The 71,333-nt window shown below is 35.6% G+C and overlaps 5 protein-coding genes across 9 annotated transcripts; 3 read left to right on the top strand and 2 right to left on the bottom strand.

Moving 5' to 3' along the window:
* The first annotated feature begins 13,060 nt into the window (after window positions 1-13,060).
* On the top strand, window positions 13,061-35,661 carry LOC140892535 (dnaJ homolog subfamily C GRV2). 5 transcript variants are annotated; one of them, XM_073301455.1, is made up of 22 exons: window positions 13,061-13,909; window positions 16,911-17,144; window positions 17,347-17,434; window positions 17,557-17,765; window positions 18,595-18,696; window positions 18,807-18,869; window positions 19,102-21,348; window positions 21,992-22,354; window positions 24,676-24,816; window positions 25,787-26,179; window positions 26,302-26,793; window positions 27,864-28,087; window positions 28,193-28,537; window positions 28,914-29,208; window positions 29,988-30,404; window positions 30,478-30,823; window positions 30,899-31,242; window positions 31,325-31,762; window positions 31,853-31,977; window positions 32,118-32,241; window positions 34,109-34,177; window positions 34,917-35,661. In XM_073301455.1, exons 1-22 carry the CDS (start codon window positions 13,454-13,456, stop codon window positions 35,112-35,114), a joined length of 7,713 nt encoding a protein of 2,570 aa, XP_073157556.1. In that variant the 5' UTR covers window positions 13,061-13,453; the 3' UTR covers window positions 35,115-35,661. The 5 variants fall into 5 exon arrangements, with proteins under 5 accessions (XP_073157556.1, XP_073157555.1, XP_073157559.1 ...); XM_073301454.1 differs by having other exon boundaries at window positions 18,807-18,873; window positions 19,088-21,348; XM_073301456.1 differs by lacking the exons at window positions 13,061-13,909; window positions 16,911-17,144; window positions 17,347-17,434; window positions 17,557-17,765 and having other exon boundaries at window positions 18,633-18,696; window positions 19,088-21,348.
* A 2,271-nt stretch (window positions 35,662-37,932) lies between these two features.
* On the top strand, window positions 37,933-44,582 carry LOC140892632 (probable sulfate transporter 3.5). The gene is made up of 13 exons (XM_073301575.1): window positions 37,933-38,142; window positions 39,979-40,305; window positions 40,985-41,192; window positions 41,402-41,573; window positions 41,804-41,869; window positions 41,972-42,085; window positions 42,515-42,631; window positions 42,789-42,915; window positions 43,035-43,321; window positions 43,417-43,607; window positions 43,715-43,797; window positions 44,064-44,140; window positions 44,238-44,582. The coding sequence occupies exons 2-13, from the start codon at window positions 39,981-39,983 to the stop codon at window positions 44,400-44,402; spliced, it is 1,932 nt and encodes a 643-aa protein (XP_073157676.1). The 5' UTR covers window positions 37,933-38,142; window positions 39,979-39,980; the 3' UTR covers window positions 44,403-44,582.
* A 3,778-nt stretch (window positions 44,583-48,360) lies between these two features.
* LOC140890468 (uncharacterized) lies at window positions 48,361-57,396 on the top strand. Its single transcript, XM_073298264.1, has 10 exons — window positions 48,361-48,480; window positions 48,815-48,875; window positions 50,005-50,125; window positions 51,919-51,955; window positions 52,103-52,172; window positions 53,159-53,263; window positions 54,540-54,690; window positions 54,769-54,851; window positions 56,891-56,984; window positions 57,059-57,396. Exons 2-10 carry the CDS (start codon window positions 48,845-48,847, stop codon window positions 57,138-57,140), a joined length of 774 nt encoding a protein of 257 aa, XP_073154365.1. The 5' UTR covers window positions 48,361-48,480; window positions 48,815-48,844; the 3' UTR covers window positions 57,141-57,396.
* Window positions 57,397-58,057: 661 nt separating this feature from the next.
* On the bottom strand, window positions 58,058-63,435 carry LOC140891018 (uncharacterized). The gene is made up of 6 exons (XM_073299226.1): window positions 63,211-63,435; window positions 62,973-63,105; window positions 61,686-61,789; window positions 60,759-60,903; window positions 60,521-60,661; window positions 58,058-59,828 (listed from the first exon to the last, which is right to left on the bottom strand). The coding sequence occupies exons 1-6, from the start codon at window positions 63,249-63,251 to the stop codon at window positions 58,356-58,358; spliced, it is 2,037 nt and encodes a 678-aa protein (XP_073155327.1). The 5' UTR covers window positions 63,252-63,435; the 3' UTR covers window positions 58,058-58,355.
* Window positions 63,436-65,368: 1,933 nt separating this feature from the next.
* LOC140890886 (protein phosphatase 1 regulatory inhibitor subunit PPP1R7 homolog) lies at window positions 65,369-69,519 on the bottom strand. The gene is made up of 6 exons (XM_073299034.1): window positions 69,115-69,519; window positions 67,788-68,018; window positions 66,805-66,951; window positions 66,544-66,686; window positions 66,338-66,452; window positions 65,369-65,729 (listed from the first exon to the last, which is right to left on the bottom strand). The coding sequence occupies exons 1-6, from the start codon at window positions 69,376-69,378 to the stop codon at window positions 65,649-65,651; spliced, it is 981 nt and encodes a 326-aa protein (XP_073155135.1). The 5' UTR covers window positions 69,379-69,519; the 3' UTR covers window positions 65,369-65,648.
* Window positions 69,520-71,333: the final 1,814 nt, after the last annotated feature.

The following is a 71,333-nucleotide window of genomic DNA, read 5'->3' as shown; positions in this document are numbered from 1 at the left end:
GAGTCATTTCACGAGCTGTGTGGACGTCTTACTACTGCACCTGTGCTAACTCTACCTTCTGGATCAGGAGGTTTTGTTGTCTATACTGATGCCTCTGGTCAGGGGTTAGGATGTGTTCTGACACAGCATAGACATGTTATTGTCTATGCTTCTCGACAGTTGAAGACGCATGAGAGTAATTATCCAGTACATGATCTCGAGTTTGCCGCCATTGTATTTGCACTCAAGATCTGGAGGCATTATCTTTATGGCGAGAAATTTGAGATATTCATGGATCACAAGAGTTTGAAGTATTTATTCACTCAGGCGGAGTTGAATATGCGACAGAGACGCTGGATGGATCTTCTGAAGGATTATGATTGTGAAATCAAATATCATCCAGGTTCTGTTAATCTTACTGCTGATGCCTTGACTTTCTGCACTTCAGACTAGTGAAGTATCTTATATGATTCAAGAGTGCTGTTCATTGAGTTTTACGCTCAAGCACAAGAAAGGGAGAAATGGGATTCGGTTGTATACTATTTTGTCTGAGCCAGCATTGTATTCTCGGATTAGAGATGCTCAGATATCTGATGTTAAGACTCAGCGTTTGGCACATTTAGCCAATGGAGTTAATACATCTGGATTTCATTTTCAGACAGATGGGTTATTGTGCTTATCTAATCGAGTGGTTGTACCTAATGTTGCAGAGCTCAGGAACGATATTCTATCTCAAGCTCACAGGAGTCGATTATCAGTTCATCCTGGAAGCATGAAAATGTATAAGGACTTGCGAACTAGATTCTGGTGGAAAGGGATGAAGAGGAATTTGTATCAATTTGTTTTTAGATGTTTGGTTTGTCAACAGGTCAAGGCTGAACATCGACGACCAGGTGGATTACTGCAGAATCTTGAGATTCCCGAATGGAAGTGGGAGCACGTGACTATGAATTTTGTTACCCACTTACCTATGACTTCACGTCAGTGTGATGCTATCTGGGTCGTTGTTGACCGTTTGACGAAATCAGTACACTTTATTCCTTATAACCGGGAGTATTCTTATGATCGCATGACACGTTTATACATCCAGGAGATAGTGCGATTGCATGGAATTCCAGTGAGCATAGTCAGTGATAGAGACCCGCGATTTACCTCACGTTTCTGGGGTAGTTTTCAGCAGGTATTGGGAACCACTCTGAGTTTAAGTACTGCATATCATCCGGAGACTGACGGGCAGTCAGAACGAACGATTCGTACATTGGCGTATATGCTACGTTCTTCTGTCATGGATTTTAGTTTATCTTGGCAGGATCAGTTACCTTTGATCGAATTTTCTTACAATAATAGTTATCATCGTAGTATTGATATGGCACCTTTCGAGGCATTGTACGGTCGACGGTGTCGTACTCCATTATTCTGGGATGAAGTCGGGGAACGACAAGTCGAGGGTCCTGAATTGGTGCAGCAGATTGTAGACAAGGTAGATTTGATCAAGCATAGGATCAAAATTGCTCAAGATAGACAAGCCAGTTATGCTAATATTCGCCGCAGGCCACTTCAGTTTGAGCCTGGTGAATATGTGTTCCTTCGAGTATCACCTTTCAGGAAGGTGATGAGATTCGGTGTGAAAGGAAAGTTATCTCCTCGTTTCATTGGGCCTTTCCAGATACTGGAGAAGATCGGAGATGTTGCATATCGTCTGGCGTTACCGCCAAATCTTTCCAGTATACATAATGTTTTTCATGTGTCGTTACTTCGACAGTATATAGCTGATGAATCTCATGTGATTAAGTCTACTGATATTCAGCTAGAGCCAGATCTGTCTTTTGTTGAACGACCAATCCGTATCTTAGACAGAAAGGAGAAAGTTCTTCGGAACAATACTATACCACTTGTGATGGTACAGTGGCAGCGCCAAGGCGTTGAAGAAGCAACTTGAGAAACTGAGAGTCGTATGCAAGCAGAATATCCTAAGTTGTTTGCTTTGTATTTTTTATTACCATGTAGTTGTAATTACAGTTGTTGTAATAAAACGTGGTTTGATATTTCATATTGTTATCTTGATTTGTCTTTAGATGTTATTTCGCGGACGAAATATCTAAAGGTGGGGAGAATGTAGTAACCCAGAACTTATTTTAAGATAATAATATGTTAAACATGATTAAGGGTTGGTAATTAATCGATTTCGGAGTGTTATTGGACTTCGAAAGAGAATTTGGGCTTTTGAATTTGGGCCGGATCGGAAGCTCCGAACCCAGCTCGGAAGTTCCGATCCCAGCCACTTCGGAACCTCATCGGAAGCACAGAGATCGGAAGCTCCGATCCTGGAACGGAAGTTCCGATCTTCGGCTGCCAGCTTTACCCGATGACTCAGCCACGAGATTTGACAAGTGTTGATCGGAGACGAGATCGGAAGCTCCGATCGTCCGATCGAACGTTCCGATCCCGGCGTGTCATACATGCAAGGCGTGAGCTGGATCGAAAGCTCCGATCCCGAGATCGGTGGTTCCGATCCTGGCCGGGAATTTTGCCTATAAATAGGGCTTCCCAGATTCATTTCTAAATACGAATTCCCAGGTTTCTTTTTTCAGTTATATAGTGTGAGATATACATTTGAGAACCCTATCGATTATAATAGAGGTTCTGGAATAACCAAGTATTGTTATAGTCATCCGGGACTAGCGAATCCAAAGGGCTATCGACGGACGAAGGTATGGTCCGGGAATCTATTCAAGTTTTGGGAGTACTTATTAGCTTAGTTAAGGCTTATAGAACTTGAGTAGTGATACAGTGAACTTTTGAATATAGGCTTGGAACCTAGGATCCTACTATACTTGAACTAGCCTAGAGGTACGTACACATTGACTGAGATTGCCAGCGAGTATACATGTTTATATGTTGCATTTATTTGGTATTATTATATGGCATGATATATGATTTACCGCTTTCTATATTCATATGTCATGTGCATATACACGTTGAGCCTATACCTTGTTATACCTGACTATAGAGCCGCTCAGATCTATACTCGATAGTCTGTCACTGAGAGTACTGCGACGACGGGGGCATTCATGTCTGTCTACTCTGGTGTACTAGACGAGTGTGGTTGCACCCAGAGGTTGATCCGTGCGGTGGCAGCACTCATGTGGTGCCGATTTTGAGCATGACTTTTCAGATGACCCTGTACCAGTCATCATGTTGCATGCATTATATACATATGTTTACTCATGTCTATGTACTGGGCGTTAGCGCTCACGTCCTAGTTGTTATCTTGGACACCCTATTCCATGGGGCAGGTCACAGGATGGACGGAGCTGGTGGTTCAAGGCAGGATTAGGGAGCAGGCCTTGAGGAGTTAGTTATAGAGCAGGATTCGATATAGCTGTATAATGTTTACTTTTAAGTATTTTGATATGGTTGTATCACTACTGATGAATAAGCTTGACACTTTTATACTAAGCTGGTATGTAATTTATGGTTATGTTTTCGCACGTTACTCTGTTAAGTTATTTTGCAGTATTAAGTTTAATGCATGCTATTAGTTGCCAGTTAGTAGGTGATACCATGCAGGGTCACTACAGATAGTATCAATGTTAGGTTATAAACTCGTGAGGTTTCCATCCCAAAATGCTTGCCTATTGGGTTGTGTGACCTCATGAGTTTATAAGCAACTCTTTATTAGTTTAATATTTCAATGTGTGATATGTATCAAAGACCAAAAGCCAACTGCAATCATTAATTATTTTTTTGGACGTGATAACTTGCAACCACGATTTTTTTTGTGCGTACTGAATAAATGTTCGGACTAACGCAATATACCACACTAGTCAGATGAACCGCACTGGACAAGTCATGTGCGACATGCTAATCCAAAAAAATATTGGTAGAAGGAATTAAACACCATATCATTGACCAACTGTTTACCTACTTCATCGACTTAAATACATCTTAGGACCATTATATATCTTTTTTGCACGACAATAAAATATGTAATGTCATCATTTTAACAAAAAAATTAGTTATATTTTATCGTCAACAAAATAAATACATCTCAAGGAAAATCGGTAAGTTAGATCCTACCTATACAGGCACTGCCTTGAGGTAGATCTAATGGTAGATATTTACCAATAAATGTGATCTCCATTAGTTTTTAGTGGACCCCGCATGTATTGATAAATGAGAACCCTTAGATCTATCATGGGGGTAATGCCTGTAAAGGTAGGTTGAAATAAACCAAAAAAATCAATGAACAGTTGCGCTAATGACGTGACCACATAATTGTTAGATCCTCGATTCAACAGCTAAGCCCGTACATTAACAATCAGTTAAGGTTCAGATTTTTCTTTTTTTTTTTTTTTCCCTTTAAAAATATAAATTCTTAATACAACGGTTCAAAAAAATAAAAAAAATCTAAATTCAAAAACCAACCGGTTCCAACCAATCCTCGAATAAATAGCACAAACATGTAATTGGTTTGGGTCGGTTTCAGAGAATCATATAGAATAGAATAAAGTTTTATTTTCCATTTTTGCCATAAAATTTGATATAATTAGCTTTACTCTTGTTTGGCAAATTAGCTCTTTCGTTACCGAAAATGTTATCTTATTAGGATCGATGCAATAGTTTCATGTCTCTTGATTGCGTTAGAAACATAACAAACATCGATTAGAACCGATTTGTTGAACAATTTTTAAATTGACTCAAATTGCCAAAAATATTCAAATTGATGCAATGAATATATGTATAAACTGATGAGAAGAGTAACTGTAGTAACCCAAAAACTATTTTAAGATAATAATATGTTAAACATGATTAAGACTTGGTAATTAATCAATTTCGAAGTGTTATTGGACTTCGAAAGAGAATTTGGGCTTTTGACTTTGGGCCGGATCGGAAGCTCCGATCCCAGCCACTTCGGAAGCTCAGCGAAAGCACCGAGATCGGAAGCTCCGATCCAGGAACGGAAGTTCCGATCTCCGGCTGCCAGCTTTGCCCGATAACTCAGCCGCGAGTTTTGACAAGTGTTGATCGGGGGTGAGATCGGAAGCTCCGATCGTCGGATCGAAAGTTCCGATCCTGGCGTGTTCTGCATGCACGCAATGAGCTGGATCGGAAGCTCCGATCCTGAAATCGGAAGTTCCGATCCTGGCCGGGAATTTTGCCTATAAATAGGGCTTCGCAAATTCATTTCTAAATACGAATTCCCGAGTTTCCTTCTTCAGTTATATAGTGTGAGTTATACATTTGAGGGCCCTATCGGTTATAATAGAGGTTCTGGAATAACCAAGGTGTGGTTATAGTCATCCGGGACTAGCGACTCCAAAGGGCTAACTACGGACGAAGGTATGGTCCGGGAATCTATTTAAGTTTTGGGAGTACTTATTAGCTTAGTTAAGGCTTATAGAATTTATGTAGTGATACGGTGAACTTTTAAATATAGGCTTGGAACCTAGGATCCTATTATACTTGAACTAGCCTAGAGGTACGTACACATTGACTGAGATTGCCAGCGAGTATACATGTTTATATGTTGCATTTATTTGGCATTATTATATGGCATGAGATATGATTTACCGCTTTTTATATTCATATGTCATGTGCATATACACGTTGAGCCTATACCTTGTTATACCTGACTATAGAGCCGCTCAGCTCTATACTCGATAGTCTGTCACTGAGAGTACCGCGACGGCGGGGGCATTTATGTCTGTCTACTCTGGTGTACTAGACGAGTGTGGTTGCACCCAGAGGTTGATCCGTGCGGTGGCAGCACTAATGTGGCTCCGGTTCTGAGCATGATTTTTCAGATGACCCTATACCAGTCATCATGTTGCATACATTATATACATACGTTTACTCATGTCTATGTACTGGGCATTAGTGCTCACGTCCTAGTTGTTATCTTGGACACCCTATTCCATGGGACAGGTCGCAGGATGGACGGAGCTGGTAGTTCAAGGCAGGACTAGAGAGCAAGAGCCTTGAGAATTTTATTATACAGCAGAATTCGATATAGCTGTATAATGTTTACTGTTTAAGGTTTCGATTTGGTTGTATCACTACAGATTTAAAGCCTGGATTATGTTACTAAGCTGATATATATTTTATGGTTTTGTTTCCGCATGTTTTACTCTGTTAAGTTATTTTGCTGTATTAAGTTTAATGCATGCTATAAGTTGCCAGTTAGTAGGTGATACCATGCAGGGTCACTACATTTTTGGTATCAGAGCATGCTTAGATTTTGGGATTAGTACTTGGGATTTAGAATTAGTTTTGAGTAATTCTTGCGCATTTGGGATTTTAATGTGCAATTCTTTTCAGGATATGGCTGACGAGAGTCACGGTAGTGTTGGCCAGGGAGGTGGTCATCATCATCATCATGATCAACTTCGTCATCATGAGGGTAGACGTCGCTACTCTATCAATAAGTTCATGCAAGTAGGACCGAAACCCTTGGTGGGAGGCGAGAATCCTGAACAGGCGAGGAGTTGGATGTCTAAACTCGAGAGTACTTTTCGTGCTTTCGACTGTACTGAGGATCAGAAATTGGAAGTTCTAGAATTTGTTCTAGAGGATCGAGCACGTTTTTGGTGGGATGCCAAAGCTGCTCAGGCACGTACTGAGAGAGGACAGGTGACTTGGGGGGATTTCTGTCGGGAGTTCCAGAAATTGTATTTTCCTCCGGCTGTTCGCCAAGCACGATCTATGGAGTTGCTTACTCTGAGGCAAGGATCAATGACTATTGATCAATATCAGCAACGATTTCTTGATCTGCTACCTTTCAGACTCATATCAATGAGAGTGATGCGTCGAAGTATGATATCTTTCTACAAGGTTTGAACCAAGATATCTACTCTCAGGTTGTCGTCTGTGATGACCCAGTATCTTTTGAGACTTTGGTGAACCGTTGCTGTCTTGTGGAGACTAGCAACAGGCGGGCACAGTTGATGATGCCAGGACAGCCTAGTGGATCTTTTGAGCCTCGAGCTCAATCTGTTGTGCAATCTGAACCTACGTCTTCTTCTACTCCTACTACTTCATCTGGATCTCTTGGTTCACGAGGTATGTTCCGTTTTGGGAAGAAGAAGAAGAAGAAGGAGGAGTTTTGTAGTCATTGTGGAGGGAACCATCCTGCAGCTTCATGTCGGAGAGCTACTGGTGCTTGTTATATTTGCGGTCAGCAGGGACATCTGCGGGGAGATTGTCCTCAGCGCATGGGTTCTGCTAGTGGATCGGGATCACAGGTTGGATCTCAGGCTTCTATTGTTCCACGTCAGCAGTCAGCACCACAGAGTTCTTCTGGTTATCGTCCCCAGACTCAAGGGCAGGTGTTTGCTCTATCTCAGGAGCAGGCTACAGAGGGAAGCGATCGCATGTTGGCAGGTACCTTTCTGTTATGTGGTATTCCTGCACTTGTATTAATTGATACTGGAGCATCGCATTCCTTTATTTCTAGTCGCTTTGTTAAGAGACATAGATTATCTTATGTATCATTAGATATGGATTTAGTTTTATCTACTCCGTTGGAGCAAGAGATAGTAACTAAGCGTCTAGTGATGGGTTGCCTTCTGGAGTTTGAGGGTAATGTGTTAGCAGCTAATTTGATGATATTAGCGATGGCAGATTTTGACTGTATCTTGGGAATAGATATGCTGACTTTGTATCATGCTACTGTGGATTGTTATCAGCGTCTGGTACAGTTTCATCCGGTTGAGGGTGATAGCTGGTATTTTTATGGTGAGGGTGCACGACCTCCGATGCCACTTGTTTCGGCTCTGAAGGCATGTCATGTCTTGGAGTAAGGTGGGGAGGGCTACCTCATCTATGCAGTTGATATGTCCACGAGTAGTACGGGTATTGATCAGTTATCGGTTGTCAGCGAGTTTCCTGATGTATTCCCTGATGAGATTCCTGGTTTTTCTCCGGTGCGAGAGGTTGAAATTGGTATTGATTTAGTACCAGGAACTACGCCTATATCTCGAGCGCCTTATCGTCTAGCACCTTCAGAGATGAGGGAATTGAAACAGCAGCTACAGGATCTGCTTGATAAGGGATATTTTCGTCCGAGTGTTTCTCCGTGGGGAGCACCTGTTTTATTTGTCAAAAAGAAAGATGGATCGATGCGATTATGTATTGATTACAGGCAGTTGAATCGTGTCACCATCAAGAATAAGTATCCTTTGCCGCGGATTGATGATCTATTCGATCAACTACAGGGTACTTCTGTTTACTCGAAGATAGATCTGAGATCTGGATACACCAGATGCGGGTACGAGACTCAAATATATCTACGACTGCTTTCAGGACCAGATACGGGCATTATGAATTTCTGGTGATGCCATTCGGTTTGACGAATGCACCGGCAGTCTTTATGAATCTGATGAATCAGATATTTCAAGAGTATCTGGATAGATTTGTCATCGTCTTCATTGATGATATTCTTGTCTATTCTCATGACAAGGATGAGCATGCACAACATCTAAGAATTATTTTACAGACGTTATGAGATAAGCAGTTGTATGCGAAATTGAGCAAGTGTGAATTTTGGCTTGATCGGGTAGTGTTTCTCGGTCATGTGATTTCTAATAAAGGGATATCTATTGATCCTAGTAAGGTAGAGGCAGTGCTGAACTGGTCTCGTCCGATGACGGTTGCTGAGATTCGTAGTTTCTTGGATCTAGCTGGATATTACCATTGGTTCATCGAGAATTTTTCACAGTTGGCCAGGCCTTTGACTCAGCTTACTCGGAAAGATGTTTCCTTCATATGGTCCTCGGATTGTGAGGAGTCATTTCACGAGCTGCGTGGACGTCTTACTACTGCACCTGTACTAGCTCTACCTTCTAGATCAGGAGGTTATGTTGTCTATACTGATGCCTCTGGTCAGGGGTTAGGATGTGTTCTGACACAGCATGGACATGTTATTGCCTATGCTTCTCGACAGTTGAAGACGCATGAGACTAACTATCCAGTGCATGATCTCGAGTTGGCCGCCATTGTATTTGCGCTCAAGATCTGGAGGCATTATCTTTATGGCGAGAAATTTGAGATATTCACGGATCACAAGAGTTTGAAGTATTTATTCACTCAGGCGGAGTTGAATATGCGACAGAGACGCTGGATGGATCTTCTGAAAGATTATGACTGTGAAATCAAATATCATCCAGGTTCTGTTAATCTTAATGCTGATGCCTTGAGTCGGCAAGTGAGACTTTCTGCACTTCAGACTAGTGAAGTATCTCATATGATTTAAGAGTGATGTTCATTGAGTTTTACGCTCAAGCACAAGAAAGGGAGAAATGGAATTCGGTTGTATACTATTTTGTCTGAGCAGCATTGTATTCTCGGATCAGAGATGCTCAGATATCTGATGTTAAGACTCAGCGTTTGGCACGTTTAGCCAATGGAGTTAATACATCTGGATTTCATTTTCAGTCAGATGGTTTATTGTGCTTATCTAATTGAGTGGTAGTACCTAATGATGCGGAGCTCAGGAATAATATTCTTTCTCAAGCTCACAGGAGTCGATTATCAGTTCATCCTGGTAGCATAAAAATGTATAAGGACTTGAGAACTAGATTCTGGTGAAAAGGGATGAAGAGGAGTGTGTATCAATTTGTTTCGAGATGTTTGGTTTGTCAACAGGTCAAGGCTGAATATCGACGACCAGGTGGATTACTGCAGAATCTTGAGATTCCCGAATGGAAGTGGGAGCACGTAACTATGGATTTTGTTACCCACTTACCTATAACTACACGTCAGTGTGATGCTATCTGGGTTATCGTTGACCGTTTGACGAAATTAGCACACTTTATTCCTTACAACCGGGAGTATTCTTATGATCGCATGGCACGGTTATACATCCAGGAGATAGTGCGATTACATGGGATTCCAGTGAGCATAGTCAGTGATAGAGACCCGCGATTTACCTCACGTTTTTGGGGTAGTTTTCAGGAGGCGTTGGGTACCACTTTGATTTTGAGCACTGCATATCATCCGGAGACTGACGGACAGTCAGAACGGACGATTCGTACGCTGGAGTATATGCTACGTTCGTCTGTCATGGATTTTGGCTTATCTTGTCTGTTGCCTTTGATCTAATTTGCCTACAATAACAGTTATCATCGTAGTATTGATATGGCACTTTTCGAGGCATTGTACGGTCGACGGTGTCGTACTCCGTTATTCTGGGATGAAGTCGGAGAACGACAAGTCGAGGGTCCTGAATTGGTGCAGCAGATTGTAGACAAGGTAGATTTGATCAAGCATAGGATCAAAGTTGCTCAAGATAGACAAGCCAGTTATGCTAATATTCATCGCAGGCCACTTCAGTTTGAGCCTGGTGAATATGTGTTTCTCCGAGTATCACCTTTTAGGAAGGTGATGAGATTCGGCGTGAAAGGCAAGTTGTCTCCTCGTTTTATTGGACCTTTCCAGATACTGGAAAAGATCGGAGATGTTGCATATCGTTTGGCTTTACCGCCAAATCTTTCCAGTATACATAACGTTTTTCATGTGTCGTTACTTCGACAGTATATAGCTGATAAATCTCATGTGATTCAGTCTACTGATATTCAGCTAGAGCCAGATCTGTCTTTTGTTGAACGACCAATCCGTATCCTAGACAGGAAGGAGAAAGTTCTTCGGAACAAGACTATACCACTCGTGATGGTACAGTGGCAGCGCCGAGGCGTTGAAGAAGCAACTTGGGAAACTGAGAGTCGTATGCGAGCAGAATATCCTGAGTTGTTTGCGTTGTATTTTTGATTACCATGTAAGATATAATTACAGTTGTTGTAATAAAACATGGTTTGATGTTTCATATTGTTATCTTGATTTGTCTTTAGATGTTATTTCGCGGACGAAATGTCTAAAGGTGGGGAGAATGTAGTAACCCAGAAACCATTTTAAGATAATAATATGTTAAACATGATTAAGGCTTGGTAATTAATCAATTTCGAAGTGTTATTGGACTTCGAAAGAGAATTTGGGCTTTTGACTTTGGGCCGGATCGGAAGCTCCGATCCCAGCCATTTCTGAAGCTCAGCGAAAGCACCAAGATCGGAAGCTCCGATCCAGGAACGGAAGTTCCGATCTCCGGCTGCCAGCTTTGCCCGATGACTCAGCCGCGAGTTTTGACAAGTGTTGATCGGGAGTGAGATCGGAAGCTCCAATCGTCGGATCGGAAGTTCCGATCCTGGCGTGTCCTGCATGCACGCAATGAGCTGGATCGGAAGCTCCGATCCCGAAATCGGAAGTTCCGATCCTGGCCGGGAATTTTGCCTATAAATAGGGCTTCGCAGATTCATTTCTAAATACGAATTCCCGAGTTTCCTTCTTCAGTTATATAGTGTGAGTTATACACTTGAGGGCCCTATCGATTATAATAGAGGTTCTGGAATAACCAAGGTGTGGTTATAGTCATCCGGGACTAGCGACTCCAAAGGGCTAACTACGGACGAAGGTATGGTCCGGGAATCTATTTAAGTTTTGTGAGTACTTATTAGCTTAGTTAAGGCTTATAGAATTTATGTAATGATACGGTGAACTTTTGAATATAGGCTTGGAACCTAGGATCCTATTATACTTGAACTAGCCTAGAGGTACGTACACATTGACTGAGATTTCCAGCGAGTATACATGTTTATATGTTGCATTTATTTGGCATTATTATATGGCATGAGATATGATTTACCGCTTTCTATATTCATATGTCATGTGCATATACACGTTGAGCCTATACCTTGTTATACCTGACTATAGAGCCGCTCAGCTCTATACTCGATAGTCTGTCACTGAGAGTACCGCGATGGCGGGGGCATTTATGTCTGTCTACTCTAGTGTACTAGACGAGTGTGGTTGCACCCAGAGGTTGATCCGTGCGGTGGCAACACTCATGTGGCGCCGATTCTGAGCATGATTTTTCAGATGACCCTGTACCAGTCATCATGTTGCATGCATTATATACATATGTTTACTCATGTCTATGTACTGGACGTTAGTGCTCACGTCCTAGTTGTTATCTTGGACACCCTATTCCATGGGACAGGTCGTAGGATGGACGGAGCTGGTAGTTCAAGGCAGGACTAGAGAGCAAGAGCCTTGAGGATTTTATTATACAGCAGAATTCGATATAGCTGTATAATGTTTACTGTTTAAGGTTTCGATTTGGTTGTATCACTACAGATTTAAGCCTGGATTATGTTACTAAGCTGATATATATTTTATGGTTTTGTTTCCGCATGTTTTACTCTGTTAAGTTATTTTATTGTATTAAGTTTAATGCATGCTATTAGTTGTCAGTTAGTAGGTGATACCATGCAGGATCACTACAGTAACCATTTAGGTGCAGATGAATGTTATGAATTATATAAAACTGAGGAAAAAATCATTTTGGTCTTCCTATTTTTCACTTTATAATGAATATGCATTTTAGTCCTGTAACTTGCATTTTTTTTTTATTTTTTATCATGTTATGATAAAATTTTATTTTTAGTCATTTAACTTGTATTTATTCTCCACTGATTCTCCAATTCTGACTTCCGATCCCCAAAGAATATGGTAGCAGATCCGAGACAGTGACGAGTTCTCTGTTCCTGCGGCTATGGAGAGAAGTTTTGAGAATTTAAATGAAAAGTCATGGCGAGAGGAACCATTTATCATTACGACAGATGCCAAGTGGAAAGTGCAATGATACATGCAACTGACACATCCAAACTGACCGGTGACTTGAACCTCATTGTTACGTGACCTAATCAATTCGATGAGACATTCACAATCTATTTTCATTCTTCAAATGCAAATTACAAGACGAAAGACGTAATTTTTCTTACAATTTGTTTTGCATGTGTGTCGCTTTTGTAGACTTGAACTAATTTATTTATTTAGACCAAAACAAAGTTACTCGGACACCTCTCCTTATTGACATAATTTTATGCAATTGTACCAAAAAAAAATAACTAACAATATTGGAATTGGATAAGTTTTGCGTAAAAAAAAAAAAGAAAAAAGAAAGAAAGAAAGAACGAGAAAGTTTTATTTATTTTTTATTTTACAGGAACTAAATTTAATCAATGGGGGATTCATGATTTTGAGGAGTTCATGTAAAAATTGTCCCTTTTTCTACGTGTTCCCAGGACTCATCTGGCGACATTCATCCGCCATTTTCTTTACCTTAATCAATCCCTAATCCGATCCCAATTCATTCTTTCAATCTCCCAAAATACATTTATGCACATATCTATGATATTTATGCGTGGATTGGAATTCGATCAGTTGTACTGTGAGTTGAATTTTGATCGCTTGAATTAATCATAGCAAGAATCACCCTCCTAGGGTTTTGAGATTTGAAGCTCTGGGTGCCAATCAGTCAAGGCAGAGACCTCTGCCGTCATCGTCGGCAGGTGGAATATGGTCCTTTCTACGCCATAATCCTCCACAGTCTCACTATCTCCGTTATTTGCCTGAACCTCAGATGGACTTTGTCACCCGCCACGCTGCCGCCGATCATCAGACACCACCACCTCCCACCGCCACCTCTTCTTCCGCCCCACCCGAGGAGCCCGAGTATTTGGCCCGTTATACAGTGATTAAGCACTCATGGCGGGGGCGTTACAAGAGAATTCTTTGCATTTCTAGTTATAGCATTATCACTTTGGATCCGAACTCGCTGTCTGTTACCAATTCTTATGATGTGGGCAGTGATTTTGAAAGTGCTGCTCCCATAATCGGGAGGGATGAAAATTCCAATGAGTTTAGTATCAGTGTGCGGACTGATGGACGTGGGAAGTTTAAGGCAATCAAGTTTTCATCGAAATACAGGGCGAGTATAATGACCGAGTTGCATAGGATAAGATGGAATAGGCTGGCTGCTTTGGTGGAATTTCCTGTTCTTCATTTGCGGAGGAGGACCTCAGAGTGGGTCTCTTTGGTAAGTGTTAAGATTAATGATATTTTTTCTTTCAGTATGTGGTTTAATTTTTTTGGTCATTGGTTCTTCTCCTTCTATAGTTGAGTTTCATGTGAACTTTCCTTGGTTTTTTAGTTTGGTTGCCACACCTGAAAATTAGAAGAAAAGTTAATGTGTTGGATGATATGACTGAACCCCAGTTCATTTTAATCTTGTTGATGATTCCCGTAGAAAAATTGTATCGGATGCTAGAAAAGGGACCTTTTCCATCTGAAATTTCTGCTACAAATCTAACTTAAAATTTAGACCACTGAAAAAAAAGGAAGAAGTTGACTGCCAGCAAATATGTCACTAGTGTAAGACTGTGAGAAACTGTGTAAGTATAAAAATTGCAAGTGAAGTTCTGGCTTAATATCTGTTTTCTGGGTAATATCTTTGCTATTTTTTTAGTTCTTTTATTTTGTAGGGAAAAATTTTAGATGGTACATGAAAGTAAGAGAGGGATTGATTGTTCAACTATTGGGAGAATCCCTTTTGGTCTTTCATAGGACAGGGATCACACATGACATAGCATCTTTACTTGTTTTGCCAAATGATGTTTTTGCTGGATAAACTTTATATTTATAGGATATGAAACTTTAATTTGCATGCTCCGTGGTTTAGAAAATTGGCTTACATTTCTGTTTTGTTGGCTGAAATTGTCCTCAAGATTATAGCCCGAAAGTGAGAAATATACACGAATATGTTGGTGTATTTGGGGTACTGCTATTACAGTATCTGCCATTTATGGAAATTAGATCCTTAGGTTAAAGTTCCATGAATATTATCATGTCATCATATCTTTTCCTTTATTGGTTGCTTTTGGCTCAGATAGTTTTTCATTTATTATTCAAATGTACAGACTGTCCATCCCGGAGAAGCTGATTCCCCATAATTAGTCGAAGAGGAGAATAGGGACTTTACTGGGGTCATAAGGGGAGTGAAATAGAATGAATGTTTTACTTACGGGTGCAAACCCAGTACTGTAGGGGCACAATTCTAATATATAAGAACCTCCGGCAAAATGGATGATTGATTCACTATTGACATTATCGTCTAATTGATGGATTGCCTATTATACTAATTCTTGAATTGCAAAACCGTGCCTCTGTTATTTTCAGTCATACATGTCATGTCATTGGGGAATATAATTCTATTATCTATGTATCGTTTGGCTTTTGGTTGCAAAATGGATGATTGATTCACTATTTGTTGGCATTATTGTCTTATTGGTGGATTGCATGTTATACTAACTCTTGAATTACAAAACCGTGCCTTTATTATTTTCAGTCATACATGTCATGTCATTGGTGAATTATAATTTTATTATCTATGTATCGTTTGGATTTTGGTTGGGTTTTAACATGGGGGACAAGATGATGCCTGCGGGTTAAACAATGGTCAGTGGGGTGAAGGGCATGTTTAAATGAGCGTAATCAATAATAACATTATGAGAACTTTTTAAAGGAGACCCAGAAGTATTCTCAAAAATTTTGTGGAAGAATACCGCTCAGGAGGTTCCACAAATGGCAGAAAAAAGTATTCTTGATAGTGGAAAGTAGTGAAGATGCCATGGTTGTGTGGGTGACATCATGCCTTTGGGGGTTCTTTGAAATATACATATTTTGTTTGTCTATTTCATCTTTAATAGCCTTTAGGTCTTCCTCTTAGATTTTCCAACTCCATTTTTTTACTTGAATGGCCTTTGAATCATAGGGTACAAGTATCCAAAAGCTACACACAAGAGTAAGCAGGGAACCTATAGGATCATTGATTAATGTTGATTTGAGGGTCTTCTTGATGAACTATGGTGTGTAGACCGCCATATTTTCTTTTTACTAGTGGTTTTCTGAGCATCTTATTTTGGCAATTTGACTTCGTTCATGATAACAAATATTCAGCAGTGTTCTACATAGTGTTCTAAGTAGGCGGCCCTCGACCACCCCGTCTTTGTTTGAGGCGGTCTCAATAAGCGGTCTGAGGCTATCCGGCAGGCGAGACGGGTGAGCAGGTGGCCGATGCGGTCAATGATTTTAAAATCCTAGTCAAATTTCAGTCAAATAATTTTAAAAACCAGTTAAAGTCAATGAATTTTTAAAAAACCTAGATATAATAAAAATACATCTCAATCTCTTTTGTATTTACTGTTGGTTTCAAGTGTCCTCCACCACCAGCCTCAAACCGCCTCCAGCCGCCGCCGCCATCAGCCACAATTTAATTATCTTGTTAGTTTGCATTTATATATTTATTTGCACTTGTCTAGGTTGTATATTGAATGAAGCTTTTTATGCATAAACATTATTTAATTACATATATTACATAAAAAATTATTATTGTTTGTAATTACATTGCATGATTTATATAGGTAACTATAAAAAATTGTTAAAAAAATTCAACCGCCCCGCCATCGCCTCCCGCCATTTACAACATTGATATTCAAAGAGAATTGTTTTGTTATGACGAGTTTTTTTACTTCAAAATCAAGTGGGAAACATTAGTGGGATGCATTTTTTACCTTCTCAGCTCTCTTCCTCTATCTGGGGTTCCACAAGTATCAGTCATTTCCTTATTTTAATCAGCAGGTATTTACCTCAAGGTATTTTTGAGCTGGATGTTATGTTTTTCATGGATTTTATCAAATCAATTTATATTTACTTATAAATTTGAAGCTTGAAATGGAAGTGGAGAGTTATAAATGGGAATCTGACATGAAGAACATGGATGGCTTCTAAGATATTCTCCTTGTTCACATGGTGCACTGTTGGTACTTTGAAGTTGGTTAAAGTATAGTAACCTTTTAACAGTCATTTCTTAATTATTTTAAATTGATTTTAGTTTGGCCAAGATTGATGATTTAGAAATTAGAGGTATAACAGAATCTGCTTTGACCTTTGGTAATTTGCAGCCTATCCACCATGCCATCTTACTATTCGATGCGTGCTAAAGTTTTGAATCCCAGGAATAATGAATTTATTTTTTGCAGAAAATGAAAGTCACCTATGTTGGAGTGGAGGTGATAGATCTGGAGTCTGGAGAACTTAGTTGGTGTTTGGATTTCAGAGATATGAATTCTCCTGCCATTTTTCTTTTATCTGATGGTCAGGGAAGAAAAAATGTTGACAATGGAGGATTTGTTCTTTGTTCTCTTTATGGAAGGAAATCTAAAGCTTTCCAAGCTGCTCCAGGGACTTCAAATGCTGTCATCATATCAAATTTAGTATGGAGTACATTGCTTCCTTCCTGATTTTATACATTACTATGGAAATCCATATTGTTGTTTTTCAAATTTCATTAAGTTTAACTTTTCTGACTCTGTGTTAAGACCCTAGATGCTGTTCTTTTCTGACTTTATTGGGTCAGTATCATGCCTCTGATAATGCTTATGTTCTAAACAACATTACTTAAACGTTATCCTCCAGACAAAAACTGCAACTGCAATGGTTGGTGTGACATTAGCTGTTGACAGTTCTCAATCACTTACCATCACAGAGTACATGAAGCTAAGGGGTATCTTCTACTATCTTGTTTTAAAATTAATACGTGATTTAATTTGTGGGTCCATTGTAGTTTATCCGTACGATGTGTTTACACGTTTCTTCTATTTAAACTTTAAATGCATTTAATTGCAGCAAAAGAGGCTGTGGGGGCAGAAGAAACTCCTCTTGGTTGTTGGTTCGTCACAAGATTGCGTACTGCTGCTCATGGAATGCTACCTTATGCTGGATCAACTTTGACACTCGGACCAAAAGGAGGAATTGGAGACTCTGGTGATGCTGTATCTCGACAACTTATTCTCACCAAGGTTTCTCTTGTTGAAAGGCGCCCAGAAAACTATGAAGTAAGCGGGTGATTGTAATGCATCTCAGATGATATATTTTTATGAACGTGCTTCATGTGCAGTCAAATGTTTTTTTTAGTAAACTCTCTACCATTCTTGGACGTGCCGGCGTGATGTAGTAAAATAAATTTGCATTTGTATCGAACTATTTTTGCTCATTTTATATGCCTTTTGAAAGTTTGTGAATCTTTCGAACCAGAATGTCAAATTTACTCATTCAAGTGATCTTTATAAACTTGTTGGTTTTTCCTCAAAACTTCTTTACAGGTTGTGGTCTTTTTCTATAGATTGTTGCTTCATATTTTAATTATTTTTGTTAATACGATAGTGTTCCACATTTTAGCTCTTGTTTATTTCGATTTGTTTTATACATAATTGCCTTCAATATGTAGTGGGATCACAGGTGGTTATGAACCCACTGTCCGAGAGGAATTTTATATATATATATATATTGATGATTGATCTATTAGTATCGACATTATGAATTGGCTGCAAACAAAATTAGGAGAATCCATACTAAAGTTCTGAAGTATTGCCAATTTGCATTTAGTGTGTGTGTTGCGTCTCTCCTGTTTCTATATATATATATTGATGATTGATCTATTAGTATCGACATTATGAATTGGCTGCAAACAAATTAGGAGAATCCATACTAAAGTTCTGAAGTATTGCCAATTTGCATTTAGTGTGTGTGTTGCGTCTCTCCTGTTTCTTAACTGTTGACGAGTGATGGTTATGAGTTAGTGTTGCACCATTGACACTTTTCCCTGGATGTATGTTTACATGGAATTGTTGATTAAGTGTGACTTTTCATTCTGAATGCTTGAAGGCTGTTATTGTTCGTCCTCTATCTGCTGTTAGTGCTCTTGTTCGATTTGCTGAGGAGCCACAGATGTTTGCTGTTGAATTTAACGATGGATGTCCTACACACGTGAGTATTTTTGGCTTACAAATATACCAAATATTATCATGAAAAAGTTTCTTAAATTTTGTGCTTCATTGGAAAGCAAACAGAGTTGCTAACATGTGATGATATTTCAGGTGTATGCTAGTACTTCTCGTGATAGCTTACTTGCTGCAGTTCGGGATGTTTTGCAATCCGAAGTAGGTATATGTGCTGTTTGGTGGTTAATTGGAAATTGTTCCGACTCATTCTGCATGTGTAGTTGACTGACTACAGTCTACACTGAGTTCTAGTTAATTTTACATGGTTTGACTTGTTATTTATATTATTGCATTAAAAATGTGCGTTCAGTTTGTAATTGACATGTATTGAATGTAAACAATTAACTTAGTTCAAAATTTGTTTGAATATGGTATAGCTTCAATTGTGCAGGGTCAATATCCAGTGCCGGTTTTACCCAGGATGACGATGCCTGGCCATCGAATCGATCCTCCTTGTGGTAGAGTAGGTCTGCAATATCCCTTAAGTCAGCAGCAGCTCCTTGTTGACACTGAATTTGCTACCATGCATTTGAAATACCTGGCCGCAGCTGCGAAAGATGCTGTGGCTGAAGGAGGCTCAATTCCTGGATCAAGAGCTAAACTGTGGCGCAGGATAAGAGAATTTAATGCATGCGTTCCATTTATTGGTGTTCCGCCCAATGTTGAAGTACCTGAGGTGACTTTGATGGCCTTGATTACACTGCTTCCTGCTGCTCCTAATCTTCCTCCGGAAGCCCCACCTTTGCCTCCTCCTTCTCCTAAAGCGGCTGCTACAGTGATAGGTTTCATTGCATGCTTACGGAGGTTGCTGTCTTCACGCAGTGCTGCTTCACATGTTATGTCGTTTCCTGCCGCTGTTGCAAGAATCATGGGCCTGCTTAGAAATGGTTCCGAGGGAGTAGCTGCTGAAACGGCAGGGCTTGTTGCTATGCTGATTGGTGGTGGTCCTGGGGATACAAACATATTATCTGATACAAAAGGAGAACAGCACGCAACAATCATGCACACCAAATCTGTATTATTTTCTGATCATAGTAACTTAATTATCCTTGTGAACAGATTAAAGCCCATGTCAGTTTCGCCTTTATTGTCCATGCCTGTCGTTGAAGTTTTTGAAGCAATGATATGCGAACCGCACGGTGAAACAACCCAGTACACAGTTTTTGTTGAATTACTACGCCTTGTGGCTGGGTTACGTCGTCGTTTGTTTGCTTTGTTTGGACATCCCGCAGAAAGTGTTCGAGAAACAGTTGCAGTAGTTATGCGTACGATAGCGGAAGAAGATGCTGTTGCAGCCGAATCAATGAGGGATGCTGCTTTACGTGATGGTGCCCTGCTGAGGCATTTGTTACATGGATTTTACCTTCCTGCTGGAGAGCGACGTGAGGTCAGCCGACAACTTGTTGCTCTGTGGGCAGATTCTTATCAACCTGCTCTTGATTTGTTATCTAGAGTTCTGCCACCTGGGCTGGTGGCTTATTTGCATACACGGTCTCAAGCTACTTCATCAGACGATGTATCTAATCAGGAAGGTTCCTTGATGAGCAGAAGACAGCGACGACTACTTCAACAAAGGAGGAATCGTCCTGGAAAAGCAATACCATCTCAAGGACACACTTTGCCTTCTGTTAATGCTGCTGAAGTTAGTGAGCAAACACATCCAACGAGTCCTTACCCAATTCGAGGTTCAGATGGTTACCAAAAATCTGCTGGAGATTCAAACAGTGGGATGGTTCCATCCATTCGTCATTCTCTAACTCATGGGATGGAAAACTTTTCTAACAAGCTCCCAGTAGTAGGGATCCCCCCAACGGATCAGTTACAGGGAATTTCTTCTCCTGATATCCCTGCAGATGCATATGAATCAGTGGCAACAAGTGTTACAAGCAAAGTTGATTCTGATGTTGGTTCATCTGAGCCAGAGAATCCAGGCCTTCCAGCTCCGGCGCAGGTGATCATGGAGAATTCTCTTGTTGGATGTGGAAGATTGCTATTAAATTGGCCTGATTTTTGGCGAGCTTTTGGTCTTGATCATAATCGTGCAGATTTGATCTGGAATGAGCGTACTAGACAGGAATTGAGAGAGGCTTTGAAGGCCGAGGTTCATAAACTGGATCTTGAGAAGGAACGAACTGAAGATATCGTTCCTGGCAGTAGATCTGAGGAAAGTATCAGCGTGCAAGAATGCCTCCCACAAATATCATGGAACTACACAGAATTTTCTGTAAGGTACCCCAGCTTGGCCAAAGAAGTTTGTGTGGGTCAATATTATTTGCGTTTGCTTCTTGAGAGTGGCAGCGGCAGCAGGGCTCAAGACTTTCCACTGCGTGATCCTGTTGCTTTTTTCAGAGCACTTTACCATCGATTTCTGTGTGATGCAGACACGGGCCTGACTGTAGACGGTGCTGTTCCGGATGAAATGGGTCCCTCAGATGATTGGTGTGATATGGGAAGATTAGATGGTTTTGGGGGAGGGGGAGGTTCCTCTGTCAGGGAGCTTTGTGCAAGGGCTATGGCAATTGTGTATGAACAGCATCACAGTTTGATAGGTACTTTTGAGGGTACTGCTCATGTGACAGTACTCTTGGACAGGACAAGTGATAGAGCTCTACGACACCGTCTTCTGCTTCTCTTAAAGGTAAATATGCTACCTCTGTTCCCATATAAATGAGTCAAAGAACTTTACGCATATATATGGCAAAGTAATAATAAAAAAAGTAGCTATCTCTCAGTTTCCAGCTCCGATTTAACCCTGATCGAAGATCAGTTTATCTCAAAGTAAAATAATCTTAAATAAATCTTGAAAGATCAGTGACGTCTCTGTTGCTCTATGATGGAGAACTGTTTGACTTATCTTCTGGAAAAGGGAATCGTAAATATTATTTTTAAGACATGAAACAAACGTAGGCCTGGGGATTGATACATTTTGGTTATGGTATATGTGGAAATATGATCCTGAAAATATTGCAAAACTTCAGCAGTCTGCAATAGAAGAAATAAATTCAAGAGCAGAAGGGCTAGATGACTTCAAAACTATTGTGAAATGTTTAAAATCATATCTTATTTTGTAAGTTGAGAATCTCTCATGTGCAGGTCGTGTTAAAAGATTAAACGAGGAAGAATGTAGTAAGAGTAAAAACTTGGTACTGTGGTGGTGTCTTAGGGCATCACGAGAAAGAAAGATTCATAATAATATTCACAGACGAGTCTAAAAACATTTCACTGGCACAATATTATTAATTTTGTATTATTTTTAAGTTAATGCTTCTTTCCATGTGCAGGTTTTGATGAAGGTTTTATCGAATGTAGAGGCATGTGTCTTGGTAGGAGGTTGTGTGCTTGCAGTTGATTTACTAACAGTAGTTCACGAGACTTCTGAAAGAACTGCTATACCCCTGCAGTCTAACTTAATTGCTGCCACTGCTTTTATGGAACCCTTGAAGGAATGGATGCTCATAGACAATAATAATGTTAAAGTTGGGCCAGTGGAGAAGGATGCGATTAGAAGATTATGGGCAATAAAAGAAATTGATTGGACAACAAGGTGCTGGGCATCTGGGATGTCAGACTGGAAGAGGCTAAGAGACATCCGTGAACTACGGTGGGCAATGGCTACCCGAGTTCCTGTTCTTACTGCGATCCAGGCAAGATTCTCTGAAAATTTACTTTTCCCTTTATCTATAAAAGCAATTCAAATCGAGTAAATTATTGATGTTATTTAACTTTACCTTTCCCCAATAAAATGGTTGAACTCATTACCTAGTTTTTTTATTTATCAAGATTTCTAATTTCTATACATGTATTGTTAGTGAATTTTTGTTTTGGATAATAGATATAAACATAGATTCAATGAGATTTGTGGTGAATGGAACCATTAGTTGATGGTTCTGAAATATTGTTTATTTATGAAAATGGAAAATGGAGAACGCCGTGCATTTAATCACTGAAAGAAATAGGATTTGATTGCAAGGCAAGAGCATTAGGAAGAAATACCAAATGATGGTTGCTATATATATTCTATCTTCTTTTTTTTTTTTAAGAATGTTTTAATGAAGACTTTTAGGATCAAGTTCAAGGGTTTTACAAATTCATGGTTGAAAAGTGAATGAGTCTTGGCCATTTAACTCAATCTTTAAATTTTACCTTTTTTCAATGAAAATCACATATTTTCAAATTTCATGATTATGGCTGCGTATCTGGTTAAACTTCTTTGTCAATGCTTCCATTGTTTTCTTGCTTGTTAGGATTCTTCTAGTTCCTTTACCGTGGGTGGAGCTCTGTTAATAATGGCTATTAATTGACTTCTTCTTGCGCATGAGTTCTTTCTGGTTTATTTAGAATCTGTTACTCCTCTTCAGGTTAAGGGGATACTTGAAATATTTGCTGATTAGTAAAGGATTGTTATTCTATATAAGCCCACACCTTTTTTATGTAGTGTGGCATTTTATTTTAAGTTAAAACTAAATTAAAATAATTTATTACTCATCATTAATATTATCATCTAATTGATAGATATAGATACCCACCAGTTACACATTATTGGTGATCTGGCATCCGAGGTGATGAGTTGTGAATTGTCTACTGAGACTTTGGTAATCAAAATTTTGGAGGTGATGAGTTGTGAATTGTCTACTGAGACTTTCGTAATGAAAATATTGGACAATTTTTCTTTAATATTGTTTGGTTCAATATCATAATTTTTTGACGGTAACAGACTTTTAATTTTATTAAGATTGAGCATGGGAATTTACCGTTGTGGTTGGTTCAATATCCTAATTAATTGAATACATTACTTACAAATAAATCGATGGTATTCTGAAACACGAGATGTGGTAAACAGTTGGTACCCTGATGGAAGACGTACCATTTAGTAAAAAAAAATTACACAATGCATGTTTTTATTTCTCCAAATCATTGCCTCGTTTCCCAAAACAAAAACATATGCGATCATTTCATTTTTTTTATTTTGTTTCCCAAAATCAACTTTTCCATCCTCTTTTCACATCTACCAATGTAATTATTACTCTTGATTAAACTCTCATTATTTTCCCATGATCATCCTTATTTATTATAATCCAAAATATGCTATTTTTAAATTTTATAATAATTTTATTCAACCATCCCAACATGATTTAACAATTGCAGTAACAACTTTATTGTTAAAAAGTAAAACCAAAAATAAATTTATTTCCCCAAACGTTGTGTGGAAACGTTTCCGTGAGCTCTTCTCCCTGAACTCTCAAAACAAAATCTAACACTAACGATTCGGTGGCTAAATGGAAATTATTCATTCTTATATAGTATTATTAGTGTTAAGTCTTACAAATGTTGAGGCACATTGGCTGTTGTTCTTCGGAAGTAAACCGTGCCAGTATATTATGTTCTATCTTATCCCTGGCGTTGAAAGCAGGGTGCAGGGAGGGCTGCCCCCTCCCCAGCATCTCATCAATGCCAAAGAGATGCACACTCTTTATTGATCTACAAATCTCTGCTGATCTGAGTTCCCAGAAAAATGACAGTTTCAAAGAAAATTTTCATGGTTTTGACTGTCATTGATTGATATAATTGCTTTAGCACATGGCTTGAACGTTTCTTGGAAAGTTAGCATTACAAATATCTAGATGAAAGGGTTCTTTAGTGCGTTGCTTGTCTGGAAAAGGCTTCTTTTTATCTCTTCTTGTTCTTGTCCTGTTTAACTAGTGAAATACGGGTATAACTTGATTAATATCTAGCCAAAATTGCGAAAAAATCACGAACAAATGCTGGCCACCTTCAACCAGTAAATAGTAGAGGTTAGTGACCAATATAGTATCAGTAAGTCTATGTAGATAGGTGGCATATATAAAAAGCTGTGCAAGGAAAGTGCTACAGCAACAAACTCAAAGGAGTTCTGTTTCTTAATCTGTCCATATTATTTTTTTTGCTTGATTTCTTATATTTCTAAGATGGTTATGACTTTGTTCAGGTAGGACAGGTGGCATTGTCCATATTGCAAAGCATGGTAGCTGCTCGTTCAGATATAGATGATGCAGGAGAAATCGTAACACCCACACCTAGAGTAAAAAGGATTTTATCAAGTCCACGTTGTCTTCCACATATCGCGCAAGTAATGTTAAAAAAGCGTTTGTATCATATATTGTTGATTTATTGTGTTTCAATTGGCTTTTAGTTTAGATTTTCGAAAAACTCTAGCTTGAATCTTAATGCAGATTTATATTGAACACATGGTGGCTTTATCTTAGCGAAAAATTAAGGCACTGGGTTATTTGCTCTCGTAATTGAGATCTTATTATTGCTGAAGATTTGCATAATGTGAAGACATTGCTAACACACACTTGGAGCAATACTCTTGAGTGATATAGGAATAAATAAAAGTCCCGAAAACTAAAGCGCATATGCTCACAAAGTTGATCACTTGACTCTCTTATGTTTACTTCATTTCTTGGGAATGAGGTTCTTTTTGCATTTAATGCTGAATACGTTCTTGACTGCTGACTAAAGAGTATACAGTTAATATTTGCAACTAACTTGCATGAGATGTTACCCTCCTTAAAGTTATAAAGACATTACATGCAACACACTTGAGATATTCTCTCCTGGAGTAGACATAATTTACCCTTACTATTTTTTTAAGCTGTATTAATTGTAGTATTAGATCTTTAGATCTTTTAGAGGTGCATTATGATATCTTTTTCCTTAAATATTTAGCTAAAATGCTAAATTCCATTTATTTGACTAAGGTAATATCCACAGCACACTAATCATCTCCAAAAATCATAGTTATGAGGGAAGTAGAGGTATCTTCAGAGCAGAGGTGGATGTAAATGCCTGGTTTGAAATTCATACGAAATGTAGAAGTTTAACCTCGAGGAAGTGGATGTAAATATGATTTTGGAGGGGAGGTTTTTGTGTCATACTTAAGGGTTGGTAGACATAATTTACCCTTTCTATTTTTGTTGGGGGAGATTTACTTTGACTCTTGTTTTAAGATGAATGGGTGGCTGCACGGCGTTGCTTTTTTTTTTTGTTTGAAGAAATTGTACTAAATTTTAATTGTCGTATTATTTCATTCACAGTCATTGCTTTCTGGTGAACCAACTATTGTCGAAGCATCTGCTACTTTACTGAAGGATATCGTCACCAGGAATCCCAAGGCAATGATTAGACTGTACAGTACTGGCACATTTTATTTCGCACTCGCATACCCTGGATCTAATCTTCTTTCAATCGCACAACTCTTCTCTGTAACACATATACATCAAGCCTTTCATGGTGGTGAAGAAGCCGCAGTTTCCTCTTCTCTGGTTTTGGCAAAACGTAGTGTTTTAGGTGGCCTCTTACCAGAGTCTTTGCTGTATGTATTGGAGCGTAGTGGGCCGGTTGCATTTGCGGCAGCAATGGTATCTGATTCTGACACTCCTGAGATAATTTGGACACATAAGATGCGGGCAGAAAATCTTATCCGTCAGGTAGTTATCTGTCCACGCTGCTACTGTTCTTAGTATTTACTTCCAAACAATTGTTATGCTTGAGTCATCTGTGAATTAAACAATTGTTAAGTTATTTGAATTATTATTTCATTTCTCATCAGGTTCTTCAGCATCTCGGTGATTTTCCTCAAAAAATGTCGCAACATTGTCATTCGTTGTATGATTATGCTCCAATGCCTCCAGTGACATATCCAGAGCTCAAAGATGAAATGTGGTGTCACCGTTATTATCTCCGAAACTTGTGTGATGAAATTAGATTTCCTAATTGGCCTATTGTTGAACATGTCGAGTTTTTGCAATCATTGCTAGTTATGTGGCGTGAGGAGTTAACCCGAAGACCAATGGATCTTTCTGAAGAAGAAGCTTGCAAAATATTGGAGATATCCATTGAAGATGTATCCAGAGATGATGCCCCTAAAAGTCAAAGTTTGGATTTGGACGATATTCCGAATCTACTGAAACAGATTGAATATATTGATGAAGAAAAACTCAAGCGACAATATAGGAAACTTGCAATGAAGTACCATCCTGACAAAAATCCTGAAGGGAGGGAGAAGTTCTTGGCAGTTCAGAAAGCATATGAATGCCTGCAGGTATTCCTAGAACAATGGCCTCGTATAATATCCATTTTTATTTCTCATGTTGAAAACCGAGGACTTGTGTTGTTAAAGCATCAAAGAAAAGTTTTTAGATCTTATTTCACCTTCAGTTTAAATTTTTGGATTTTTGCATGCAGTGCTTCTCGTCGAAAAACAGGCTGTTCATGTTGATAGGCCATTGATGTAGGATCTCGTGATTGTGTTGTATAATTTTGTCATTTAATCTAGTTTGCTGTAGCTGCAACAAATTTTTTGTAGCATATATTGATGAATAATGGTGATGATATTCATTTCTATTAGGTAGATGGTATTTGGTGCGAGTTTATGGTAGTGGTGAGAGTTTGATAAGTCCTGGGATAGGTATAATGATGAGTACTCAAAAAAGAAAAAAAAAAGATCAAATGCGCTCCTGATTGGTGGAAATGGCTCCTCAGTATAGAGAAGAGAATGAAGCTTACCTTAAGGGAAAGAAAAATGTTAATCAAACCTATAAAAAAAAGAAAGAAAAATGTTAATCAAATAAACGAAGAATTTCATTGTCATTGTTACGCACATAAAAACTAGGAGAAAGATAAACCCTAAATATAATCTTCTGAACCTTAATGAAGCTTGTAGATGTTAGTCTTACCATAAACTTCCTAGGCATAATTTGTGCCTGTGTACTCTAGTTCTTCAGGGTTCAGAGGGGACTTAGGTAGTGTTTGGGAGAGCTTCTAAGAAGCACTTCTTAGCTTTTGGTTAACAAATTCACAAAATTTCAAATATTTGTTAACGGAAAAGCTGAGAAATGCTTCTAAGAAGCTCTCCCAAACACTACCTTAGTGGTGAAAAACTATGAGAAAAAAAATAAACCTCTTGATTCATTCATGGATTGTTAAATGCTTCAGGCATTCTCAAAGTGTTTTTGTTTAGAAAGCCAAGACTCTTACAATTTGTTAAAGAAAACTGAGTTTGGTTCGAGGTGATTTATATTCAAAATGTTCAAAATGTTTGCTAAGAAATAATTGCACTTAGATTGTGTCTTTCTTCGGTGACTTTACTGAATTCTAATTGATCTACTCTAGGTGACCATGCAAGGGTTGCAAGGCCCCCAAACTTGGAGACTGCTGCTGCTACTAAAGGGCCAGTGCATACTATACAGGCGATATGGGGACTTATTGATGCCATTTAAATACGCTGGATATCCAATGCTGCTAAATGCCATTACAGTCGATTCAACCGACAACAATTTTTTGTCCTCTGATCGAGCACCGCTTTTAGTTGCGGCCTCTGAGCTTGTTTGGCTAACGTAAGTTCATAGTCCTCATTTGGTTCCCTGGACTTGTCTTTTTTTCAGCACTTTGTGTTAATACCTGATAATTGAGTTTATCACCATATCCTTGGCATCTTTCAGGTGTGCATCTTCTTCATTAAATGGTGAAGAGCTTGTTAGAGATGGTGGGATACCACTTCTTGGAACTCTTCTATCACGATGTATGTGTGTGGTCCAACCAACAACTCCTGCTTATGAACCATCCACCACCATTGTTGCAAACATAATGCGAACTCTCTCAGTTTTAAGTCAATTTGAAAGCGCCAGAACTGAGATGTTAGAGTTTTCTGGACTGGTTGAGGACATTGTTCATTGCACTGAACTTGAGCTTGTGGCTGCTGCTGTCGATGCTGCCCTTCAGACTGTTGCTAGAGTTTCTGTATCCTCTGAGTTTCAAGACGCTTTACTGAAGGCTGGTGTGCTGTGGTAAGTGAGATTTTTTTGTGCTTCTTTTTGCATTGTCGGTGCTTCCATCAATGCTTCAGTATTAGATATAGCTCTTTATAGAGTATTTTATAATTTGATTTGATTGTTTATGGCTTTTTGTGGGCCTTAACATTGAGCATACTTTTATTTAAGGTGTTGTCATTAGTCTAGGTGAGGTCTGTAACTTTTATTATGAAGCTTTAGAATTGGGCTCCAAAATCTCTGGCTGCTTCATGTGTACTATTATCTTGGATAAACCCTCTCCATGGTTTTATCAAAAACTATTATCTGTCGATGTTCTCTAGTTATGCCATTAAATAATTCCTTGTTCCTTTCATGAACTTGTGATTTCATAAATTAGCTTATGTTTGTTCAGGTACCTCATTCCATTGTTGCTTCAGTATGATTCAACTGCAGAGGAATCGGATAAGACAGATGCTCATGGTGTTGGAACCAGTGTTCAAATAGCAAAGAATTCCCATGCTGTACAAGCATCTTATGCCTTGTCTAGGCTTAGTGGTTCGGAGACCGGTGAGACACCAACTCCTTATAACCAAGCTGCATCTGATGCCTTGAGAGCTTTGCTGACTCCTAAACTTTCAAGCATGCTGAAAAATCAATCACCCAAAGATCTTTTAGCCACATTAAACTCAAACTTGGAATCTCCTGAGGTATCGCTGCTGATCTTTCCTTTTACAAATAATATGTTGCAGAAGTTCTTTGTTGAAGCACTCTATTATTTGTTGGCATCAAGTATTTTACAATTTGCATGTTAGCTTGCTATCGTGAAACTACAGAGCTCTTTAAGAAGGTGTATTTCTCAGATGGGTAAAAAAATAATTCCTTTTTTTTTATTTTGCTCCTGCAATTTGTGTCGTGAAAATAATTAAGAAATCTGTTGAATGTTCTGCATGTCTTGTTATTGAAATATCTCATTATGTCCTCTTGAATCTTGTTATTTTTATCCCTTGGTGTGAAGCTGTATAATGAGGATAGCACATGAATATAACCCTCATAAAAAAAAACTTCATGCCAATTGATCCAAACATGTAATAGTTGTAAGGACAAAAATCAGATTTTGCAATGACAAAACTGGTTGATGTTTAATGCAATTTGCTGACATATTTACCTGATTCAATTGTTTGTCTTCTAACTGTTGCTAGAGCAGCTGAAAATTGTTTCTGGCACTAGTTTTATGATTTTTTTTATGTATCTTTTTTTTTTAAATATATATGAACACATATCAATTATAAACATGGTTGTCCTAATGCTGCCTGCAGAAATCTGTTTCCAACTTATACAGGTTTTGGTTGATAAGTGGATGTGTTAATGATAGATACTAAAGCATTTCAGTTTGAAGGCATTTTTAATGCATGATGAATCAAGTGCTAATGTCAAGAATAGCATTCTATGTGCAAATATTAATATTCCTGTTACCTTTGGGTTGTAGATAATTTGGAACTCCTCTACACGGGCCGAACTTTTGACGTTTGTGGAAGAACAGCGTGCACTGCATGGTCCTGATGGTTCATATGACCTAAAAGATTCACATTCATTTGTTTATGAAGCATTGTCAAAAGAACTCTATGTTGGAAATGTGTACTTGAGAGTCTACAATGATCAACCGGACTTTGAAATCACCGAGCCTGAGATCTTCTGCTTGGCCCTTATTGATTTTATATCACATCAAGTGTATAAAGCATCAAATGAAGGTTCAGATATTCCGGGTAATGATGATATAACCACCGGACCATCTGTTGAGCAGGATTCTACCTGTGATTCTTCACCATCTAGTGGTGGGAAAGTCTTGGGCACGGAGGAGATAGAGTTAGTCAAGAAACTTCAGTACGGTCTGGTATCTCTTCAGGTATGTATCTTGTAGTTTTGCTTTGATCGACTGTTCATAGCTGACTTTGATGCTTTTGCCTTTGTAATTCCAGTACATCTTGACGAAGAATCCCAACTTAGCTTCTGTAGTGTCCTCAAAGGAAAAGTTATTGCCCCTTTTTGAATGCTTTTCTCTCCCAGTTGCTTCAGAAAGTGACATTCCTCGGTTATGCTTAACTGTTCTGTCACGCCTGACAACATATGCTCCCTGCCTGGAGGCAATGGTTGCAGATAGCTCTAGTCTGCTTCTTTTATTGCAGATGATTCATTCGTCTCCCACCTGTCGTGAAGGAGCTCTGCACGTTCTCTATGCCTTGGCAAGCACACCAGAGCTTGCATGGGCAGCTGCAAAGCATGGTGGGGTGGTTTACATACTTGAACTTCTCTTGCCATTACAAGGTATAGCATCCTTTTAACAGCAAGTATTCTAGGAAAAGCTTTTCTATTATTTTCTAAAATGGAGAGGTTCTGTAGATGAAATTCCTTTGCAGCAAAGAGCAGCGGCTGCCTCATTATTGGGAAAGCTTGTTGGGCAGACAATGCATGGACCTAGAGTTGCTATTACCTTGGCTAGGTTTCTGCCAGATGGTCTTATCTCTATAATCAGGGATGGTCCTGGAGAAGCAGTTGTCAATGCTCTTGAACAAACAACAGAAACTCCAGAACTGGTATGGACTCCAGCAATGGCGGCATCGCTGTCTGCTCAAATTGCGACGATGGCTTCAGATTTGTATCGTGAACAGATGAAAGGACGTGTTGTTGATTGGGATGTGCCTGAACAGGCGTCTGGCCAAAAGGAAATGAGAGATGAACCTCAGGTATCATTGTGAACCATCAAGTTAGTCCAAGAACGCCTGAATTATATTCATTTCCTGACTCAAAGCATCTGTTGATGTGTAGGTTGGGGGAATCTATGTCAGATTATTTCTGAAAGATCCCAAATTTCCGCTTAGAAATCCAAAGAGATTTCTCGAGGGACTTCTCGATCAGTATCTTTCTTCCATTGCTGCTACACATTATGATGGGCAAGCTGTTGACACCGAACTTCCTCTGCTTCTTTCTGCTTCCTTGGTCTCATTACTTAGAGTATACCCTGCTCTTGCTGATCATGTTGGATATCTAGGTTATGTACCAAAACTTGTTTCAGCAGTCGCTTATGAAGGAAGAAGAGAAGCAATGACTTCAGATTCCTGTTTGCCTGATGATGATTCTGTTCAGAAAATTTCACAGACTCCACAGGAGCGAGTGCGCCTTAGTTGTTTGCGTGTCCTGCATCAACTTGCAGGTAGCACCACTTGTGCGGAAGCTATGGCAGCTACTAGTGTCGGTACACCCCAGGTATGTGGTGATGTTTTGAATATGCGACGTGCAAAAATTTTGGTAGAGTCTGGTTACATGTCTTTTCTAATTTCTTATTCTTGATTCCAGGTGGTTCCCCTTCTGATGAAAGCAATTGGTTGGCAAGGTGGAAGCATTCTCGCTCTTGAAACTTTGAAGCGTGTTGTAGGTGCCGGCAATCGAGCAAGAGATGCGCTTGTTGCTCAGGGTCTTAAGTGAGTAAATTATCTGCCCTCTCATGGTATTACATTGTGGAATTTCCATAAATATGTTAGGGGTTTGATGCATGCTTCATGATGAATCTTCTATCGCATCTATCATGTTACAGTAGTGATATTTGATATGATTGTGATAGGGTTGGCCTTGTGGAAGTTCTTCTTGGTCTTCTTGATTGGCGAGCTGGGGTAAGAAATGGGCTTTCCTCACAGCTGAATTGGAATGAGTCAGAAGCATCGATCGGCCGGGTTCTTGCGATTGAGGTGGGTACTAGTCAAGTAATAGCTTTCATGATGACCTTTTTAAGGGCTCCAACTTTACAGGTTTATTCTCGCATGTGAACTTTAAACTCAATATTATGATTTATCCAGTTGAAATCGAGTGATTTTATGCTTCAATCGTCTGCGGACTTTAATTTTTTTCCGGTGTCAGACGTGTGTAGGGATTTGAGCCTTGTTCTGAGTTAGTTTTTTGCCATGTTTTCAAAACCGGACCGGCTGGTTCGACGTGGAACCGGTCACAGGTCCGGTTCGGAACACCCAAAAAACTGTTTTAACGGTCAAACCGGTCAAGAACCGGAAAATCGTTATTTCGAATATTTTTTTTTTGAAAAATTAATTTTTTTTATTTTTAAAATTTTAAATTTAATATTTTGTTATATATATACATGATTATTTGAAATCCCCAGAAATCCCATCAAATACCAATCCAGTTTTGAAATTTCATTTTGCCAAATACTATAATGGTGTTTTTAATTTCAAATCTCATCAAATCACGTCTAATTCCGTTGTTTCAAACACATTGTTAATATATTATTTTAGAAATATTAGATATCTTTTAATTAATTAATTTATTATTTAAAAAATATATAACTATAATTGATATTTTGAATTTATTTATATATTTATTTAGTTTTCAAGCCATATTTTTTGTCTATTTATATACATCTTTTGGGTTTTTAAAATTCAAAATACATTATATTATATTATATAAACGGTTTTACGGTTCGACCGTCCGGTTAAATGGTCTGATTAGTTGGACCGTTTTTTTAAGGTACACCGGTTTGATCACCGGCTCGGTTATGAAAACATTTTTTTTTTAGCTATTAGCTTTTCGTAGTGTGTTGACCTGGTTCACACTTGTAATTATCTTCCAAATATCAACTGATTTTATGCTATAAATATTTTATTTGGTTAAAGGTAATTCTATCTTCATTTTGTGGGGAGTTTATCTACCTCAGTTTTAACAGTTTAGCAAATTGCTCCTTACCCCTTTGAAACAACAAAGTTTTACTTTCACTGCCATAAATCACGATTAAGCAGTTATAATTCCTCCAGAAATTAGTTTTGTTTAACTACGTTTACTTACCATTTTGTAGATTTATTTCCTCGTTTTGGTTCAGCATTAATTGATTCATTTCTATGAACTAAACTTTGGCCGTTAAACAAATGTTTTCATGTCCGTTTCTATTTTTCCTTGAGTTCCCATATGGTTTTGGTTGATCAAAGTATGATGATTGATGTTTTTGTCCGAAGTTTTTCAATTGTTCATTTTTGGCATGATTATTCTTCTGATGGTTGCAAAAATGTTTTGGGGTAAAAGATTTATGGTGGCAAACTTTTGAAAGGTGAATTGCTTTATAGACAAATACATTGTGAGTCAACTGCCAGATGAAATTGGGGAAAAATCTTGGCATGTTTTTCTCTAAGGAGATCATTCTGGTAAAAGCGCTTCAGCAAACAGTGTCAAGTATATGTAGTGCAAAAGTGCATGATTCAGATAGTGTTTGGGAGAAAAAAGCTGAGAAGTGCTTCCTAAAAGCTCCCTCAAACACTACCCCAGAAATTTTTTTTGCAGTTGTCTAGCTGCTAATGTGGTGAAAAGAAGCAATAATTCATTTCAAATTCTTCTCTCATTTGTATCCATTGGTAAAGTTTTTCTTGTAGTTTTGTGGTGAATTGCGATTCACCTCCCAAAATTATTTTTATATTTTGTGGATTGGGTAAAAATTTCGAGTGTACTTAAACAACAAGCTATTCAAGATGTTCTGAATTGCGCGATGGCTTTACTTTTGCAAATTATTATCTTTCCTGGTGTTTATGGTTGTAACCCTTAGCAATATTTGTGAAGGTTTTGCACGCATTTGCAACAGAAGGGGCCTACTGTACCAAAGTGCGTGACATATTAGATGCCTCTGATGTAAGTTGGACTCTTGAATCTATATGCATGCTTATTGCTTATTTGTTGAAGCCTATCTCAAAATTTCTTTATTAGGGTTTTTATTAAATTTTGAGGGATTGATATAATTTTGATTTGTTTTCGAGCTAATTCCGAGGTTGTGCTAATTCTTTACGAGTCATCCAAAGCTCCAATCTCGCTCATAGTGTTTCATGTTCACGTGAACTAATTTCACAATATGATTTCACAAACACACACACACACACACATATATATAATAAGCTACCGAACACTGATAACTTCATTGGTAAAAGCATATAACAATAGTGAGGGTATAAACATGAACAAACTGTGTTTAAGAAGTATGCTTGATAATGTCTTTCGGGCGAATGCAAGTGTAATATTCATAAACAGTAAGCATTAAGAGACTAGTCTTGAGAAGCACCCTTGATCAAATCTTTCTAACAAAGCAAGTTTCATGCCCTGTGGGCTTTGCTTGCACAAGCACCATTACAAAATGAGATCCTGTAACAATTACTCGTATTCATCACCGCTCCATAGAAAAGGTTTACCCAAATTTCTATAAGAGTCCATCATAAGATACTTTCTATAAGAAAGAATTGCTCCAAAATATAATTTAGTACTATATTTGTTTTCTTCTCAAAATCGAAGTATTTGGTCTAAATTGTTTTGCTGCTATTCCTGATTCAAAATGATCATCAATATTTTTGTATTTATGTGGTAATTTTTTTTCTTGCAGATTTGGAATGCTTATAAAGATCAAAGGCATGATCTTTTTCTTCCTTCAAATGCTCAAACTTCAGCCGCCGGAGTTGCTGGTCTCATCGAAAGTTCGGGATCTAGTCTTACATATGCATTACCGGCTCCCCAAACACAACCTAGTCAAACAAAATTCCCCGCAACGGTTGCCTCTGATTCGAATGGAAGGCATGGCTAACCAAAAAGTAAGTAACGCGTTAATCAAAGGTACAAAGTTTTGTTGCAAACGTATGCCATAGAAGAAATGAGAAGAAATGTGTTGGTTACAATTGCTTGAAGTCGTTTTGGCAGGAGTTGAGTTATTTTCACTTGTACATTGTAAATTGTATAGCTCTCTTTCTCCCCGTCTCGACCTTCTATACCTTTGTAGGCTTTACTAGTTTTTTTTGTTTTTGTTTTTGTTTTTGTTTTTGTTTTTGTTTTTGTTTTTTTTTTGTCCTTTGTAAATTTCCTTTTATATTCATTTTGTATAGCATGTTGAGGCGAGTTTGATGACTTATTGTGCTTTTTGGCATAGTTTGAGTTGCGACTATTTTTCCATTATCCGAGTTCTTTCTTTCTGTAATCATTATTCTCTTCACCATTATTCGGATCCAATTCAGGATACTGATACAAATTGGATATCTTCTGGCACCGGTATAAAATGTAAATTGGATATCTGGAGCACACTGTAATTTCGACATAGTTTTATGGAGTTTGTATGTCAATAGATTTGGAAATTTGAATCAATGTTAAATGTTTGGTGGCACAAGAATTTTATTTTAAAAATAAATACTACTACAAAAGAATTAAATAGAGCTGAATGGGAAACATAAATTGATAAGAAAAAAAAAATCATAGTTACGTATGTGAGGTTAAACCCAGTGATCTTTATACATTCTTGGAGCAAACAAACTGGGTTGGGTTTTGGCCTTGTGGGGTTCCCAGTTCCCTTGCCCCATCTCGTCTTTTCAAATAAACGGGTTGGATTGAGAATTTTTCAACTCGTCTTGTCAAGTTATGGGTAGTGGGTTTGTGTCATATTAAGAAAGAGTATAATGTATTTTAGTACACGAATTATTGGTAAAATGTCATGTTGATATACAAACTATTGAAAATGGTTTAATTGGTACATGATCCAAATAAAAGGTCAATTTTACCTTTCATATGAATTATTATTATATTGCTTAATTTTAAAATATCATATTTATTAAAAATTAATATATATATATATATATATATATATATATATATATATATAAAACCACAAACTCAATAAATAAATCATATGCATGTAGGACTAAAAATACTCATTAATAAATTATTTATATTTTAAAATTTAAATAATTTATTAATGAAAAAAATACTCATTAATAAATTATTTATATTTTTAAAATATAAATAATATATAATGAAATTATACTTTTTCTATCAATGTAAATAATTATCCATTTAAAAAATTGATATAAATTATATATTAATAAAACCACAAAGTCAATAAATAAATCATATGCATGTAGGACTAATATATATTTAATAACGATAAAATATAATTAAATAAATATTTATTAATTAATATTTAATTCAAGTGCGAGGTAAAAGTACAAATTTATAAATTATTAAATCAAGTAAAAAAATTTTGGGTTATTAAAAGTACGTAAATCGAGACAAAAAATGAAATTTTTTTATTTGAGATTTGTTTTTTCATGATCTAATCTGTAATGTTGAAAATTTTTGTATCAAATATTGAAAAACTAAAATGGTAAATATGTTTGTTTCAATCATTTAAACACAAGATCAACAGATTTCGGTGATCTATATTTTTATCATAATAATATATTATAATATTTGTTGTATAATTTGATTTGACAATTATTTATCATTATATATATATATTTATTAAATTTTAATAAATATGATATTTTAAAATTAATCAATATAATATTAATTCATATTAAGGGTAAAATTGACCTTTTATTTGGATCATGTACCAATTAAGCCATTTTCAATAGTTCGTGTATCAATATCACATTTTACCAATAGTTCATGTACCAAAATACATTTTACTCTATTAAAAAATGAATTTGGATTTAACTCAACTCCAAAAGCTAGCTCAAGGGGGAAATTTGTCTTTGTCTATATATTAAACTTTCAGAATATTTATCCAACCGATGTTGGACATAATTAACACACCAACACACCCCTCTCACACTCAGTAATGAAACGACTGGAGCGTTGATACATTAACGGGTGGCCTAACTATGGGGCGGGTGACCCAACTATGAGCAGTCCAACACATACGACGGATCTGGGCTCAAGTCATCGAGTTGCAGATCAACCCTCCAAATATAACTAAAAATTAATATATCCGCTCGCCTTGCACTGTCAAATAAGAGGTTTAGATTTAATTTTTCAACCTATCCAAATGACAGGTGGTAAATGCAACTGGCCGGTGGATTTTGACGGGTTGGGTGCTGGCATGTCCCTCCGGGTCCGTTAGTGATCTATACATTATAACATTTAAGTTCCGCAAAAAATCATGAACTCTATTGTAAAAACAAATGTAGATTATTAGACACAATACTTGACGTAATATCCTAACACATGTTGAACTAATTAACTTATTGTAAACTATATAGAAATAGTCACAAAGATATTTAATTTCTTAATTTATTATAATAGAAGAAAGAAACAAACAGATGGGATCCATGCATGGAAACGTGATTAATCCTTCTCAGATACATGGAAACTGTTCCCAAATAAATGCAGAATAATGATTGGGAGCACATATTTTTTTGCTCTTCCCCGAATTTAAAGCCATTGACTCTCCTATTCTCTAGTATCTTGACTTGACTACTAATTAATTCTATCATTATTTATTATTCATGTAATAAAAGGTGACAGACAATTAATTGATCTGTTTTTACCCTTTGAATTGTTTATAACCACAATTTTTTTTTTTTATACTTTTCCTTTTCTTAATTTAGATTAGATTTGGATTAGTTCGTCAGAACATATCCATTTTCTTTCAACTGCTTATGTATATATATACATATACGAGCTATGTGTTTTTATGAATAACTTTGTTGTGAATATATGTATGTATATATATAGGCAACGGAAATATTTTTGTAAATTATTGTATATTTGATCGTGTTTATGTGGGATAACTCCAAGATTTACCAGTCATTGGCCAAGCTTCATATATTGTTGTAAGGCTCTTTTAGGTAAGATTTTTGTCCATTTTTCAATGAAATTATTATTGGGTGTTATTAGGTTTCTTTTGTTTCTGGGATTCATTTAGTTTTTCTTCTTCATTCCCCCATATATGTGTGTGCACTTTTGTTCTAGGTTTACGTATTTTTAATCTTGTTCTTTTAGAGATAAAATTCTTTAGATAATGTGCATTTGATTGATTCATTTGAAATCATGCGTTCAGTAATCTAGATTTACAATCATTCTCACCGAATGTTTGCAGTTTCTAAATAAATGTGATTTTTAGATTTTATTTGGTTGCAAATATTCCTTTAGTCTCTCCGCATTCTTTCTTTTAGTGAAATACTTCCGATCAAAAGTAACTCATATTACATGAATGTCCACTTTATGTATATCCAAATAAGAAGTTTTGGGGCATGTGGTAAGGGGTTCGATTTTCTTATCAACATTTTTTTGGATTTGTCTGTCGCACAAAACTTGTTCAGTACGGTTTATCTGACTAGCGTGGTTTGCAATATATTGTGTTAGTCTGAGATTTACCCAATACGCACCGAAAAATAGCGGCTACAAGTTCTTATGTGATAAAAATATTAAAAATAAAGAAGTTTTGTGTTACGACTTACGAACATAAAAACTACTTTTTTTTGTCTTGTGTAGTAAATATGTTCCTATTTTTCTAACGATAAATATTTAAATGCATGTCTTTCTGAATAAAAAGAACTTTCTATATTCCTTATTTTTGCATCGGATCCACTTTAAATATATTTAGGTAGTGTTTACAACCTCTAAAAATAAGTGATTTAGAGGTTGCAAATACTACCTTAATTTGATTGGGTCTAATTTATGAGGAGTGAGGATGATTACCTTGTTATGGTTTGACTATTTTGATCAAATTACTTACGTAATATCGGAGAAGTTAGCAATTTTATTGTCATATCAAACGTTTTTCGATGTCACGTCAGCACTCAAATTAAATAAAACTAATTTTTTTTAGAAATAAAGAAATAAATCAAAGTTTGTGTATCAAAATGAAACTTTAAAAATCTTAATGAACCAAAACTCAAAATAAGAAAATTTAGTAGACCAAAAAATCATTTTTCCTTTATTTATTTTTTTTTTGGATAACTACGTACGAATCCAAGACAATTATATTTAAGATCTCTTATATTAATTGAAATGGATTTCAGTTATCCCTCTAAAAATAAATTTAAAAATTAGATTTCGGATACATATAATAATGGTAAGATATGGAATCCAAGTTTCAAAGTTTCTCTAAAAATCAAATAATTTCATTCAAACTCAATCCCATACATTATCCATTAATTATGATTTACTTTAATCTAAAAATTCCGATAAAATGCAATCCCGTTTTCACCAATTATGCATGATTTTCTTATCCACGATTTTTTGTGGGATCGATATACTTATAATAACTGATGATTTGGCTGCCAAAAATATAACATCACGTCACTAGCTAGTATGTAAAATTATTTATATACAAACTTTTCCAAACAATCTTATCATCATTCATCCATACAAATTTTAAATATGTCAAATTCTCACAAAATATGCTCATCAGTCAAGAATATCTCCTATTTTACGTATTTTATAGAAACCATTCTACTTCTACACATACAATAGAATTCAGATAGTACATGAATTCTTCGATTCCAAATAGTACTACTCTATTTGAGATTATACAATTGTAGAATTCTATTGTGATTTTTGTTTTTCATAAACTATATATATACACACATATATATACTAGACATTACATTGTTTTATACAAATTTTCTCCTCTTCCAAAATCCAGTTTCAAAGAAATTAATATTCCAACGACTGAGCAGGCATGGCAGGGATCAATGGTGAATCGTGTAATAATCCTCATAGAGTGAACTTCGACGCCCCTCGAAGTTTCGGGACGGTGTTGAAATCGAAGCTAAAGGAAACCTTCATCCCCGACGACCCTTTTCGCCAATTCAAGAACGAGCCAGCGAAGAGGCGAATAATCAAGAAAGTCCAATATTTTGTTCCAATCTGCGAGTGGCTCCCCAAGTACAACTTTGCCTTGTTCAAGTACGATCTTCTCGCCGGAATCACCATCGCTAGCTTAGCCATCCCGCAAGGAATAAGCTACGCAAATCTCGCTAAACTCCCTCCTGTTATTGGATTGTGTAAGTCATTCATCACATTGGCACATTGATCTTTAATTTGTTCGGGGTGAACGTGAAATTTATCGAGAATATTTTTTTTTTTTAGAGATTGCAAATACTACCTTTATGTTGTACAACAATCCTTTTAGATAACTTAAAGGGGACTAAGCACGTCTAAAAGTTGTAAATCAAGGATCTTTTAGTGTATTGCAACAAGAGCTATCAAAACAAATTTGGCTCCAATTATTAAGGAAATTTGGCTCCAATTATTAAGGATGAAATAATAACGTGCCCATATTTACAATAAAAATCAATAGTTTTTTGGGTGACCTTTTCACGTGAGTTTTTGTGAAAATAATTAATCTACTAAAATGGATAAAGTATCGAAACCTTTATATATGGAATATATGTGATTATCGATGGTAAGTTATGGTTATCCTGGAAATCAAATTTATCCATTAATCGACTTATATTAGGTAGGGAAAGAAACCAGGATTAATTATCGGATAATAGTAATTAACAGGAATATCAACATGTTTACAAAATCTAAAAATAAATTTGTGATCAATTATTTCACGATCCGATCGAATCCTTGTTACATATTTGCTATGTTAAATTAAATTCATATGTATTGCCTGATTGATTTTCTTTAATATCCATGCATGCATGGCTTGAACAACTGTTGCTCATGCATGTACAGATTCGAGTTTCGTTCCACCTCTGATCTATGCCGTATTTGGGAGCTCGAAGCATCTAGCGGTCGGAACGGTGGCGGCCTGTTCGTTGCTTATCGCCGATACCATCGGAGAAAAAGTTTCTCCGACCGAAAACATACAATTGTACACAAGTTTAGTGTTCACGGCCACGCTTTTCTCTGGATTGTTTCAGACAGTTCTGGGCTTATTAAGGTAATTATATATAATTCAGTCCTAATATATAAAATTTAGAGTTACACTGCCCACATAAGAATGTCGTACGTGTTTTGACAAAACACCTCATTTTCCGTACGAGTTTTCAAGGGTATGATAACCCTAAACCCCCCAATGCCTATCGGCTCGTACTCGATTGCTCTTGATCATATATATGGTATCTGATATTTGTTGTGTTGTAAATGCAGGCTGGGTATATTGGTGGATTTTCTATCGCATTCAACAATTCAGGGGTTCATGGGAGGGACAGCTCTGCTTATAATCTTCCAGCAAATGAAGGGAATGCTTGGATTGAAGCACTTTACCACCAAAACTGGCTTGGTCTCTGTTGTCCACTCCATTTTCCACTACAGAAACGAGGTAGTTTAGTCTAATATACGCTCCAGTTCAAAATTTCAACCGTAGCATGTTCGGAAAATTGGACGAAATGGCAAACATATTTTTCTTTTTGCGCTAACATGATCAAACTTATAATTTGACCATCTAATTTTGTGTACAAGTTTTGTCTTTTTTTTTTGTTTTTAATCTCCAAATGTATTTTTCTGATGATTAATGTGATCTTAATTTGTTTATATTTATTTTTTTTGCAGTGGAAGATGGAGTGCCTCGGTATTGGTATGATTTTCCTCATCTGTCTCCAAATCACCAGATATGTGGTAAGTTGAATATTATATATTAATTAAAATGTTTATTATTATTATTATTATTATTATTATTATTATTATTAAATTTTACTTGTAATTTTGTGATTCTTGCAGAAGCAGAAGAAGCCCAAGTTATTTTGGGTGTCAGCCATAGGTCCGATGACAGTAGTGGTTATTGGTTGCCTTTACACCTATTTCTCTAATGCGGCAAAACGTGGCATCCCCACTGTAAGTTGTCTTCTTCTTAATTAATTTTTTTATTTATTATTTTTCGACCAGTTTGCGATAATTAAGTCTCGAATTCGAGATTTATGGATTTTCATGCATCAATTTGCTGATAGATCAATAATTTGGGGTAATTTGGGGAGAAAACTTGTTTCATGACAAGACCAAATGCATCTCAAATATGTTATGTTTATAACAATTTAGTGGCATCCAAACCTTAATCTTGTCAAATCCCTTAAACTTAGGTAGAGAAGCAAAAGAAAATAGTGATGAAATAAAAGTAAAATAAGTCCTATGTCTGAGTGGATGGAGCATGTGAAGCGATCATAACTTTGATTCACTCTAATTATCTGGTGTGCATTGAAAGATAGCGATTGCGATTAACATCAATATTTATTTTTGCTGATTTGATAAATTATAAAAATGATGCAGGTGGGTCCTCTAAAAAGAGGAGTAAATGAAATTTCCATTCACCGTTTAAACTTTAGCTCTGAGTATTTAATGGCGCCTCTCAAAGCTGGACTTATCACTGGTATGATTGCACTCGCGGTAAGTAACATTTCCATTCATTACACTTCATATTTTGTCTCTCTTTTTCTACCCATAAATATGAAATATAATGTTAAAATATGCTATGCAACTTAAAATTAATCGATGAACGTAAATTTCCCAACATATATGAACTATGAAAGTTAATTTTTGACAGGAAGGGATAGCCATTGGAAGAAGTTTCGCCATCGTGAGGAACGAACAAATCGACGGCAACAAGGAGATGATAGCCTATGGATTGATGAACATCATCGGATCATGCACCTCGTGCTACTTAACCACCGGTACGTACGAACCATACAACTATAATTAGTGTTTGGAGTTGTTTCTAGGAAGTACTTTTGAGCTTTTTCTGATTCGAAGTAATTACAAACACATAACGTGACATCGAATATGTCCGCAGGTCCTTTTTCGAAAACAGCAGTGAATTTCAATGCTGGATGCAAAACACAAATGGCCAATGTAGTACAATCTATGTGCATGCTACTAGTCCTCCTATTGCTGGCCCCTCTATTTAGCTACACACCTCTGCTTGCTCTCTCAGCCATTATCATCTCAGCAATGCTTGGCCTCATCGAGTACGAGAAATATTATCATCTCTTCAAGACGGATAAATTCGACTTCCTTATTTGCATGTCTGCATTCCTCGGTGTTCCCTTGATAAGCATGGACATGGGGCTCATCATATCGGTAATTCGAGTTTAACATCTTTTTATATATATGTTCTTCGAAAATTTCGTATAAACGGGGGAACGTGACGGTTAATTTGGTTGAACCATATATAGGTTGGACTGTCCTTGGTGAGGGCTTTGTTGTATATAGCAAGGCCTGTGACTTGCAAGCTGGTGAACATACCGGAGTCGAACTTGTATCGGGATATCGAGCAGTATCCGCATGGGAGTGCAGTTCCAGGGGTTCTGGCTCTGCAGATTGGGTCACCTTTGTATTTTGCTAATGCAAACTATATGAAAGAAAGGTACTTTTAATCAAAGGATGGTACTCTATATATATGCATTTGTAATTGGTCTTTTTTTTTTTTTTTTTGGTATGTCTTAAGTTTTTCTTTTGTGCATATATCTGCAGAATCATGAGATGGGTTCGAGATGAATTAGACTTGACAAAAGATTCACAAAACGACATTGAATACGTCCTACTCGACTTCGGAGGTTAGTACATACCGCGAATGTGAACCTTTCTTGTATGTGTGTGTGCGCGCGCACGCTAGCCGGACTCTTTATATATAATGCATTCAATTAGTTAGGAATATTTATTTTTTTTATTGTTCCCACCTTTTGGATATGATGTGTTGTCACACGAGTTTGTTGTACATATTAGATCTAACCCGCGTGGTTAGATCCCGGCTAACATGGAAAAAGCTGGCCTGGTAAACTCGTATAAACATATGAACTAACCGGAACGATAACCGTGGCAGGTGTGACATCCGTCGACCACACCGGAGTTGAAGCTCTCGTTGAAGTTCGCATAAGCTTGGAGGCCAAAGGGATCAAGGTGATTGTTTTTCAAAAATGTATCCAATTCAGTACTTCATAGTTTTCAAAATTAAAAAAATGAACCTGCAATATTAATTATTTCAATCATTTTGCAGATGATTTTGATAAATCCTAGACTTGAAGTCATGGAGAAATTGACAGTCACCCACTTCATCGACAAGATTGGCAAGGATTCTGTCTTCTTATCCATCGACGACGCCATCGGGAGCTTGAATTTTTCCCTTAAAACTTCAAAGGGAGTTGACACGGAGACTGTATAGTCGATAAATGATGTAATATTATTTTACAAGGGAAATTGTGACGACTAGTAAAATAACCAGCTTGGTCAAATTTTCCTTTAAAGAAAATAACACTTTCACCGTGCATTTGATTGAATACACTCAAATACACTTGAGAGGATTATTTTTTAAAAACTGGAGTTTGATCAAGGATTATTCTCCCATATTGTATGGATTTTCTTTTTATACACGTACAATTTCAATAAAATGCTTGTACATGGGAGACAAAAATTAATTGTAAATACAATGAGGTTGTGGTTGGAAGACAAAATTTTCATTTTGTGATGATGATGACGAAAACAAGAAAAAAAACATTACATTTCTGTTCCTTTCTTACGCGTTTTTTTATTTTGATTGATAATGTATTGTTTTTTTTTTTTAAAGGAAAGAATTATGAGAATCAAGAAACGGTTTAGATTAATATAAGATGGTTCCCACGTCGACTAGTTATTTATTCAAATAAAATTTGATTTTACTAGACGATAACCTAGAAGCGAGCTTTTAAATAAGAGTTAATTATTTCAAAAAAAAGAGTTAATTAATTAAATAAGAGATTGATGGCCTATAGTCTATAGAGGATAACCAACTTTAAGATATTGTTTGGATGAACTTCTAGGAATTGTAATTCTCAACTTTTTCTTTATAAATTTTGAAATTTTGTGAAATTAATAGCTAATAAGTGTTTTCTAGGAGCTCTCTCAAACACTACATAAATAAGAGATTGATGGCTTAGAGACGGATTTTTAAATATCAATGATATGATAAAATTAGTGTAGATGTTTTGTTAGATGACTTTGTTGACCTATATATGTGAGACCGATTTATATTTATGATACAAAATAATATTTTTGACATAAAAAATAATATTTTTTTATGATCTTGTATTGAGTCACAAATATGTCTCACAAAATTTTTATGTAAATCTTATGAGAGTTGCTCGTGTTATGAGATTATTTTTTAGTCCCTCTCTTATCATGCGTTTGGTATACATGATAGAGAAAGTGATAGACTCGCCCAGCCCGCATCTGGCCCTCATTGTAGATACTATTATCATTCTTGTGAAGGATAAACAATACCTTATTGGGAGGAGGTATTAAGTTTGATAATTTATTTCCCTATAATACCCACAATTTAATTGAGTATAAATTCAAGAAATATAATAAAATATAATTTATAATATAAATAATTTTAAGAATAATATTATAATTGCTATTAACTTTTATTTAAAATTAAAATTAATATTCAAATTCTTATTAGAAATTAAATAAATTTAATATGATTTAAATATAAATTATATATAACTAATTTTAACTGTAATATTACAATTGTTATTAATTTTTACTTAACATTAAAATGAATATTCAAATTATTATTACTATTTTAATTATAAATAAAATAATTTTTATATTATTATTAAATTTAATTATTTTTTTATTTTAAAAAACATGTTTAGTTATTTTTTGTTTTTTGGAAATTAAAATAGTGACATTTTAATAATTAATATAATATTAATTTAATAATATTTAAATATAATTTATAATATAACTAATCTTATAATACTTTATTTACTATTCATCATATTTTAATAATTATTAATATACTATTTATTTAACAGTAATATTAATATTGTTATCAACCTTTATTTAACGTTTAAATTAATATTCGTATTATTATTACTATTTCCCAATAAATGCACATTTATATTATTATTATTAAATTTAATGATTTTATATATTTTAATTAATATTTAGTTATTTTTATTTTGAAAATAGTGAAAATGTAATAATTAATAAAACTATTATTCACCATATTTTAATTATTATTAATTATTAATATATTATTTATTTAACAGTAATATGGTAATTGTTACTAATTTTTATTTAATATTTAAATTAATAAAAAAGTATTTATTAATATTTTAGTTATCAAAATAAATTTATATTTATATTATTATTAAATTTATTATTTTCTACTGTTTGATTAATATTTTTAATTATTATTTTTTGGTTTGAATTTAAAATTAATGAACATTTAATAATTAATATAATATTTAAATTTTAAATTTATAATGAAAATGGTAAAAAAGTAATTTTTTAATTTATCATTAACTCAATCCCGATATTAATCATTCAAATCAAACATATTATTATTTATTTCAATCCTATCCAATTTCTTCAATAATCCCAATGTACTTTATCAATACATTATTACATCCATTGAACCAAGTGGTGGGATGAACTTTTGAGAAGATGAATTAAATGGAAAATCAGAAAATTAATTAGTTCATGAGATAACTCAACTAGCATGGAATAGCGTGAAAATCAAGAAACATGGTATCGAGAATAAATTTAGCTTGCAACTAACTATAAAATAAATGTTCGAGAGATTTTTAGGAAGTATTTTTAAATTTTTTATTAATAAAATTTTCAATAGATTTAATTTATTTATTTATTAATGAGTATTATTTATTAGCTTGCAACTCCTGCATAATGAACCTATTTTCTTTAGGGTACATATTCTGTTACATGATGTCACCGAAATTTATCGGTGATACAGGTTTATCAAATTTATATATAATATGAAAATTAATATTTTTGACATCTTGCTATATTATTATAGTAGATATCATCTAATTAATTAACTAAATTTCAATTAATGAGGTAAATCTTGATTTAAAATTACCATTATATCCTAATACAATTTCAATAAAACCAAAATAATTAGGCAAATTAGTAATTTTATATGATTTTCTCTTTTTAGTCATTATAGCTTACTATATTATTATAGACTTATAGTATAATCATCTAATTATCTAACTTTCAATTAATGGGTGAAGTTTGATTTAAAATTACAATTATATCCTAATATAATTTCAATAAAACCAAAATTATTAGGCAAATTAGTAATTTATATGGTTTTCTCTTTTTTAGCCATTATATATTTTATTGTTTACTAAAATGACACCAGTTTTGTGTCATTTCATATTTTTTTATTTACGAAAATGTAACTCACTTTGTAAATTGATATATCTAGCTATGACGTTTTTGTGACTATTTGTTTAGAAAAACGCTATATTTTTTTGTATTTTCAAAATTTTATAATTTATTTTTATTTTTTATTTTCGTTAAAAAAATGGACGGTTGCGTGCAGCGAAAAATTAGTATAAAATAATATATTTTCAAGGAAATAAGAAATTTGTATAACAAAATTTAAACGTGGGGCTCAACCAATGTTCTAAAAATCTTGATTAAAGTCTCACTTAATCTCACTTAAGCTTGAAGCTTCTCTAAAACGCTTCGCTTCGGCCAAAAGCGGTAAAAAAGCGGTCAGACATAGTTTGACCATGTCAAGTGTTATTAAATACACATAAATGTGATTTTTTTAAAAACCACAATTGATTAATAAAACAAAAATAGATTATAAATTAGCGTTTTTACTAGTGAGTGATTGTTAGCAATGTTATAAATGTATAATATTGTATGGCCAAGTGTAGCGATGATGTGAATGCAGAACATATTGAGTGATTTTACCGATAATGTTTTAAATTAGACCAATTAATTTAGTTTATATTCTATGACACGTGATATGAAATAAATGATGAAATAAATTGAATTAGAATCTCAGAAAGAATTAATGTATTACACTTGATTTGTTTGAGATGACTAAAATTATAGTTTAAATTAAAAACGTTTTTTTACGCTTAAGCATACGCTTAAACTCGCAGTAGTCGCGCTTAAGCTTAAAAAGCTTGAAGTTTGGCTCTCGCGCTTTTACACGCTTCACGCTTTTTAGAACATTGAGCTCAACCTATTATACAATTTAAAATTTCGAGTCCTATTTCAATGAGTTATTAAATAATTGAACTAATTAAAATACGAAATCAAATATTTAGAAAAAAAAATTAATTGAAATTTTATTTTTTGAAATTAAAAAAGAAAACAAAAAATAAAAATTTTGCAAGTGGAAGTGCTCGCTCCCAAAGTTCGAACCATAATCGACTCGAAATTTGTTAAATCTTCTTCGCATTCTGATTCGCTCATCTCTGCAGATTCTTCTTCAGGTAAATTAGTATCCAATCGTATTGAATGGCGTGATTATTTTTGTGTTGGAGCCAATGATTTCGGTCATTTTCCCATTGTACGCTTTCTGCTAAATTGATTTTGGGGTTGTAAATTTTTCGTTTTTATTACCATATTTGCGCAGATTAGGGGTTGGATTCTCAATAACCAAAACCTTTTCTTGTGTGCTGCAGTTCGTTTTTTTTTTTCCCCTTTTGATCGAAGCAATCCCGCCTGGGTTGCATCTTAATCATTGGAATATGAATCAAACGAATATATTATTATTGGCTGTATTTGGATTATGTGCATTTGAAGCTTGGAATATTGTGTTTGCAGATAAGTTGCAGTTGTATTTATTTGAAGGCAATGAGTTTCACCGGCCCTTCCGTTGGTTCTGGTTAGTGTTAATTGCTTTCCTGTTGTTTTGCACCGTGCAGAACTAGTCTTCTGACTCCCAGTTAGGTTATGGTGCCATCCGTTCAGTCGTAACTCTTAAATTTGATGTTACCCGCTGAACATCCTCTAATTTTCTTTTCCTGACACTCTTTGGGAATTTTACAATATAGTATATTGGAAAATTTGTGTTTTTTAAGCCAAGAATTGTCAGTCTAAAACGTGAGCTTTTGGTATTAATGTATTATAAAAGCTTAGCAGAACTGACTATAATAGTTATTTGAAATGTCTAAAGCTTATTCATAAATCAGTTTGCAATTTCAAAAAATTGCTATTTTTAAGTAATTCAGTTCAAATATTGTAAACTCAAATGAAAATAAAATCCATGCCCTACAATTATGAACAAATTATAATAATAATAATTATTATTACTATTATTAATATTATTATTATTATTATTTTTTTTTTTTATAAAATCCAACCACTGAGGGGTCCTTTGGTTTGGTTTAGCTATCTTGGAGGGGAATAGTTTTGGGAAGATATTTTGGGGGAAATAAATTGTATTTTTTGATTTATTTTGTATTGTTTTGGGGAAATACAGTTATCAATGCATACATCAAATCACGTCAGAAGTTGTTAGATAATTTTTTTTAAAAAAATTTAATAGTGTATTTTGGGTTATATTAATATGATAATTTTCTGCGTTTTGGAAGTAATGAAAATCTTTGTTAAAGTGTAATAAATATTTGTAAATTCTTTGGTTGGAACTATATTTTTATTGGCTTTCCATTTTTCACTACTTACCAAAAGCAGTGTTCTAAAAAGCGCTAGGCTGCGCCTAGGTTGTTTCTAAAAATGAAAATACATTTTATTGTTTTGTTCTGAGATTGACTTTACTGGCATCAACTTGTTAAAAATGAAAATTTTATTGAATCTTTTAATTTCTGGCTTCATTTAGTAACTGAATAAACCTGTAACCTTAAAGTGTTCTTTAACTTTTATTTGTTTGTTTTGCATCTTCTCTCGTTAGAAGATCGGAAAGCTTTTCTGAAATGGATTTATGCTTAGATTTGGTGTCCATGAGAGTTATTGTTTTCACTGTCTGGCTAGCTTACGGTTTTAATTCAATGCAGCTGCAGCTGGTAGAGCTATTAGGAGAACATTTGAGTTTGGACGAACATATGTAGTGAGACCGAAAGGCAAACACCAGGCTACTATTGTTTGGCTACATGGCCTTGGAGACAATGGGAATAGGTAATTTATGGTCATCCCTTAACAAAGTGAGGAATTTATCCACTTTTCACTATTTTTTATTGATTTTGGTTTAGGTCTTATCTTGTTTCCACTTCTGATTAAAAGAAAATGTTCTACATTTATCGTGTATTTTGTTCAAACAATTATCATAATCATAATACTGAAAATTGTAGAACTCAATTGTGGTATGCTGGGAATTCTATCCATATTATAATGCTTCCAGTACAAATGAAGATGAACGATGTGTTTGACCTAACTATTAGAAAGAAAATTCTTGAAGAAATTCTGTTAAGGATGGGTCTATAGTCAGCAATGATGATAGAATACCATCATCTATAAATGGAGCAAAACTGTGAGGTAAGGAGTCAAATAATTGAAAAACTTGCCTTTCTATCTGCCTCTAATAGGATAATCAAATAGTTCAATGCTGATACTTGTGTGGTATGTTAGAGAGGGATATATTCATCCCGTGAACATGGAGACATCAAGGAAGTTATGTACAAGGAAAAACCAGAATTTGTGGCTTTGCTAAAAATTATGAAAAAAATGATGGAACAAATTTTATCGGTAGCACTGGAAAATTTCTCCATTCAGAAAGTGAGTTAACCAAAATCTTGATGAAAGGCTTGAGGAGTGTTAGTTTTCTTGGATAGATGACCTGTATGACATGCTAGAAGAGATTAATTTGGAGGTGATTTGCTGCATTTTGTGAATTTTGTGTTCTTCAATGGTGGGCGGAGGGATATTTAGTGTTGTAAGATCCATAAAAGAAAAACTGAATAGCTACAGATTCAAAAGAAGCATGAGACCATATGATATTTTGATTAATGAATGAACACTCGTGAACCACTGGTTTGTAAGCCGAAGTTGACACAGTCAAGTTTTACAGAGGATACCACTTGGTACAAGCTCGACAGACAATTGTTGTCCACCAATGATATGGAGAGCAAAAAAAAGGGGGGAAATATTCTCGTAGCTGCTCATTATGTTCTTGCCTTTTGACGCGAGGAAAAATCAACACAAAAATGGGAAAATGGATATTGCTGTAAAGCCTGCCTGAAATTTTATATGGATATCAGTTGGGATTCTATTTCCCTTTTTTCAGTCTTAAGTTTTATGTGACCTTCACATCCCAGTTGACCGTCACGATTTAGATTGTCGAGGATACATGAGTGAAATGGAAGAACAGGGATTATTTTAACTACCTTAGAGGGCAGTTTACACTTGGATTGTTTAATGAGTGACATTTTTCAGAAAAATCCAAGAATATTTGTTGATATGTACAACTAGATACAACTTTAATACAATCAATGATGAAAATATCTCTCTTATTTTTTGTTATTCAATGAAGTATCTATGGGGAATTGTGTTCTTGTGCTTAATTATTATTTTATGAGAAAAACTGTGGTCTCTTTTTAATTTTAGGTTCTCTGGTTTTAAGAAAGGAAAAGAATATCCTTACCTCCCTAGTAGGCCAGATTTTCTTTGATTTTATAATCTTTTAGATGGGAGACACTGTTTCTCTCTTCGATTTAAACTTAAGCGACGTCTGATTTTCAAGAAGGAAAAAGGTATCCTGACCTCAAGATTGAGTTAAAAGGTTTTTGAATGTGATGAAACCGACATAGTGAATAACAATGGGTGCTATGTTTTGTTGTGTTGCTGAATTAATTTTCTAGCAAATGCTTTGCCTGCTTGTCCTCCAGTTGCTTTATGCTGCTTGGTGGATGTATGACCATCATTTCCATGATTTCTCTGAATTTAATCCTCATCAGCTTCACGTTTCTTTGCAGCTGGTCCACTCTCTTGGAGACCCTTCCGCTTCCAAATGTAATGCTAATCTAAATTTTTACTGTTATGTTTGAAGTACTCACCTCTAATCAACGTTCAGACATTATTGCTTTTAAGTTGGTGATTCTCAGCATTCCTTTTTTCCCTTTTGGATCAGCATTTATGGCAATTTATATGTATATGCAGATAAAATGGATTTGCCCGACCGCTCCTCAACAGCCAATAACTTTATTTGGTGGTTTTCCTTCAACTGCTTGTAAGTTTGGTTGTATATTATGGAATTGCACCATTTTTATGGTGCACAATGTAAATAGAATGTTAAGGTGTAAACAGGCAAAGGCTTGGTGCTTTGCATGTACGTTTATCAAGTTTGTTCTTCAATGTTATACTCACCATTAAACTTGATAGAAGAGTGGGTTCTTTACCAGATGAACTTAAAATACCGTAAACATAATCTGTCAAAGGTGGGATCTGTGTTTTAATGGATTTATAAATTGCGAAGTTTACTTTCAGAAAGAAAAAGATTCTGTTTTAAGTAATCCAGTTATGAAGATTTAGACAACCTTATTTGGCTCAAGGATGGTCGCCATTGACTTACTAATTAAATTTTAATCAGGAAACGGGACGCTACTCTTTCTAAGACCCGAGATCGGAATCCTGGCATGGCTCCAAAACATTGCCTTGACCTTATAAACTTTTCAAACTATTAAATTAAGTTTACAATATTATAAGATAGTTATCAAATATCCCCGACAAATAGTGGAGCTTGGTTTAAGATTTTTCAGAGTAATCCCTTTTTAACTTATCCCTTACCGGTTTAAAATTTTTCAGAGTAATCCTTGTTTATCTTATTCCTCACCTTGTTTATCTTATGCCCTACAATGGTGAAAACAGTTCTCACATAAGGTGTGCATCCTCTAAACTAAATCTAAGCTGGTAGCACTCGTCTGCTTCTTTCAATAATAATGACCTCTGGAAGGAAGGCTATAGGAGATACTATACTAACATACAAACATGCATTTAAATCAATCTATATGATAGCACTTAGCAGTTAATATAACATATTAATATCGGAGTAGATTATCATCAAAACTCGTTATGTAAAAAAGTATATTCAATACTAAAGTAGTTTATGTTCTTTCATATGCTACCGTACCCATGCATTTTTATATCATTATGATATGCATTGTCAGATTTATGGATTTTTATTGCTGGAATTACGGTTGATGTTTTCCCTTATAGGGTTTGACGTAAATGACCTTTCGGAAAATGCTAATGATGATTTAGAGGGTTTGGATGCTTCTGCTGCATATGTTGCAAGCTTATTGGCTAATGAGCCCCCTAACAGTGAGTATTCTACCATGGTTTTTAACGGCATTCTGATTTCCGCACATGTTTTTTTTTTCAGTTTATAAAATGCTGTAACCTTATAACCCTGCCAACAAGAAAGAAAGAAAGAAAAGAGAAAAGAAAAGAAGCTTTGAAGTGCAGAATATCAGAATATACAAATGCTTTCCTCAAATCTTATGCTTTTGGCTGCCTAATAATTGTATTGTTGAATTGGCCCTTTGCTTATTCAGATGACCAATTTATGTATTTCTATCAGTAAATTTATGCCAAATCTGTTTTTGTCATTTTGATTTGATGCACATTAGATTTTATTCAAATCAGGATCTAAGTTCTAGGGAGCAAACTGGGCCACTTCTGGGCTATTTGGTTGGCTAGATTGTTTGGTTTTTAGCTTGTTGACATATGATTGAGCTCACTTACACGTGATAATGTTTGGAAGAGATTTTGAAATCAGTTCAGAGTTTCAATCAGCCAAAACATATGTGGAATTTAGTTTTCACAAATTCCAAGTATAGTTGAGCATCAATACTTTTTTCCAGTCTATTCTTCTGATTATTGGACCTGATTATGGTTTTCACAAATTCCAAGTATAGTTGATCATCAATACTTTTTTCCAGTTTATTCCTTAGAAAACCATAATCAGGTCCAATAATCAGAACTAAACTAAACTTGGATTTGTCATTGAGCTTTTTTCATTAAATTCCATGTCCTTTTACCGGAAGACACTGACGAGCAATTAGAGATGTGGTTACTTCTTCTAATGATTTGTTCTTGATACTTGCAAACTGTGCAACTCCTTAACAAAGCTGTTATATTTGAATGTTTCCTCCGATCATTGTCACGGGTGATTGAGTGCTTGAGCCAGGACTCTCCTTGTGCTTTGTTTCTGTTGAATTATTCTCGGTATATTTTGATCGATATCTATTCGTTTTGGTTATTTATATTCTCATGTGGATGTGCTTGCAGGTTGTACATATTTTTAAACTGTGATTACAATGTCGATCTGATTTATGTAAATATGTAGGGTATGGTCAAATATTTGTGTAATCTGTGAAACTCTATTGGCTCCACTGATGTGCTTGAAATAACCGCTTTTGGAATCTCAGGGAAATTAAATTTGGCGATCGCATTTTTTATGGCAGCAAAATGGTCAATGAAAATTGAGTTTTCTCTGCATTTTACTTGAATTATTGTTCATTTATGATCTCATGAACTTTTGAGTTAGGATAACAAGTGACGATCATATAATTTTAACAATTGGCATTTGTTAAAGTCAAGCTGGGTGTTGGAGGCTTCAGCATGGGCGCAGCGACCTCTCTCTACTCAGCAACTTGCTTTGCTCATGGAAAATATGGGAATGGCAACCAGTACTTGGCGAATTTGAGTGCAGTTGTTGGATTAAGTGGTTGGCTTCCCTGTGCAAAGTATGACTCTTGACAATGATTCAAAATAGTTTGTCTCTTTATACATATGGGACCAATAAATATGAATATTTTTTCCAGGAATTTGAGTAATAAAATTGACGGTGTGGAAGAGGCTGCTGGGCGTGCTGCCTCATTGCCTATTTTGCTTTGTCATGGTAAAGGTATGACCCAGGGATAATTGTTAGACCAGACGCGTTAATATCCTGTTTCTCTTTCCCATCTGTTGGGTGATTACATAAAGAATGAATGCCATATGGTCAGTGTCAACTCTTGAAGGTTTTCGTTTATACTGTCTTTTTAGATTCTGATGAGTTACATAAGTAGGATAATATTTGCAAATTTTAATAAATAGCGCGCATGCCTCTTGTTCAAAACATAATAAAGAATCAAGATCCCTCAAGTTTTTAGAAAGAACCACCACGTCTTCCCTAAACCTCAAAAAGCTAGCATCATCAACTTTGACCTTGCATCTGAGTGCTACCTCTTGCCGACGCAATACGCACCAACTCGGACAAAGGCAACAAGTAGGCCAACGCACTTACAGAAGCATTTTCCAAATGACACGAGGGAGAGGATAGGAAAAAACATCACTTTCTGGGAAAAAAGACTCAGAGAAAGATTTGACCGAGAAAATCCCCGAACGATCCCCAACCCGAAGTCTAAAATCTGTCACCCCTCCAACCAGCCTTACCCTATCTAGAGACCCTAACAAATAGCTCAACTTGTTCACTTCCTCGTCCCTCATATCCCACCAGAAATGCAAGTCCCAAGAAATAACCGAAGAGCTGGAAGAACTATCCGAGACTCCGATTGGACAACATGAGAAATAGGTTTGTTATGAACCGAAGATATCTGGAATAAAGAAGTATATAGATTCTTAAAAGAGGATTCCCCCAACCACCTTCTCCCAAAACCTTGTTACCCCTTTTTTACCAGTGCCCTCACTGACTGAAGAAAAGTCGAGTATATTCTAGAGATAGAACTTCCAAGGACTTCTAAAAGTGACGTTTCTTGCTAGGCCCGCATCCCATCCATTATCCTGTAGCCCGTATTTACTGACAATAACCTTCTTCCACCAATTCTTTCTCTCATAATAGAATCTCCACCACCATTTACCCATAAGAGCCCTATCCTGTAAAACAAATGTTCCCAATACCCGGACCCCCTTTCTCATTCTGTTTACAAACATGTTCCATGCAACCACATGACAATGTGAATCCCTATGAGCTCCATCCCATAAAAACTCCCTCGTAATCTCCTCCATAACCTCCGCTATGCCCTTTGCCCTTTGTTACTCTACCCTTTGTTACTCTAAAAACAGACATGAAATACATCGGCAAAACATTCAACAGTGTTGAAATTAAGGTCAATCTACCTCCTCTTGACAAAAACGCTTTCTTCCATCTCGCCATCTTCTTTGCTTGAACAGGACGGGTTCCCAAAACGAAATTTTCATCGGATTTCCGTCCAGTGGAACCCCCCGATATTTTATTGGCCAAAATTTTCTCTCACAATCAATCTCTCTAACCAAACTGTCCACTTCTACTTCACAATTAAAGCCCATCAAAGCACTTTTGTCTTAGTTGATCTTTAACAGAAATGTAGCAAAGATGAGCATCAAGCAACATGCAAATTCCAAGAACAATGTGCTCAAGATCCCAGGAAGCCTTCATTGATTTAAGAGCTTGAATAAATTCAAGAACCACAAGTATTAAGCCAAGATTGGGCCGAAGCAATAAGTTTGTTAAGCCTAAACACATATTGAGTAAATCTGAACTTGTAGGCAAACTGGTCCTAACCAGCAACAAACCGGTTGATTCAAAAAATTCAAAAACTGACAATCTATTTAAAAGAAAGTCATGATGCCTGGAAACATTGATAGGCTGCTTAGAGGCATCAATAAGCTGTTCAAGGCTGCCTGCTGCTTGGCAGCTTTCGATGATAACATATTCTTGGTAACCGGTTATTGAATTGGCATTGTTTCTGTATCCGGCCGGTTAAAATGGAACTAGTCCATAGAACTTTTAAAATTTTTAATGCTCATAATGTTCTAAGCAGACTTAAGCTCATGTTTTTTTTTTCATATTTTGTTTTTTGCTACTTTCTGACTTTAAAGGAAAAGGCAAGTGCTCTTTCTTGTACTTTTTAAATTTACACTATCCTTCGTGCACTGTAATAGCACTGGTTAACTATAATGCAGGAGATGATGTAGTTTCTCATAAATTTGGTGAGAAGTCTTCAGAGAAGTTGTCTTCTTCTGGATTTCGAAATGTGATATTTAAATCATACCCTGGGTAAGTAATTGTTGTGGGCATGTAGCTATTCTGCATTGGTGAATTTGTTGTCTATTAATTATTCCCTCTGGCAGGCTTGGTCACTACACCATCCCTGAGGAAATGGATGAAGTTTGTGCATGGCTAACTTCAAAACTCGAACTGGAGGGACAATAATGATGAAGAGCAAGATGGACGGGACAGTAAAACGACTGATGCAGTTGTGATTGTTTCCGTGTTCACCGAGTGTACTGCTATTTTTAAAATAGTGTATAACATTGCCCACATATTTATGCACATTTATCTGTCGTCTTTGGCATAGTTTCTTCTGTGATATGAAGTTTATGGTATCCTCCATTACATGAACAAATGGTGCTTCAAACTGTTGGATTTCTTTCCCCTTTTTTTGCCTTAATAAAACTGTTGGATTTCTAGCTTAGTATTGAGATATATATTACCACGAAGCATTTATTTCATTCAGCAGCTTCAAATTTTTGGAACTAAGAATCTGCTGTTTTTTGGTCAATTTTTTCCACAAACCACGACATTCAAACACTTGTTTAAAAATAGTTCGTAGTGACTGAGCATTTTAGTCAATCTTCAATTCACAAGTAACAATTTTGCCCGTCAAATTCTTGAAACACGGCTTGTACAATCTCAAATGTTTTTGCTACTTGCACTATGCAAGTTGCCATGATATCTGAAATATTTTAGGCAAGATTCAATACTATAATCCCAATATGACATTTGAATCTGATTCTCTACTGAAGATGTATGCATATGTAGCAAAGGGTGTACACCACTAATATCTACTAACACGATGGTTTCAGCATTCTCTTGGTTATTCCCCGAGTAAAAAAGAACCTGCTTGCCTTTACAGGCACTCCCATCAGACAAAAGCGCCTCAATTTCCCAGCCACTTGTAACCTCCATATATGAGGTGGTCTAACTGGGTACAAGATTATACTTGATAAATGAAAGTAATTTGCTGAAGACAGACGTTGCTGATCACAATTAGGTGCATAAACAGGTGTATGATAATTTATTATTTTTTTTTAAAAAAAATCACCAAGCACTTAAAGTAGAGCCATGCATGAAATTTAACAAGCTTTTACTACCACCAAATTGGAGTTGCACGCAAATGGTTACAATCTCATAACATTGTCAAGTTTATGCATGAATGATTGCAATCTTACCCCAAATAAGAATAATGCATGAATAGAGACAACAATCTCTTACTATTGTAAGGTCCAAGGCTTCTGTATTCTAAAAACAAGAAATCGATGTTGGCAATGTCACAACAGCCAGAACCTTAACCATGCATGAGAATGTACTTGAGCATTCTGGAACATGCAAACGATGAACTACCTCCTCTGGCTTTGATGTTATCACTTACCTTTCTTTCATGGCAGCAAACCGCTCAGCCAGATCATCATAGTCAGGTAGTTTAGGATGCACATGGCGCGCCTGATTATCTGACTGGAAAGTATTCGAGCGATTAAATGCCTTTTTTGGCTCGGGGGAAGAGAATGATTCGTGCGGTAGGGAAATAGATCTGGTGGTCACCGGTGCCATGTTAGAAGCATCATGAGAGATTTGATGTGAAGATTGAACCTGCTTTTTTTTCTTCAACTTTCCTCCATTGTCGCTCGATGGTTTCTTGCAGTAATGAATTAACAGTTCGTCTATAAGCATCTCCTCCTCATTGTTCCTATGCTGCTCCTCATCAAAAATCATCTGCAAGCCTCTTCTTGAATGGTCCTTTCTTCTACTACTCGATCTCCTCTTGACATCACCATCTTCACTGCTACCCACATTATCATTACCCGATGATGACTTATGGTGCTTCCTCCGAGTTGATCGAGGTTTTGATATGGAAAATTTATCATCCTGATGACCAAAATCTTTTTCTTGGCAATAACTCTTTATTTTGGTGGGTTCAATGAATTGTTCTTCATTAACATTTTCATCTGGTTCAGTACAGGTCAGGCCTGCTGCATCACCTCTGTTGCAAGCGGTTAAGTTAATTGAATGCTCACTATCAGAACCAACGTGATTGGAAACTCTACTTGCTCTGCGTTTATCTTCTTTTGGTCTAGTATATGGAGGAGGGAGACCAGAGATGTCTTTTGGTTTGACATATGGTGGAAGGAGAGCATACTTAGTGCAAGATTTCAATCTATCAGATTCTTCCTCCAGTTCTCCTTTTCTTGATCCCAATGCTTTGGTTTGATTGAGACAACCATCGATAGTAAAGACTTCATCATTTTTTCCCAGATTTTCTCCAAAATTTGAGGCATATTCACCTTTTTCACGAGCAAAAGCTTCTGAATTTTCTCCTTTTCCAGTGTGGCAGATTCCATTGTTGTGTTTTATGTATCCAATGTGCCCATTATCCATGTCTTTTCTGTTGGATGAATTGCTTAATCTTACATTCATGACTTCTGCATCACTTTTCATAGCAGGGTAGGAATGTTTATTTTCAGTCAACGGTCCACAGTTTTCTCCTTTCCTTGAATTACTGACACCACTACTTTGTCTGTTGCCTCCAACATCAATATTATTTTGCATTTTCCCATGGGATGAATTTTCTGTTTTTACTTGCTTCAGTTCTTCATCGTATCTCTTGATAGTAGGAGAATGCTTGTCGCCTGATGATGTTTGTCTCCCATGAAATAATAAATCACCTCGTGCACTGCTTTCTCCTTTCTTCAATGGAGACTTATGTGCTTGCTTAACCATTTCCTGATTATGGTCATTTGAGTTGTCTCTTCTCATGATATTGTGTTCTGCTGAGCTCTGTATTCTGCCTTTTGCATCAAGAAGTTCATGCCTTTGTTTAAGGTCAGCTTTTTGTACGTCAACCTGGAGATCAAGAATTTTGAGATCATCATAGGTCTCACAAGATTCCATGCCAGTTAAGCAGGCAATCAAATGTTCACCAATAGTAAGTAAAAAGTGGTTAATTAAAGATGAGCATCATGGAAAAGGGAAGAGGGACAACAAGAATGAAGCCTTTCATTTCAGCTTTAAGTTCTAGCCACCCAAAAGGCTAAAACTCTTGCTGTTCTCTTTAATGCAGAACAAAGTCACCCCTTTATACAGATTACAGAATAAAATTTATCTCAGGGATACCAGATGATGGGGAAATGCTCTTGATAATAATAAAAATCAAATCACAGATTTATTACATCTCGACGATATAAATGCGACTACAACAATTAAACTTATCTGCAACTTCCAGTCAGGATGAAAACATATAAATATGGAAAGTCATTCAGCGACATACCAAGTAGAAAAAGAAACGAAGTTACACATCATTGACAATAACATGGTGCATGCCACACACAAATCAATTTATCATGTAACTTGCACAAGTCCTAACATATCATCTTAGGCTTAAGTATGATAACATGGTGAATACTCATTAGTTATTGCCCCTAGAAATTAATTATCTATAACAAAATAAAGGTCATACGATTTATCGTTGATATTTATATGCTTCTTACTAGAATCTTTCTAATCTGACACAAATCACAGGTGATTCGAAGTTGTACCTGCACGGGTACAGAAGGGGAGCCCATCCTTTGTTCAAATCCCCTTGAATCCCACTTTATTGAAAACTCTGAAGTTATGTCATGCAATACCTGGAGCCTCTTTGCTCGTGCAGGAGGTACCACAGATAGTTTCTCACAAAACTGACAACCACAAATCAAGTAAATTGAGAGTTTAAACAAGCTGCAATCATTAGTATAACCTTTTGTACAACTACTCTAGGTTACATAGGGGCATCACCTTCTGATTAACAAAAGCCTCTAAACTATTTCCAAATCTCTGCTGAAATATATTCCTCAGGTCTCGCAGTTCAGGAAAATCAGAAAACCTTGCAGCAGCAAACATCAGCGAAGCAACAGCCTCCCTACATTCTTCTGGGCATTCCCTATAAAGAAACCATTAAATAGAAGAAAAGTCAGTATGTAGCCCATTTAAACAGCTTGAAGGTCTCAACACTAGATCAGCATCTTTATAATCTTAGAAACTATGCTTGCTCTAGCCCATTTACTCTAGGGTTTTTTTTTGGTTGTTTAGGAACAACGAGGAGTATTTAGATTCTCCAACCCAAGCAGGTACAGAGTCCATCGCTTCTGACTGCCACCACAAACAATTCATTTTATACAGTTTTCATGATTTGGTCATTATCAAACTGGTGCCAGTCGTTCCTACACTTCAGGTATCAACCATTTTTCATATGGATTCCAAGTCCAGTTTGCCTCACAAAGACGAGCCAATACCAGGTGTTGTGCTTTTGGCAGATAACTAAGATTTTTATTTCAACTGTCTACAATAGCGAAATTATATCTTAATTCCTATGCAAATAATATTATGTATAGGAAATCCAGATGCACAGACATGGATGTGGAAGCACATGCATGGACCCACAGTTCGATTATTTTCTAAAAAGTTGGAATATGGTTTTAGTGTAGTCAGCAATTTATCACACATTTATTGAATTACACATTGTACTGCAATAACAAACGAGCAAGCACATGAAACCAAGGAAATGCGAACAACAAACATGAGACATACTTAAACATACATCATGAAAAGAAGAGCAATATGGTAACAGGAAATTACACAACTATTTGGTGCTTGCCCTGGAATTACATTGTGCTAGCTGAAAATGTAAGATATAAAAAAAGAAATCATATGATTGGATCGTACCGTTGTTTCTCAATTCTGGAAAGCTGCTTTACTATATACTCACAAGTTTGCTCAATATAATCATAGCACGACAGGAGATTCAATCCAGCAAGGTATTCTTCTGTCTGTCTTCCAAATGAAAACAGAGAGAGAACAAGTTAGAAAATCAAGAGTGAATTAAATAAAATTTGTGGCTCTGGCATTGCTAATAAAAGAGAGATTATAAAAAAATTGGTTCTATCCATCATTTTACATTAGATAAAAAAATTTAAATTTCTACCGATAATTAGAATTATCTGACAAAATGAAAAAATGACATCTTACATTACCTCTTAGAATGTCTTAGGATCATATTTGCGGCCAACAAGATATTGACTACTTTCAGAACGCAAACTATGCCTCTCAGGTAATTTAGGGATCCTTTAAGATCCTTGGAGTTAATCTATACTTTCTAGTTGGACCAAAATTTATTCGCTTCCGCAATGTTATTCTTTGCTGCTTATAAATATTGTGAAATTCTATCACTTTGTTATTTATACCCAACAGAAATTCATTCATAGAAGGACGCATTCCTCGAAACACACTTTTTATAATGATGGAAATAACATCTAATGCTTACTTTGATATCCCACCAAAAAAAAAAAAACACACAAACGCACACTCTAACATCCGTTTACCTCCAACTGTGTATTTCACATGAGATAAGTTGCCTTGCCAGAAGGGTATTATCATCACCTAGGTGACTTACATACCATGTCCCAATATTTAGCCCATCACTCTAAAATGTTAATGTGCCCAATACAATACAAAATTCGGTCAGATAAAATCTCATGCTTTTCAACATGATTTTCTGAAAATCAGTATTCATGTACTTGCCAAACCAATCACATCATTGGCGAGACATCATATCTACCCTATTTGATTTCTTTCTTAATAGCATTATACTTCTCGGTTTCCACCTGCCCAATATTTCTCTAAATTTGATCCATTTGGCGGTGCCTAATTCTAAGTTGTACCGTGTGACTCGAACTCTTTATCACTGCAAAGCTTCTCAGCTTAATCTTTTTTTCTTGTTCAGCTGGCACATCAACTTTAACGATCTCGAATCTTATCACTCCAGTACAGAATATTCTAGTTCACTGAAGAATAGACTTATTGCTGGATTAATCGCAGTGGCACATTGTTAAATTCAATTAGCCATACAAAGAGGAACTCCAAAGAACAGCTTCGACAAATCAACCCAAAAAGGCTTCAAATCAGCTAGCTACACCACAGCAAAAGAGACCATAAAAAGAGTGAGGCGTGTACCCTTCCAAAGGCGTTAATATCAAGCCCATTGGAAAGCAACTTAGCCAGATCTTCTTTGAGGAACCTCTGCTTCGCCTCCGCTCTCCTCCTCACCACGTCGATCCTCGCCCGTGTCGCTTTTATCAGCGACTTGCTGCAAACTCATCAAAACACACCCAAATTCAACAAAAAAAAAAAAAACTTGATTCACAAACAATTTAACACAAACTAAGAGACAGAAACAAGAAAGAAATCCGACCATTTGGAGCTAAATCCACGACCCAGCAGACCGTCGAGCATTTTGAATTTGTGGGTTCTCTCGAAAGCAAAAAGATTCCAGATTTGAAAACACAAAGTAAAGGGATTTAACTGAATCGAGAAAAAAGTTTATCTTCACAATTAATTAACAAGAGAGAGAGAGAGAGAGAGTGGCATGCAGTAGAGTAGAGGCGAGCACTGAACAATTTGTAATTTGTACGTTACAGTGAATGTATTTTGTCTCTCTCTGTATTCCTCAGTCCACGGACACTCCCATTTTATTTTTTTTACTTTGAAAAGATATTTATAAAAAAAATTAATCTCACGTGTCACTAAATTGAAAAATGATAATATTATTCACTTTATTATATACTAGGGCTTGATAGAATCCGATATTTCGTTTCAAATTTTAAAATTTTGGTGATAAATGAGGTGAGAGTAGTTGAACTTTTTTTTAGGTTCAAATTAATTTTTGACAGAAACTAATATTTATGATTGTTTTAAAAAAAAAGTTTATGTTCCGTAAAAAAAAACGTTTATGTTAAATTATTTATTCGAGAGTCTTTCGATTTTGTATATTTGTTTCTCGTATTCAAAATCGGTAGAAAACCAATAGCTAAAATTAATGACGTAAAAATTATTTTTTTTTTATAGAAAATATATCATTTCGTAGAACCATTTTTTAAAAAAAAAATGAGAGAGGAGATTGTTATGTTCATCAAATTTAATCAACGATAACGATAAAGTTTGATTCATGATCAGATTTTATAAGGGAATATAGGTAAAATGATTTTGTAAGTTTGTTCATATTGTGTTTTGGTCCTGTAAGTATTTAATTTTGAGTTTTGGTCATATAAGATAAGTTATATTTTGATTTTTAATCTTTTTGTCATAGAATGTTGACGTGACATCAGAAATGCTGACGTGACAACTAAAAATGCTTACGTAACATTAACAAATGATAATGTGTTTGTTATGGGATAAACACTTAAATGTCATGTTTTCAAAACGGGACTGTACCGTTTGGTTCAACCGGTTCGACCCGGAACCGGGCACGGGTTTCGATCCAAAACACTCCCAAAGATCGTTTCAACGGTTGAATCGGACAGTATCGGTCAAGAACCAGAAAACGATTTTTAATATTTTTTTGAAAAATTAGTTTTTTTATTTAAAACCTTAATTTAATATTTTATTATATATATATACATAATTATTTAGAATTTTTTCTTCTTTAAAAATATTATTTTATTAATATTAAAGTTTTTTAATTAATTAATTATTTTTTTAAAAAATATATAACTATAACTAATATTTTGAATATATTTATATAATTATTTAGTTTTTAAACTACGATTATATATATATTTTTTCTATTTATATAAATTTTTTTAGGTTTTTATAATTTAAAATATATTCTTAATTATATTATATTATATTATATAAATGGTTTTTCGATCCATCGTTCGATTAAAACGGTTCAACCAGTTGGAGCTTTTTTTTAAGTTAGATCGATTCGATCACCGGTCCGGTTATAAAAACATTGTTTAAATAAACAAAATGACTAAACACCAAAACATAACTAAACTTATAGAACCAAAACCCAAAATTAAATACTTACAGAACTAAATCACAAAACAAGCAAATTTATAGGACTATTGGCTATTATCCCGATTTTATAGCTCAATGAACTTTTTATTAGCAATGTATTTAACCTGTTATTTAAAAAAAACGTATAAATTATTATTCATAAGATAATCACAACAACTGTATGCATTTATCAAAATTTTATATAAAATATAATTATATTGAGTTTTTTTATTTGTTACAAAAAAAAATAATATACATACAATTCTGTATACAATATGAGAAAATAGATGAGTATATCATAATTTTGAGTAGTGTCTTGAAAAAATCATGTATCGATTCAATCCATATTTATCATAAAAATTAATATTTTTGACATAAAAAAATATTTTTCTATCTCGAATCACAAATTCATCCCACAAAATTGTTAAATATAAGCAATTTGATTGACAAGATTTGCTATAACCTAGCAGTCGCTTCAAACAACGCATTATGGGATGATTTTTTTTTCTTTTTTCGAATGGTTTTTTATTTTTATTTTTATCACGACATTATGGGACAATTTGCCAGACATATTTCATCCAATATTTTCATCTCTCACCCAACATTGAATTGTTTCCTCAGACTGAGAAAATACATTATCTGTAGTTCTTGATACTGAAAACAAAATGAAAAAATACAACTGATAAATATGTCAAGGAACTCGGTTTTTCTGATGTCAAAAATTTCCAGAAAATTTTTGATTTGTGCCGCATAATTGCCAAAACTCTGGAAATGAAATAAGTCAGGGGCTGGATAAATTATCCCTCGGCTTTAAACGTCAAATGAAGTAGATAATGTCACGAAAAAACGCCTCTATGCAAGAATCTGGGAGTCAATTTGCTGAATATTTGGAAATGCTCGTCTCAAAGTTGAAATATAGTCTGGCGAATTCGCCTGCAAAAACCAATCAACCAATTGTAAAAAGTTTGTTAACTGAAAGAAAATTTGAAAAGGAAAGCATATAGACTTGAACCTACCAGCATTCAGATAAACTACTGGATAGATTTAACCAACCACATCATCAGATGGTAACGACTGAGAGAATACATTCTCCAAAATTTGAACTATTGGATACAACTTCTAAGGTCAATGTTTAATCTACGTCAATACAACTTTCAATTTCAAAGTTGTTTTCAACTGTCAGTACTCTCGTCAAATCTTTAAATGTATTCCTTGATGAACTATAAATTCTGTATCATCAGAATAATTAGGAATCCTCTAATTTGCTAAACAAAACTGATTTTGTTCCAATAGTTCGACTTGAAATAATTTCATAAACTCCATTATATGTTAAAACAAATTGTGCAAAGACGGGGATATTACAGATTAGTTTTACGTGAATCAGATTCTCCCTTCAGATAACAAATTAATGCCTCTTCTGGCTAACAATAGCCAGTGCACAAGAATCGGTGGATGTACAGTATACAACTATACAAGTCCGTGACCAATGGCTTGAAATAGGATAAAAAGTACATATATTGGCTAGAAATAGATGTACATACACATGGATTGCGCTCGAGGTATATTGTTGTGAGATTCTCTTTGGCCCCACCAACCCCAACAGCTATGTCATCCAGTGATGTTATTTGGTTGTCATTGAGCCACAGATCTTCCAAACTGCAATTAAACATCCACAATCAAGAAGGCAACACATTAGATGCATACAATTTTCATATTACTGTGGCATGGCTTTGCGAAACATTCGTACTTTGCCAAGGTCTCGATATCATTAATTTCTGTAAGCTTATTTGATGACAGGTCCAAAACTCGAAGGTTCGATAGAGTTGACAGGCCTTCCACTTTTGAAATACCATTATGGCTCAAGTATAATTCTTCAAGTGCAACACATTCCTAGACATCACAGAAATCAAAACATAAAATAGTACGGTGTCATTAATTAGGGAGAGGGATTTTGGAATTAGAAACAAAATCCTCAACCATTACATCGTATGAAGCTAATAAAAGCAACCTCAAGTCCTGTCATCGAAGTTAATCGATTACTCTGAAGACTAAGCTTCTTAATGCATTTTAACCCACATAGATTGATTGCACGAATTCGATTGCGCCCTAGCCAAAGCTCTTGCAAAGTAGATAAGTTTTGTAAATTCTCCATTACCTGACAATTAAACATAGTTCATAAACAGATACAAAATTTTCAAAAACAAATAAAGGACAGCCGACATCTACTGTTCCTTCGATAATTTAACAATGCCTAGGTAGAGAATACCCAAGAGGTATGACTGTTCTATAAAAAGACAGACAATTTCAAATTAATGCAAGAAAGTTTGGACTGCTGAGGATTTGAAGTTCAGAGATTTGAACCAACAGGACTTAATCGCAAAGCATGTCTGTTTGGAATTCAAGCAAAAACATTTACTTAAGAAAGAAAGGTGAACTTTATCTTGTTATATAAATCCTCATTTCCTATATTTATTTCACAAATTGAGAAAAGAAATCAATTTACTCAACCCAGAGCAATTTCGCTCGTTATATCTGTTGAAGATGATGATTTCTTGGGTTCAATGAAGGGCCTCTCTAAGAGCCAAAAACACAACACTGGAAATGGTCATAGTTTATGATCTAGAGGATTCAATGCTTCACTTAAAATCTATAATATGCTGTTGGAGGGAATTGGAAACTAGGTAAAAAGTTTAAAAGGGTCTATAATGTTCTTAAAACTGATGAAGCATCGAAGCCCCTAGTCATTTTTAAGATCTTAAAATGTATTTAGTTCAACCAACACTTTCTAGCATGTATATGAATTCTTTAAAATTTTATATCCACATACATTTACAGTTTCTCTGTGACTTACCATCTTATGACTTATGAGATATTTATTCCAAGTTGCTTGATAAAAGCTTCAGCTAAACTCATCAATATTTTGATATTCCTTCGTGGTTTTAGCATTAGGATGGCTAATTGAATTTATTATCATAAGGAAAATGACCTAACCCGTAATTTGTTGGATCCAAGCTCAAGAATTTGCAGCTCATGGAAGTGCTCAATCTCTTCCATTTTAGTAACTTCGTTTTTAGAAACATATAGTTCTTTGAGTGTATTCGAGACTCTGGACAATCCATTAAGCGTCGAAATCTCGTTAAACGAAACATCAAAGACCAGAAGCATTTTGAATATGCCAACATCTGGAATTTGCTTCAGCTGATTATCCCTCAACACTAGCTCCTGGAAAAAATATTATAAAATTATTTCTAGAATAAGAAACAAGCTTTGGATGAAAAGAACCTAAAAACCAGTAATATAATAGCAGATGTATCTGTAAACAAACTCAAAAGGCGACCAAAGTGGGGATTTTAGTGGAGCACATCAATTGAACGAAAACTTTCGGACTAAAGAGACCATTCTAACTTTATTGGCGGTCCTTGTTTATCACTCACCTCCTTTATCCATAAATTTTACTCCACCCGTCATATTTTGCTGTTTATCAGAAGCCCAACATTCCAATTCATGTAAGTCTACAATTATCAACCCAATATACACTAGAGAAATTGAATTATGATATTCCATGGCCCTGAAAAAAAAATGGCTTTGTATTACCGTAAATAAATATATGAAAACTATGCAAATGCTCTGGAAGTTTGAGAGGGAGTGAGAGAGATGTGACCACCCCTCCCTCCGCCACAGTATGGAGTTACTGCCTGCATTGTTACGGGGCAGCTGCCATAAAATTTAGAATATTTATAGAAGTACAGTGTAATCTATAAGTCTAGATTGATCTTCAATTGTCATTCTTTCTGAATAAAGTTCAACACTTTAATCTTCTAGCTGACTTAATATTGAGGACATAAAGTATCTTTGCCATATGAGCTAAAATTCTTCCAGCTTTTAATGAACTTGATTGATTGGTTTTCTGGATTCGAGTGACCTTATGTTTAGAATCTTTTAGAGACTTGACTTTAGAAAAGGCAAAAACATATATACATTAATACACAGGTCATATAATTCTTAACTGCGGTCAGAACATAAAACTTGTCCGGAATTTTAAATGATACATCAATACATATTCAAAATGAGGGAAAAGAAACATATCAGCAAAGATAAAGTTGTCAAAAACCCCAAGAATCCCACAAAAAAAAAAAAAAGGAGGAGAGAGAATCTGATAGTTTAACTTCCACTCCACGGTCTCTCGTAATCTATGCAACCCAATCATAACAAACTTGCAGCAACGCGAAATTCAATACTCGGATTAAAATGCGGTCAATTATCCGCTAAAGAACGAAAACCTGATTATCTTTCAGGTAATCATAAAAAAAATCCTTACTTGGAGGCCAGAAATGGGGTGCCACGTGGAAAGAGGAAGAACACCATCATCGTTGAAAAGGTTCTGGCGAAGAGAGAGCTTCTGAAGGCTAGAGAGATTCGAAATGCGGGGGTCTAACGCGGACAATCGGTTCGCCGTGAGGTCTAATTCGGTGAGACTCGGCGGCAGCTCCACGGAGTCCAGATCGCGGAGCTGACAGCTCGTGAGGTCGAGAACAAGATGATTCGACGGCGATTCACCGCCGTCACCCGCCGTATCGTCCATAATCAGTGAGGATTGATTGATTGATTGATTGATCGATCGATAGACCGACCGACGGACGGGGAATGAACTGGAAGCCAAATTGGTTTTCCTAGCGAACGACGGCTCAGTGGGGGTTGAAATTGAAATTAGCCCGTTGAATGGTAAAACAAATAATATATTTTAAATTTTTAAAAACCTTAAATATAAATATATAATAATAATAATAATAATATATACTTACCAAAGTTTAAAATCTTAACAAATATATAAAATATATATATATATATATATGTGTGTGTGTGATCAAAATATGAAATATAATTATTATATATTTTATAAACAAAAAATAAAGCAAAACAAGCTCAAGTACTATTAATCAAGAAATAATTTTCATTTAAGTTGTTATTTTTGTCGAAGTACAATCTTGACATCTATTTTGACTTCGGATACATGATCAATTTTTTTAATATCACATTAATGTTTTACCATGTTGGATGAGTGAGTCTAATGAAATATGATTAAAACTCAATAAAAATTATAAGAATAAAACACAACATAATAATTAAGAGGGGAAAAATATCCAATTTAAAGAACAATCGGTGTCACAACGATGTGGTGAAATATAATAAATAAAATCAATGAAAAGAAAATTTAGATGAACTAAAACACAACACAAATAATTTTGAGGACGAAATTAATGGGTTGCTCATGCATGTATTGGCATCTAAAACTTTGTATAGTGGTTGTTCTTTTGTGTTTTTTGATTTTTGCCCATCGTTTTTGGATAGACTTGCAATATGTGACCAGAACAAATATATATATATATATATATATATATATATGTTCCCGAATTTTTTTTATAAAAAGATAACCGATGCTATATATTTCGATAAAATATGATTAAATACAAAAGGAAAAAAAAAAACAAAATTCCATGAATAAAACACAACATAGATAATTTTTAGCAAGGATGGAAATGAACCAACCCAGAAGAGGATTATAGCTATATCGGCGCGCTTGCTAAGGATGTGAATGATCTAATGACTTCTCGTCATATTATTAAGTTAAATCATTGTCGTCGATAGGCTAATATCATAACGCATACACAACTTCTTTTATTATTTCATCTCCCTCCTCTTTTGTGTGAGAGTCGGGATGTTACGGACTTAGTTAGTAGATCTTGTAATAGAAAACTTAAACCCTTGTTAATAATATTACAAAATTTACAGTAAAAAAAAAAAAAGAAAATGAACCAACCCAATCGTAAACTTAAACCCTTCTTAATAATATTACAAAATTTACTGGAAAAAAAAAAAGAAAATGAACCAACCCAATTGTAAACTATTCAATAAAAACTCGGTTGGCAACCCGAATTGACATCTTATTCAAGATTCGACTTCCCTTCTCAATCCCTCTCAAAAAAAAAAAAAAAAAAGACTTCCCTTCTCAATCACCTCCATCCTCGTGAGTCGTGCGATTCTCTGGTGTGCTTAATCTCCAGCCAATTTTCTATCTGGGAAGTGGGTTCTTTATCTGATCCCAATTTTATTTTTCTTTGATATTCAAACTAATGTTATTGTGAAATCAGAAATCGACTTCAAGAAACACGTTCTTCTCGCCCTTGTATTTTTTGAGGTAATTAATATCTGTAATCTTGTTCGGCATATGGGAATTTTTGTTTTGGCCTGAAAACCCCTCGCCCGCCCTCTCTCTGGCGGAATGCCTGGCATCTGTTTGATGCACTGTGTGCATGAATCTTTTATTTGCATAATGGCGCGGATTTTATCCAACATAATCAAGATCAACAGATAGTGTAAGCATATGATAGTACTATGCAGAACACCGATTGGTAAAGTATCGGAGAAAGTAGTTGCCTTTAAATGACACGCAATACGTTCGTCATTTTGTAGCTTCCACGTTTCTTTTTGTGATATTCCAACATGATGTTTTTTGTCCACCATGTGTTTGTTCAATAG

The sequence above is a fragment of the Henckelia pumila genome, chromosome 3, assembly GCF_033568475.1.
Source record: "Henckelia pumila isolate YLH828 chromosome 3, ASM3356847v2, whole genome shotgun sequence".
Lineage (NCBI taxonomy): Eukaryota > Viridiplantae > Streptophyta > Magnoliopsida > Lamiales > Gesneriaceae > Henckelia > Henckelia pumila.
Note: the sequence above shows the minus strand (reverse complement) of the source record. Positions and strands in the feature narration are given on the sequence as shown.

Excerpts from the sequence above, each read along its gene's own strand:
- LOC140891018 (XM_073299226.1), bottom strand. The coding sequence starts at position 63,251 with ATGCTCGACGGTCTGCTGGGTCGTGGATTTAGCTCCAAATG. Across the intron at positions 61,790-62,972 it reads ATATTAACGCCTTTGGAAGG|ACAGAAGAATACCTTGCTGG; the intron begins GTACACGCCTCA and ends TTTGGAAGACAG. Across the intron at positions 60,662-60,758 it reads AGGCTTTTGTTAATCAGAAG|TTTTGTGAGAAACTATCTGT; the intron begins GTGATGCCCCTA and ends TGTGGTTGTCAG.
- LOC140892632 (XM_073301575.1), top strand. The coding sequence starts at position 39,981 with ATGGCAGGGATCAATGGTGAATCGTGTAATAATCCTCATAGAGTGAAC. Across the intron at positions 41,574-41,803 it reads TTTTCCACTACAGAAACGAG|TGGAAGATGGAGTGCCTCGG; the intron begins GTAGTTTAGTCT and ends TTTTTTTTGCAG. Across the intron at positions 42,916-43,034 it reads CTCGTGCTACTTAACCACCG|GTCCTTTTTCGAAAACAGCA; the intron begins GTACGTACGAAC and ends ATATGTCCGCAG.
- LOC140890886 (XM_073299034.1), bottom strand. The coding sequence starts at position 69,378 with ATGGACGATACGGCGGGTGACGGCGGTGAATCGCCGTCGAATCATCTT. Across the intron at positions 68,019-69,114 it reads ACCCCATTTCTGGCCTCCAA|GAGCTAGTGTTGAGGGATAA; the intron begins GTAAGGATTTTT and ends TATTTTTTCCAG. Across the intron at positions 66,687-66,804 it reads CTTCGATGACAGGACTTGAG|GAATGTGTTGCACTTGAAGA; the intron begins GTTGCTTTTATT and ends TGTGATGTCTAG.
- LOC140890468 (XM_073298264.1), top strand. The coding sequence starts at position 48,845 with ATGAGTTTCACCGGCCCTTCCGTTGGTTCTG. Across the intron at positions 50,126-51,918 it reads CTTGGAGACAATGGGAATAG|CTGGTCCACTCTCTTGGAGA; the intron begins GTAATTTATGGT and ends GTTTCTTTGCAG. Across the intron at positions 54,852-56,890 it reads TTTGCTTTGTCATGGTAAAG|GAGATGATGTAGTTTCTCAT; the intron begins GTATGACCCAGG and ends ACTATAATGCAG.
- LOC140892535 (XM_073301454.1), top strand. The coding sequence starts at position 13,454 with ATGGACTTTGTCACCCGCCACGCTGCCGCCGATCATCAGACACCACCA. Across the intron at positions 26,794-27,863 it reads AAGCATATGAATGCCTGCAG|GTGACCATGCAAGGGTTGCA; the intron begins GTATTCCTAGAA and ends GATCTACTCTAG. Across the intron at positions 34,178-34,916 it reads ACATATTAGATGCCTCTGAT|ATTTGGAATGCTTATAAAGA; the intron begins GTAAGTTGGACT and ends TTTTTCTTGCAG.